The sequence below is a fragment of the Aptenodytes patagonicus genome, chromosome 3 (assembly GCF_965638725.1).
Source record: "Aptenodytes patagonicus chromosome 3, bAptPat1.pri.cur, whole genome shotgun sequence".
NCBI lineage: Eukaryota > Metazoa > Chordata > Aves > Sphenisciformes > Spheniscidae > Aptenodytes > Aptenodytes patagonicus.
The window spans coordinates 21,227,783-21,298,511 of record NC_134951.1 but is presented as its reverse complement, the minus strand read 5'-3'; the positions used below and the strand labels follow the sequence as shown (position 1 = coordinate 21,298,511).

General features: G+C 42.2%; 3 protein-coding genes across 5 annotated transcripts in view; 2 read left to right on the top strand and 1 right to left on the bottom strand.

The window, feature by feature from the left end:
• Positions 1–6,433, bottom strand: part of RNASEH1 (ribonuclease H1) — a 9,862-nt gene extending 3,429 nt beyond the window's left edge. Inside the window, exons 1-7 of one of the 2 annotated variants that reach the window (XM_076332830.1) lie at positions 6,266–6,433; positions 6,059–6,183; positions 5,317–5,511; positions 4,637–4,736; positions 4,106–4,160; positions 2,890–2,974; positions 273–397 (exon numbers count right to left, since the gene is read on the bottom strand). In XM_076332830.1, the coding sequence (XP_076188945.1) occupies positions 273–397; positions 2,890–2,974; positions 4,106–4,160; positions 4,637–4,736; positions 5,317–5,511; positions 6,059–6,183; positions 6,266–6,375 (795 nt within the window). In that variant the 5' untranslated portion in view covers positions 6,376–6,433. The remainder of the gene's footprint in view (positions 1–272; positions 398–2,889; positions 2,975–4,105; positions 4,161–4,636; positions 4,737–5,316; positions 5,512–6,058; positions 6,184–6,265) is intronic. The other variant, XM_076332832.1, reaches the window with a different exon arrangement.
• A 5,708-nt stretch (positions 6,434–12,141) lies between these two features.
• RPS7 (ribosomal protein S7) lies at positions 12,142–19,279 on the top strand. The gene is made up of 7 exons (XM_076332829.1): positions 12,142–12,210; positions 12,826–12,907; positions 13,241–13,312; positions 14,927–15,070; positions 16,610–16,674; positions 18,376–18,526; positions 19,164–19,279. The coding sequence occupies exons 2-7, from the start codon at positions 12,833–12,835 to the stop codon at positions 19,239–19,241; spliced, it is 585 nt and encodes a 194-aa protein (XP_076188944.1). The 5' UTR covers positions 12,142–12,210; positions 12,826–12,832; the 3' UTR covers positions 19,242–19,279.
• Positions 19,280–26,714: 7,435 nt separating this feature from the next.
• On the top strand, positions 26,715–69,974 carry COLEC11 (collectin subfamily member 11). 2 transcript variants are annotated; one of them, XM_076332828.1, is made up of 7 exons: positions 26,715–27,209; positions 44,373–44,528; positions 50,313–50,384; positions 64,638–64,709; positions 65,437–65,490; positions 66,850–66,945; positions 67,120–69,974. In XM_076332828.1, exons 2-7 carry the CDS (start codon positions 44,399–44,401, stop codon positions 67,509–67,511), a joined length of 816 nt encoding a protein of 271 aa, XP_076188943.1. In that variant the 5' UTR covers positions 26,715–27,209; positions 44,373–44,398; the 3' UTR covers positions 67,512–69,974. The 2 variants fall into 2 exon arrangements, with proteins under 2 accessions (XP_076188943.1, XP_076188942.1); XM_076332827.1 differs by having other exon boundaries at positions 67,102–69,974.
• The last annotated feature ends 755 nt before the right edge of the window (positions 69,975–70,729 follow it).

Here is a 70,729-nt window from a genome sequence, read left to right as displayed (position 1 = left end):
ACAAACTAAAAATAATTATTGCAGGCATTTTCTAAGTAGTAACAAGAGATAGAAAACAAATATAAACTTGCATTTTAATAAATGAAATACTGGTTCCAAGAGCCTAGGTTATGTTGCTTATTTGCTTTAAATAAAACAAGCAGCTTTTCTGTATTTATGGTTTTACTTATGGATGTACAATATTATGCTCTATAAAATTCCTAGTTATGGTCATACTTGCAAGTTTTTACAAGAAGCGTGTTTAAGATGTCATTAAGAAATGAGGTGCTTACCCACTGAATCTCTATGCCTTTTGATAGATTATCAAGTCTTTCAAAATCTTCTTTATTTATTACACTTCCTCCTGAACTTGTTCTCCAGCCATTTGTTTTCCAGTTGTCAACCCAGCTGGTAATACCTATGCAAATGGAACATTACCATAAAAATGCTATTAAAGAAGCCAGCAAGGATCAAGACGGAGCAAACAGCCTTTTAACAAGACGTTAACTCTGTACAAAGTCTCAGGCAAAGACACCGGAGATGGAAGATATTCTTGTTTGGTTCTCCACTACTGTCTTTCAGGACTGTTATTTTTCCATTATTACTTCAATTACCCTACCATGTTTTCCCGAACAGATATTTGCATAGAGGAAAAACAGATGGCCACCTGTCTTATGGCTTCTGCATGCTAAACAGAATCCTTCAGAGAATAGCCACATAAGCAGATTTCTACAGAACAAGATTTAACACTCTGGCCATCCCTTGCTGGCCAGAAAATTTACTATATTACTCCTTAAATAAGGATTTTTTTTTTTTTAAATATCTTCACTAGTCTTGACAGTGTAAGACACCCTTACTGCTCTCACGACAAACAGACCTGAACCAAATAGAGAATCACCAATCTTGCACACCAAACCTCCTAAAAAACAAACCACATCCATTTGTACTTAACCACAATCCTCCTTCTCTGGCATTTTAAAAAATAACTCCTAGACACATTTACAAAATAGCTTTGATTAAAAAAGAGTGGAACCTGCACCACAGTGACCCAAAACGCAAGAGCAAACTGCAAGCAAAAACAAAGACACCAAGACATCACACCTAAAGATTCGTCTTTTCCTCCCTCATACTTAAGTCTCACACCAAAGTTTAACAGGAATTTCACCTGACACAGCAACTTTCCTCCTTCGTAACACCAGTTTCACAGACAAGATGGTATAGACTTTTCTCCCACAAAACAAAGAATTGCAAAGATGTTTCATTGCTCCTTAATGCTTTGAACTTGCTTCCTGCAACAAATGATGCACTTGGATTCTATTGATCAGCATGCAACACCCAGTCCCGAAGAGTAGAGACTCTTCCTTTTACTCTTCCCTTTTCCAGAATGCTTCTAGCAGAGACTAAAAAAAACCACCACCACCAAGGGGGGGTGTGTGTGGAAACCACCACACACACGTTCTGCTCCTATAGGAAATGCTATACCTAAATCTTTTGGGGAAAATAAGCTACTCAAATGAGATTTACAAGATGATCCCTAGGGAGAAGCAATGGAAAATTCCTTTAAGTTTTTTCTTAACATTTACAAACTAGAATCAGGACAGAGCACAAGTCCTCGACACTTTTCACTTCTGGACAGAACCTCTTTCATGCACATGCAAGCTAACAGAATTTGAAACAAGCAGCAAGTGACAGCTCCAGCAACTTCTTCCTTGACTAGCAGTCACTTGTTCCAACTCAGTAGCTTTCTGTCCTTTCTAGGGTATTGCTACTCAAGGTGACATCAGAGTTTTTCAAGGTAAGTTTTGCTTTACTTCTAAACATGAGCCACCTGAAAAAGGAAAAAAATTATGCTCTTCTCTCATACTCCTCCACTTTCAGAAATCATGGGGGGCTTCTGGAAAGCAGAATTACTTATTTGGAGGAAAAGATACACAGATTTTTCACATAAAAAACATTTATTTGCTTTATAAATATATATCCACAAGCAATGAAACAGATAATTACTTTCAGTGTTAGCACTCAAGTATAGGAAGTTATGCTAAGAACAAGATACTCGCATTCCTTCTTCCCTCCGAAAAAAACCAAAGTGTGAAAGTGCAACATTTAATTTTCAATCAAAAAGTTGCAGTAAGATTTTGTTTAATGTTATTAAAAAAAAACAACAAAACAAACCAACTCTAAAGTGATCTGGAAACGGCAAACACATGTACTCCCTTTGTAAAAATGTGAAATATAAAGAAAAAATACTTATGCAGTTCCAAATCACCACAGGAGTAAGATCTGAAGATCTCGGGGAAAGAGGAAGAAGTTTTATTCAGAAATTAAGTCTTACTGGCTGCTTCATACGGTATTTATAGGGAATAAAATTAGTTTTTCCAAATCTTTGAATGAAGGTGAAACTTTAAATACATACTCTGAGCACATATCATCCCTGGCTAGTCTTCTAGTGTAGCCCGAAAGCTTGGAAGTGTAGTCTACATGTAAAAAGCAAGGAAACTTTAATGTACTTCACATATGTGTATTAAGACAGCCTCTCCAATCCAACAAACAAAAAAACTACAGGGTTACTACACCAACTTCCTAGTGCTTTCCTGAGTACGTCCTTAACAGACTATACATGAACAACAGTTTTTCTAGACTTTGTGTCATACTGAATACCATAAGACAAAAATCCTGTAGTTACTTCTGTCAGCCTTTACTGTAACAGGCACTTTGTCTCTACTTGTATTTCATGCAGTTAGCAGGTGATCCCTGTAATATTCTGAAGCTTTTCCCCCAGGCAGTCATGAGTATTGAAATAAGTTATGCATATCCCTCTCCCCAGGACTCAGTATGTTCTGTGGGCCTTCTGTAATGAAATAGCATGCAGCATGTCTTGAAGAATCAGGAAAACTACAATTGTTAACTTACCATTAATAGTGAACTTGCTATCAGTGTAGATAATTAGTTTCTTGATGTTTTGACTCTTTGCTTGCTCTATTGCTTTGCAGGCTGCCTTAAGAACATTTCAATAGAATCACAGTTCAGAACAGGATTTGAACACATGCAATTAAAATACCAGCAAAGTACCTGATGCTAACACAGAATTACAAAGAATATTACTGTAATCTCTCCATCAATGAGTATCAACATGCTTTAGAGCAAGAGGTTCCCAACACTGTGCATGCAGACGACCACTTAAGTGGCTCCCTGTTTGCCTGATTCATTAAGTTTCATGGCAAAAAAAAACCCCAAAACATTCTGAAGTTCAACTCTGTACTAGAGGAGTAGCTCTCTGCCCAATTTTCTAACTATCAAAGCCTCCATCAACTGCACGCCAAGTTTTAGGCATTTTCTTCGTAACTTTAAGGAGGAAGGATTCATACCAGTTCCAACAGTCTGGAACCCCTAAAAGGTTGTTTGGGTTTTTCTGGTGCTATGAAATATAGTAAAAGGGAGAAGTGACTGGGTCTGGATGTAGGGCTGAAAAGCTCTTTAGTGACAAATTTGACCCTTGGCACACCACCATTATCTCTGCTTGTCCCTCACTAAAATGAACTTCCTGTAGTTTTTAAGCAGATCAATTTCTCATTTCAGTTCATCTCCAAACACACAGTGCAGGAGAGCAGCAGTACCAGAATTAAGATGAGGTGAGAAGGGGAGACTAAATCTGCTGTTGCCAACAGAAGTTTACTTCAGAAATAACAGAAGTTACTCCTGAGTGCCTAGAATTGTTTGTTATATTTATCTAAGGAATATGACACTCTGATCCCATCACAATAAGAAGCCGATTCTCCTCTTAACCGCTGCTCAGCAGCCCTAACCCCAAGGTCTGAGACACGCACATTAAAAATGCAAAGGATACTATACAGATTTGAGAACCAGGCTTTCCTAATGCAAGGCTGTTTTAAATAGTTGTGCTTGGCCTGATGATAATTGGGAATTCTCAAGGTGAATTACCTTGTTCAAAACCAATAAAGATCAATGAAACTTGAAGAGAATGATCTGTTTCAAGTCATAACTCCTGACATTTTGTGTACTTCCCTCACAGCTCCATAACTGGTTTCTGAAGGCCAGAGTTGAAATAGTCATAAGCATGCTACTGCAGTCTAACATGCAGAAGCATTTTAGGACATTTACTACTTACATGTATTTCTGCTCTTTGATTAGTCTGCCGTCCAGGAAGTCTTTCACTGGTGTTTCTGTGTCCAAGGAATGAGTAGTGGATTAGTTACCCCAAATATTCAGAATGGTGTATAATGACTACCCATTAGAAAAATAAATACGAGAGCTGCTTTTCTTTTTATAAAGGAGGATGAATAGATATTCTAGCTCTAACTTCCACCTGCACAGTGCAACCTGCATATTTGGACCTGCCATCAATATGCAACTATATTTGTTGTCTTCTGTGCACACCTACACCTATTTTAAAACTTTCTGCATCACTTGAATTATAGCTTCAGCCCCTAAAAGTATTATTTCCAGTTGATTTTCCCCACATTCTTACCTCCCAGAGAAACGGATTTCTCTTTTCCCCTCAGTAACTCACTAGTCTCATAGCACTGTTATTATGAGTCTTTACAGCAGGGTTACATATTCAAAAGGAGGCTGGTATTGTAAATCACACACAAAACAAACAGTAATATATTTAAAAAAAAGAATCAATCCAGATACTTACAAAGGGTGGCCTGGTCCCCAGTAGACACCTATTCCAGCACGTGCCCTATTACGTCCATTACCTGAGCAACAACCATCTGTATAAACGACTGCAAAGTCACCTACAAAAGAATTACCAAAAGCAGAAGTTAAAGCACTCCTTCAAGGACGTACTCTTTAAGCAAAAAGAAATGTCTGCCAGCAGATTAATCCCCAAAACTTCCCTCCCCAGAGAGCCCTTCAAAAAGTTAACTACAGAAGCCATGTAAATTTGTAATGCGAAACACCAGAAGTCCCACTGCAGCTTCACACCCTCAACTGGTGTCAGATTAGTCAGCCCCAAGTTCCATATTCTCACTACAGTTCCCATCTTCTTCAGTCAACTTAAAACTTCCCAGCTGTATCTGTATATTTAAATATAGTCTGTAATCCAGACACACATAAAATCACACCTACAACGATCAGATTACGCTAGATGTTGATACCAGTTAAAGCCAATTAAAATTACACTGAAAGACAATGTGAACAAATATATCATTACATGGAAATGCTCACATTTCCATTTTAAAGAGAAACAATGTTACGCTAGGCCTGATGCTGCCACGCACAAACCTCCCCAAAAGCTTTCTAATAATTACACTTGTTACTTATGAAAGAGTGCAAAGAACTGAAAAGAATTACAGGAATAATGAAAGACCTCACCCATATATGAAAATTTATCTTCACTGACTGTTGGCACTGAGTATACTTCATCATGTTTTACACGCTTTACAATACGTTCTTCACTTGTAGACTGTTCATATGGCCTTTTGCATGTATTGCAACACAAGAGGTTTATTTCTGATTCCTCTCTCTGGCTACCATTTTCCTGTCTTACAGCTGGAGGACCGTGTGCCCCTTCCAAAAAAAAAAAAAAGTTCAACTATATATAAGATCAAATTTTATTTGAAACGACTGCTTCTAAAGACGACAGTTATCACTTATTAGCAACGCTAGTCTGTTAACTGACACCATCCCGAGCTATTATGCAAAAAATATTACAGCATGCACCACTCATTCTTGATCCTAGATCAAACTGCAGTGGAGACACACGCGTAACGGCCCTTAAAACGGACGTGGTACAAGCAACGCTCTCCAAGCACCTACAGAAATACGCTCATTGCACAGGCACCTCCACCGCGGTGCCTGGAGGGCAGGGCCACCGCTGCACTTACCACCGCGGCATTCCGCCCGCTACAAGCCGTCCACCGGAAGATAAACAGAAGCTGCTACCCACGTTTAGCCAGAAGCCGCACTGTAGACACAGACGCCACCCAGAAGCCGGGCGGGCTGTGCCAGCAGCGCAGCGCAGCGCAGCCTCCCCCGCCCCGCCCTTGCCCGACGGGCCGCCCTCCCCTCCCGCCCGGGCGGAGGTGAGGCGGGAGGCGAGGGGAGGACGAGCTACCTGCCGGCTCGGGCTGCTGCGGCCCCGGAAGATCGGCGCGCACGAAGGCCCAGGCGTCCTTCTCGGTGGCGAACTTCTTGAAGCTAGCGGAAGGGAACTTGTTCACCTGCTCCTGACACTCCGCCCTGCAACACAGGGGGCGGGGGTGAGGCTGGCCCGGGACCGGCCCGGCGGCGGCTCCCCGCGCTGCCCGGCCGCGGCCCTTACCAGGTGCGGTAGACGCCCGTCCGCCGGCCCTTGCGCACCGCGTAGAACATGCTATCGCCCTTGGAGACAAAACAGGAGTGACTGAGCACCGCCACGAGCCACCGCAACATGGCGCAGCCCCGCCGCCATCCGCGCCCCCGCCCCGCGGCCGCCGCCACCACACCACACCACACCCCGCCGCAGCCGCAGCGCCGCACGCCCGTGGGCCGCGCCCCGCCCCCAGCCCCTTCCTGCGCATGCGTGGCGGCCAGCGAGGTAGCGGCAGGGCGGGCGCCCTGAGGGCTTCCCTACGAGCCGCGAGAGAGGCCAAAATTACTGGAAAAGACCAGCGTTTGGGGTTTTGGGGGTTGTTTTTGTTTCCCCTCCCGTAACAACGGTATTTTAAAAGCCATCTAAATCAGCTTTTGTTGTACGAGATGTATGACATCACAGAGTTTACACAAACTCCTCATTCTGAAAGCCCCAGTTACTAAAAGACAAATGAAATCTCACAGGTGCCCTCAGCTGAAGTTGTCCCCCGCCAGCCCAAATAACGGTCCCGGTCCTGCGATCAGCTCCGGCGGCTTCTTGGTCCCTAACGAGTCATTAAAACGACTGGTGCACCAGCCGGGAGTGAACGTACCCTACAACCTGCTGCACACTCGCCCTTCTCAGCTTGACAAGAACCTGAGGAAGGATTGTCACTGAAAGATGCGCAAGCATCAACATATTTAGCACATCCAAAAGTCTAGAGCTGAAGAAGGTCATTGAACTGGTTCTCACCCTGCTATTTAAATCAAGGGCTCCTGGTAAGCGTCTTCCAGCTGAGCCCTGTACTGTGATGGCCTCCGAAGTAACGAGAACCACCTTGTCCAAGCAGGTTAAAGTTCAAACTGTTGCCTGCTGGAATCTGCTGTCACATACCCTCGTACTGGGACTGTCATGTACTTGGAGACCAAAGCTGGGATGTCTGGGTATGTGCTGAATTCAGTGCCTCAGCTGAGCTTCTGACGAGATCAAAGTACAGAAGATGGGGGCACAGGTATGACTGCCTCCAGAAACAGCCCAATGTATATATGCTGCTGCGTTTTCAGCTGCTGGATTTCCCTCGTAGCTCTAATACGGATGTATTGCGACAAAGCCAACCTCAAGATGCCAGAGCCGTAGAGCGTTGTATTCAGATTTACAAGGGTGGCCTTGTAAAATGCCAAGAATGTGAATCACTGATGTCCATTTTGCCTTCATTGCAAAAACAGCAAATGGGTTCAACATTACTGTGCGTATCAGTTGGATGACACCTCTCTTTAAAAAAAACCCAAAAAACAAAGAGCTTATGCATTTGACAGGCCTTGGTGGAATACAGAAACAATTTGGTCAGCGTTGTATCAGAATATAATTACTGCATTTTTCTTGCTTCTTCCAACATATTCATGAGACTTCATATTACTCTTACTTACAAAATGCTTACGTCTGATTTTCTCAGATCAAGGTTATTTACATTACTTATCTCTGTAAAGGTTTCCACTGAGACTCTCGGGCTTTTCACTACTTCCTGCCTGTGATATTTTTATTTTATTGCTCTTGGTTAGCTTTTAATTATGGTTTTCTATAGCAGATGGATTTCTTATTCTTTACAGGTTTACACACTTGTATTACTCGTAGTCTTCTTTGGGCAACACATACTAAAGGAGCAACGAACAGTAAGCGATGGGGAAAGAGAAGGCCTCCTGTTACACTCATTAATTCTCTGGTTGAACAGATTCATACATCCAATTTACATGCAAGGACTGAACAGTAACTCTGCTGCTGTCATGACCAACATGATTGTTGGTCAGATTCAAACAGAAAGGAAAAAAAAAAGATTTTTGAAGTCCACTGAGTACCATACACATTGCTTTCATTGCTTTTTCTCCCAGTTGGAAAAACTGAGGCTGCATATGATCAGAGAGCCCTACCTTTACCGCTGCATCTCCATTGCTGATTTTTCCTTGCTGTTGTGCCGCAACGGCAGGAGAGGTGGATCCCTTTCCTCATGTGACAGCTGGCATTTTTACTACTGTGGCATTTAGCACCTCTAGGCTAAGCAATACCTGTGCTTGCTTCATAGTACTCGCTCTCTGGTTGCTGTAGCACTAGTGGGATTTGTGGCGTTTTTCAGGCAGCCTGGGACAGAGAGGACGTTTCAGGCTCTGTAACTCAGTTTTGTGAAGTGAGTGCGAAGACTTACCAAGAAGTGAACCATTTAGTCCCCACCTGCAAAGCTGAAGGGTCCAGTCACAAAGGCTCTCCTCATCTGAATACAGAATAATGCAAATATATACGTGGATAGGACTTTAAGTGGGTTTCATAAATGATTTAGCACTTGTAATCAATGCCACAGTTACACACGGTAACCCTGTGTAGCCACCATAGAATAAGCTGATCAGATACACAAATCTGGCCAATTTTTTGCCAAATCAAAGCTTGCATAATTGCTTGTGCTACCACAGCTGAGGTATTAGGAATGAGCAGCTAAGGGAAAAGAGAGGAGAGCAAGTCCCCCTGTTTTGGTGGAAGTGTGGTGGCACCATGTTGAATGAGAGTGGTCATTGAGCCATGGCCTGATCGTGAGCGTTCCTCTCAGCACATTGCACTATAAATTCAGCCGTGTTTTACTGCCCCCCTTATTCAGCTTATAAGCTTATTCAGCTTATAAGTCTTTCCCCCCCACACTAGAACCAAAACTTGTTTATTAATTTATTAACATTTTTTCTTGGCAGCCATTTCTGTATCTATAGCAGATGGTCTGAAAAAAAAAATAGGACTTAATACATGTATACAAAAAATACACTCATCACTTAAGTAAGGGCATGTGTCTGTAAGACATTCGTACTTAAACTCACTGTAAATGTTAGCTGATTACTTTGTCCCACATTAATGCATGTAATGTACACATTAGCTAAGCATTTTAATCTTCTTTGATAAATATTTTAGCTTGAAACATGTTTGACCATAATGTGATTCCTCACATAAGCTTTTAAAGCAAAATTTGATGTGACCTGAATCAAGCGTTTCTTAACTTTTAGGAAGCTTAGTTTAAAACTGAGCTTTTAGGTAGGTAGGTCACTAGGTAGCCACTTTACTTAGCATACCCTGCAAGTGTAAGTTATATTGCCATCTCATTACCTTGATTAAAAGTATAAGACAGGAAAAGGAGGTCTTTTACCTTCATTCTCAGAACTGAGATCTTGCAGAACAAAAAACTTGCCCTTACTTCAGCGTAAAACTATGTGTCAGTGAAGCTGCAAAGTAGTAATCCCCTAGCATCATTGCAAGCCTCAGGCGACGCGTAGAGGAACAGCCTACCCATAAGCTTTGAAACTTTGGTGTGGTTATACAAGCCTCTTTCAGGGAAGTGAGCTAGTAATAGACTCAGTTTTGCTTCCGATTCTAGAGTTAGCTATGACCCTGACAAGTCTTGCCTTCTGTCTCTGCTTCTTCCACTTATTCTATTAAATCATGTTATTCATTGCATCATGAGACCTTGTCCTGTTGCTGTTGGGATACTTTTGTAACACACCTGACTAATTTATTCTTTCCACTTCTTCACCCCGCCCATTCCGAGTCTGCACAGCATAAGAACCTTATTAATTATATTACTTTGTAATGACATAACTTCTTTTAATGATCACATGTCCACAGTGAGTCTTCAAAACCTGTCAGGTGCTTTGGATACCAGGCATTATTGACTGGGTAAAGCCCACATCGATCTGGACACCCTGTATCCTTCCCCTAATCCACAGTCGGTGTCAGAAAGGAAACATCTCTCTACACCTTCTTCTCTCATTGCTCTTATGTAGCATCCTGGTCTCTTCGGTAGCACTAATAGCATGGAGATGGGAAGCTGTAGATAGTGACATTGCATCTTTATTTCTTCATTAGCGCTCTGAACAGTCCAATTCTGATCCATCTGCACACCACCTATTCTTTCTCCCTCTCGTAAAGGATTTCACAGTGTAAACTGAATGCGGACTACTGGACTGCTGAGATGATTACTTGTTGTCTTTCTTTTTTTACTCTTCAGTCAGATCCTCATCACTGTTGTTTAGATAATTTCAAATCTCTATAAATACTACTCCTGGCCATCAGTATGAGATGGGCAGTTTTTCCCATTCATTGAATTCATGCAAGGAAAGAAGAGTGACTTGGAAGAAAAATGGGAACTGAAAAATCTGCTTTTCTGGCTATCATAAATTTAGCAAAAAGCCCAAAACTGTTTGTTAGAAAACATGACGGGCTGCCTTCTGCAGATGCTAAGGTTGTTGGGGGGGGGGGGTAGGCGTGTCCTTGTCAGTTTTTTGTTTACAACAGGAGCTTATTACTCCACTACTGGATTTATTTTAAGTAACAGACTTTACACACACTATTACATAGTAATAGCGAATGTGGTATTACAAGCTAAAGTTGGCTGCTCTTAGGGTTATTGAGGGAATCTGAACACAGAACCAGCGCTCTGAACTGCATTCCTGTGTCTAACCTCTCCGGACAGTGTGTGCCAAGAGCTGCACACCTGCCTCTGAGTGGGACTTTCCCTTGAGCAGGGAACCTGTCTAAATTAGCCAACAGGGAAATGTCAAGGTGGGGATTTTTTGTCAAGGCAAGGTTTTAGCTCCACTTTATAGATGCACAGCCAGGCACTTGCACCTGAATCAACATGCAAGTCACTTCTTTCGAAACTAGAGTACAGTTTGTTTATCAGCGTGCAACTGAAGTGTTAATAGCGCCTTCTTTGTTAGATAATAACACAATATATAATAAAAACTGCTTCCAGTGATGAGAGAATACGTGGAGCCCAGGACTCTCATATCTTGAGTTAGTACCTGAACACAGCTGAAGACTCGTGCATTATTTCTAATCTAATGACAGTTTATTAACTCTGATCACTGAGACATTGTCTCAGCAGAAGCAGCTGAGAGGTCACGTTTATACAGGCACACAAAACAGAGCCCAGGCACGGATCTGAGCTGGCATGCGATTGCCCGTCCTCTCTGATTGTCAGCATGCTCCCCGGTGTGGTTTTGGCCTTGTCTTTCTGGCACAATGCCTTGCTGCAGGTCAGGGGTGACTGTGTGGCAAGGCTGCTCCAGCAGGTCTCCTCTACCTTGAAAGGGCTGAACATCACGGGTGTACTCTCGGCCCACCAAATTAATGTAGAGAGGTGAAATAGAGAGAGGAGGAAAAAGACCATCCACCATCCTACTGTTTTTAAAGCTGGTGGCTGCTGCCATTTTGCACGGCACTGGACGTGGGTGAGGTAGCTCTGCAAGAGAGAGAGGCAGACACATGCTTCGTCTACGGGCCCTGCCATTGCAGGAGCAAACCGAGCCGTGCCGCACAGAAGCAGCGTTTCGACACCAGAGGCCGAGAACTTCAGCCTGTGAGGGGAGCGGCCGAGAGCCCATGAGGCGAGCGGGGCGGCGGGGGCTGCCTCACGCCGCCCGGGCCCACGGAGAAGCAAGTGGCGGCGAAGGCTTGGCTTGTCCTCCCGCTTGGCGAGCGACAGAGCGGAGCGGGCTTTTCTTTCTCCTTCTTCCCTCACCGTCGCCGGGAGAGCACCTTTGGGCGAGGGAGAGAGGCGGGAAGGGAGCCCACGTCCCGCAGGCAGCGGCTGAGGGCAGCTCCCGCCCGCCGCGCTGCCACCGGCAACGCGCATGTGCTACACCGCGGCTTCTGCCCCCTCCCCGCGGGGCGGTGCCCAGCAGCTGGAGATGACTTCATCCGCGGGCGCCGCGCCAGGACTCTGAGCGTCCGCCCGGGCTTCGCTCTGGCGGAAGCCGCCGCCGGCTCGCGGCGGACGCGGGTATCCGTCCTGCCCTTCTTCCTGGTCTGGCTTCACCCCTGCGTGGGCGGGGCGAGCGCCTTCCCGGGCCGCGATCTGAGCCGCGCTCGCGAGAGCTCTCCCTCTTCCTAGGCCGGCGCTGAGAGAGGTGGGTGCCCGGGCCCTGCGCGGGCCTCGGTGGCGGCGCCGCCTTTTCCTCCGCCGCCGCCGCAATACGGAGCCGGGCGCCGAGCGGCGCTCCCTGCGGCAGCCCCGGGGTGGGGATGCCTCCGATTACCGCCTGCCCGAGGCCCGATGGTCGCCGGGGCGCCCGGTGCTGGGGGAGGGCAGCCGGCGGGGATTTCTTCCACCCTCCCCCGGCGGCGCCCCGAGGGAGGCCGCTGCGGCGGGGCGGCGGGCCGCCGGGCGGGAGGAGGGGGCTGGGCGCGGAGCCCCGCGAGCCGGGAAGGACTGCCCGCCCGGCGGCACGTGGGGCTGCGTGAGCGGCCGGGCAGCCTCCCCGGTTCTCCTGGGGCCTCGCAGCTGCCGGCGCCTTAGCGCACAGGCGGGACGCGGGGTGGGCAGGCCCTCGTTCCCCAGGACGGTTTTCCCTTGTTGTGGTCGGCGTCCCCTGGAGCGGCGTGCCGGGGCTCGCGTGGCCCGTGGGGCTCTCTCTGGCTTCGCTTTGAAGCATGTGGCCGAGTACCCGGATCGCAGAGTCTTGCTGTGTTTTTAGCAGAAGACGTGTTCCTGGTGACAACTGAGATGTTCTTTTGCGTTGCAGAAAGGCCATGTTCAGCTCTAGTGCAAAGATTGTGAAGCCTAATGGCGAGAAGCCAGATGAGTTCGAGTCTGGTATATCCCAGGTACGTGTCTTTTAGCTTCTGCTCTCTGGTAACTGACTGCAAGTTATGGAGACAGTGTTGTGACGGCTGTCTAGAGCTTAAACTTCGAGGGTGATGCTATCTAGATACATACTTTTTCCTAGTTTTACTTAGGAACTGGGGCAGTCAGCCTGTGTTCCCGCCAGTTGAATTTGTTGCATCTGTCAGTGTGACTTGCAGGAAGTTAAATCTTTGATATCGACTGTGGTAGTAAGTATATAGCTGCTCTCTGGCACTGTGGACAGACTTTGATCTCGAGGGTTCTTATGAATTGAACTGTATGTAATGGATTATTCTGTAACTTCACTTTCCTAGGCTCTGCTGGAGTTGGAAATGAACTCTGACTTAAAGGCTCAGCTGCGGGAGTTGAATATCACAGCAGCTAAGGTAGGCTAGACCTTCTCCACAGAGAATTGCTTGGTGACTTGCTCTGTGTGTGTTTAATTTTTGCGAATGTTAACGTTCTAGTTGAATGGCGTCTTCAGCTGTTTCTTATGGCCTGTGATTGTTTTCCTAGATGCTGTTGTGGTTTATCTTCTGGTATTTGCTGCTAACACATAGGATTTTGTAATAGTTATTTTTTTAGGAACTGATCTGAAAAGTCATTGTAAAAACTCAAATGGCATTTTGGTGTTTTAAACAAACGTTTAAAAATGGTAGTTTTACTTTCTGTCTCTGCAAACTGGGCTTGAGATCTGAAACTGACTTTGTATGTATGTGAATATTGGCTGGCAATGTAGGCACTGCAGATTCTTTGTCAGGAATGTAAACTGTAATACTCCTTGTAAAATCAGTTTGTTGTAAACCCTCTTTTATGTACCAAGTAATAAATAGGAGGTGGATCGAGGTAATAGACTGACTTGATCACGTAGGTTAGCCTGTGTGTAAATTTTAGCAAATGAAACCTTAAGGAAGAAAAGGAAGAAGAAAATTTGTGGAAAAAGAGGAAGAAAATTAGTTTTAGAGTTGTCAGCCTTGGAGACTGGATGGAACTTCTGGAGCTGGTTGCTGTAACCAAAAACTTAAGTAGGTAGCTTTTTGCTTCTTGCCCAGGCCCACTAATATGCACCCAGGCACAGATGCATGACTGCTTAGAGTTAAGGTAAAGAATCTTGGAATGCAGAAGTCAGCTTGATATATGAGTTCAGGGGCCTTCAGAAGACCTGCTTTGCTGCTGCAGTACAGCAATGCGTACTGTCCTCAATGAGGAATTTTTACAAATGTCTTTGTTGTTTACTTAGCTACTTAGTTTTATTTGTGAGAAGTCTCCTGTGGGCATCTGAGTTAGCTCATGTGGAAATGTAGCTGGTGAAAAACAATTCAGTTTTCTGTTCTGTTGGAGAATGAGAATGTGCCTGCAGTTAGGTTCATGGGAGAAGAGCCTTGAAAGCCTATACACACTTCTTTGGTTTTGATCAACTGTTGGAGAAACAAAGCAGGGCAAAAGTAATTCATGGTGGTGTGATGTAAACCTGCTGGCATTTGGAGGGGAAGGGAATGTTTTGTTTGAGTAGTGATGCAGGCCTTGGCAAGTGGTGGACAGAAGGTGACTTCCATGAAGTAGTAGCTCAAAAATAAGAGATTTATTACTGTAAACTTTGTCTAGAGTCTGCATTAGAAATTCTTGAAACTTTGTATCAGCATGTAAGTACCACTGCAGATGTGATGATAAGCAGGCAGTATAGTTAGGATTTTAGCATCTGAGTCCTATCCTGCAGAAAGAATGAGCTTTGCTATTCAGAGGATGTGACTCTGAAAGGAGTGGTGGGATTGATTGCCTAATCACTCCTTTACAGCAGAACAAGTGCTTTGACAGAGGTTTTTCTGTTTAATGCTTGCTCTTAAATGGATTAAAACAGGTATTGCTCTCTGCTCTTCCCCTCCCCCCCACCTCCAAATTGTAAGCAAGACTAACAAATATCTGTGTTCAGAGGATTCACAATCAAACCAAACATTGCTTCTCAACCCCTAGATAATGCTTACTTTCTACTTCTGTTTCAGGAAATTGAAGTGGGTGGTGGCAGAAAAGCCATAATTATCTTCGTACCAGTTCCTCAGCTGAAATCTTTCCAGAAGATTCAGGTGCGGCTAGTTCGTGAGCTGGAGAAGAAATTCAGTGGAAAGCATGTGGTGTTCATTGCTCAGGTAAAACACTTAAAATCATAAAAATGTTGATTTGAAGGGATCCTTGGAGGTCGTCTAGTCCAGTCTTGCGCATGAAGTGGGACTATTGCCAACATTAGCTCAGGTCAGCCATGGTTTTGTCTAGCTGAGTTTTGAAAACATCCAAGGATGGAGATTCCGCAGCCTCTCTGGATAACCTGTCCAGTGCTACTACCCGTCTTGTCTTGTCCTTTCAAGGTAACAATGATAGAATGTGTATTTTTGTACCAGCAGCAAATGTAATGACTGTCCGTCTGTGGATGTAAGCTAAAATGATTTCACCTAGCAGCCAAGGCTATGTAAACTTGGTGAGATGTGAAGCTTTTTGGAGGATATAACTTTCTTGTTCTGGTGTCTTTCTCCTTCAGAAGTTTGAGAAGCAAAGCTTGAAAGTTAAAGGGTGCAAATATTAATAGGAGCTTTACTACACTGACATAATCTAAGCACTTAAGATTCAAGTCAATAGGAGAGGAGAAAAAACCTGACTGAAGTTCTGAATTTATGGAAGGAGCTAAATCATGAAAAGGTGATAGAGGGCTCTCTGGGCAGTACTAAGGCGTGGACAAACTCTGGAGATCTGTCTGCAGTGGACAGTTAGTTGTTAGACTGAAGCTCTTAGGAAAAAATCTTTGTAACATAATTTTAAGAGCCAGGGCACCTTACCCTGGATCTTTACGTGGCCAAGAAGACTTTTTAATGAAGTGTCTCTGGCTCACTTAAACTAAGGGCTTGAGAATTCCCTGCCAGTTTAGTAATCCACATTTTAGAAGGGAATGTGTGCAGTTCTTCTGCTGTAGGTGAAATGTTGCTTTTGAATATCCAGTTTGGATTACAGTAACCCCATCATGAATACAGTCATGGAGAAGCTGTGATGTGTTGGTAGAAAATACTGCATGTGGCTACAACTGCATCTAAAACTCCATGTTTTAAAACATCTACGCTTGCGGATAGGGAAGTAGAAAATAAGTTTTAGTGATCTAAGCTTGTATAAATGCCTGTTGATGCTGCTTTTGGAACAGATTACATTTAAGCCAGGGTCTGATCTGGACTGTGTAATACATCTCATTATTCAAACTAGTGTTTTGATCTCAGATGTCACCTAGCTGTGAGACTGAGAGCCTCTGGTGTGAAGCAGAGTAGTAAGCTCAATCTAAGAAATTGTAAAATTCTTTAAGATTTCTGTTCCCAAAGAAGTGTGTTCGGATTGCTAATATGACATAGTAAGCTACCCTGGTTGTATGCATGGGGGAGGGGGGTGAAATACAAATCCTTTATTTCCGTGCCCTGAACGCAGCATCAGTAGATAAGAAATAAAGCAATACCAGTACTTCAGCTTCTGCAAGTAATACCAGGTTCTAATGCTGGTGTAGCTTTGGGCACACTTAAGTCTCCCTTTTCAGTGTTTCATGCATTTGTTTCTAGTTAAAAAAAAAAAAGTGCATATGTGTGGTTTTTTAAGTTGATTGTAAACACTAGATACTGAGAAATGCCTTCCCCCCGCCCCCCTGCTTTCCTTAACAGAGAAGGATTCTGCCCAAGCCAACAAGAAAAAGCCGCACAAAAAACAAGCAAAAGCGTCCGAGGAGGTAAGTAAATAATATTGATTCAATATGACAGCCTTCTTTTGTAACTTGGTAGTTTAGTCAAGTAATGTTTAGTTCAGTTTTTGAGAAGTCATTCAAGTGATTAGGTGGTCTTGTCCTTTCTCTTATTGCTTGAAATAGCATCTTCCATTTGACTGCTAAAGGGCGCAGTAAAAAGCTCATCTTTGGGCACTGTGTTGCATTTCTTAGAACTCTATCTGTATTTCCAGCTAGAGCTGTAGCCAATTTTTAGCCAGCAGTACTGGCTTAAGAAATCCCAACTTGCTGTCTCTGTTACCATCGTGTGCTGACAAGAATTTTTTTTTAAGCTGTAGGAAGAGCCACATCACATGTTAGACTGTACAGAAGGCAGGGCTGGCACACTGAAGGGATGCAATGAGGGAGAGAGTGGCTGAGGAGGGGTGTAGGTATGAGTAGTCCTGCTGGGTATGAATTTAACAGCAGTAGTATAGTCATTTGTGTTAAATAGCCTTCCTGCTCTCATCTAGTCTCTTCACTAATATGTCTATGTGGATGTCAGTGCCTCTTCTATACTGTTCTCTATCTTACTATATCATTATGTAGTCCATGTCTTAAAAATTTGTCCTCTTTATGACATGTGGCATGTTCCTGTAACTTCTCCCAGCCCCAGTATTATACCTGTGTCATATCTATTACTATATTTTGAAATCTTCAGGCATGGATTTTAAAAGTGCAGTTTCATAGTACTCATCTAACTGCAGTCCTGCCTTTGGAGGACTCTTGTCTGTGTTATATTAAAACTAGTATTGCACAGTGGCTAAAGAAGTTGGTATCTGTGTATGTGATTAGCATGCTGCCACATTCAGCAGGAGGGAAAAGGAGAGCGTGCAGGACTGTCCCTTCTCAGCCTGAGACTATATCAGGGTAGTAGTGTAAAACTGTGATACGTATATTGCAAAGCAGAGAAGTGCGATTGATGTTTGTCTCCCTTAGCTATCCCAATCTTTGCAAGTTTGAAATGCTGCTGTAGACACAGATCTTAGTTAGTAGTGATACTGCCTTGAAACTGCAGATGGGGAAGCTGGAAACCTTACTAGTCATCTAGACTTACACACAAAATAACCTGGATTAGTTTTTGTCATTTTGGCTCACTTCTGGACAGTTCAGGAACACAAATGTAAACATTAAACGGTCTTCTAAGCATGGACTAAACTTACCAGCTAGACTTTTCCTGTAATACATTGGTGTTTTAAGCTGCTTGGGTTTAGACAGATGAAGAAACCAGTGTTTTCAAAACTGGGTCTCCTATGAACACTCTGTGTAGTTGAAGATACTTGCACACTTAAACTCTTCCAGTGAGTGTCTCTTGCAAAATTGCAGATGGGACAACTTGGTTCTGATTTAAATAAAATCTTCCTTAAATATGTAGAAATAAAAGAACGTTTCAGGGCTGTTGCTGCAAAGCAACATGTAATCTAAAAGGTCAGAAACCTGGCTACTGACTTTTTCCCCTCATGCAGTCATTAAGTTTCTGCACTCAGTGTAGCACTTAGCTTTTATTTTTGCATGATCTGTGAAAAAGTGTGGTGTTGTCACACTGCAGCATCAAAACAAAACGCCACTGAATTTTCAGCTAAAGCGTGCTGCGGAAGGTTTAAGCCTTGGCAAACTGGAAAATTTGGCAAGAGGACGTGTTCTAATGATACAAATGTGGCATTTCAGCCGTACACTTACTGCAGTGCATGATGCCATTCTTGAAGACCTGGTCTTCCCAAGTGAAATCGTGGGCAAGAGAATCCGTGTAAAACTGGACGGCAGCAGGCTCATAAAAGTCCATTTGGACAAAGCACAACAGAACAATGTTGAACACAAGGTAACCGAAAAAACTTTACTCTCTCGTGCAGGAAGGGGTGGCATTCTGATATAGCTAAGAGGCTGCTTATGTGATATAGCAAAAGGCTGCCTTTTGGCTTGTGGCAATGGAGATGCTTCTGTTTGTATCTGGAGTAAGATGCTGAAGATAAGGCAAGGCAGTTTTGAACTAAAGCTCTAGCTCAACTTGCCAAAACCCCTGGATTGTAAAGTAGCTATATTGGTTCCCTCGTGGGAACAGACAGTGTTTTGTTGGGGTTTTTTTGTTTGCTTGGGTTTTTTGGGTGTTTTTTTTTTGTTTGTTTGAAGTGAAGCACTTAGTTTTGACCTTAAACAGATGTGCTTGGTACTGCCTGAAGTCCCCCATCACTTTGCTTAGTTTTTTTTCTGTGGGGACATGTTTAGGACCACTCAGCTCTCTGGGTCTCCTATGGTTGCAAATCAAAGAGGATCGAAATATTCTCCAGAAAACGTCTTCTGTGTAAATGCTCAGCTACCTCAATCTAGAAGAAAATAGTCAGCCTCAGAGTTCACTTCAGAGTGAAGATGCAGTGGGAAATAGTGTAGTACCTAAAGTATGCTAAGACAGATTTTACTTCCTTACACACATGTATAAACAAGATTGTTTGTCTTCACAGGTGGAAACATTTTCTGGTGTCTACAAGAAGCTCACAGGCAAGGATGTGGTGTTTGAATTTCCAGAATTCCAGCTGTAAAGTGCAAAAAATGGCTGAATAAATAACTGTTCATATAACAGAGTAATTTCATTTAAATTTTGAATTCCATAAAGATAGATGGGGTTGAATTGGTTTATGGGACTTCTCTACTGTCTGGATGAGTGACATTTGTGTATCAAAGTATTAAGTCACCAACGTTTTAGAGGTATCCCTCTTAGGTTGTTCTTGGCACTGTCACAACACAACTCTGGACAAAAGAATCCAGAGTCTGCAAAAAGAATTTGCATTGAAAAATAAACTGAAGTACGTTGAGACTCACCGTTTGGGGAGAATGTGGAGAGTTACTGTAGAGCAGTGGAACTCCCGAGTTTTGCACGCAAGAATACCAGCTGGAGACCTACATGTTCCTGACACTGGAAGAAGTCTATATAGCAGGTGGTGTGACCTCTGAAACATAGAGCAATGACGCCTGAAAAGGGGGTTTCAATTTTTGGGAAATAGGTTTGAGGAGGTGTAGTTTGAATTTGAGGTAATTTTCTTGCTCTTTAAGTGGCAAAATGACATACCAGTCCTTACCTAAAAGCAGGTCCTGCAGCTTCTCACCTTCATCAGAATGAAATGGGGAGACATTTTCACTTCTGAGTGCTTGACTAACTTGCTGGACACAAACTACAGTTTTTTTAGGTATTGATCTTGCTTTCAGAAATCATGGATTTTTGTATCTCCATGTATTAGCAGTATGTATGTCTGTATATCAGTGTTGAGGTAACCTTTCTCATGGCTAATAGCTGAAGGCAGGGATAGATAGGCCAGGGTGAAGCAATGACTGCTGGAATGTTTGGGGTTTTTTTTTAGATGGTGTTTTAACATAGTTCAGTACACGCTTGGCTATACAGGGAGAGGTGGGGAAGGACTAGCTGTATCACAGCAGCTGAAGGCTGCATGATAGTGTCCTGAAAACACTACATTTTTGACTTCCCTATCTATGTTTAGAAACACATTCAGCAAGTAACATTTTTTCCAGCTCAGGGGCGAGCATGGAGTTGAGCATATAAATGTTCTGAGCAATTTATATGAATTTAGTACTTCACTGTACTGAACAGGCTATTCTGTTACTTGGGAGTAAGTGCTTAATACAGTAAAAGTCACCTAATTATGGAGACAGCCTATTAGGTGCAGAGCTAAGTAGGTAACAGCCTGTGTACCAGGAGCTCTTAATAACTTGCATCTTCCTACCTGAGAGTAGATGGAGGACAAGTGCCACTTACTGAAGGTCTTTGTACCTTTACTTCCTTTTTCCCATTTACTCTGGTTTTGGTTGCTTCCCATTTGATACCTCTCCTCAGTCATGAATAACTAAAAGGTTTAAAACAAGTTCTGCATTGCTTTTTCATTGAAAAAGTGAAGGTTTTTAAGTCATGCCATAACTTCTGTTTAGTAGGGCAGGACAGATAGCCGTATTCTGTTACTTGTGGTGCAGACAATGCAAAGAGAACAAGGAAGACATGTGCCCTGTTGCAATTAGTAGTTAATTTCCTGCTACTTACTGACAAGGCTTGAATGTTTGCACAAAAAAGAGGGCTGTATCTTTGACAAAGCTGTCTTACCTTAAGGTCTTTTTCTCTCGCCTTTTCAAACTTCTGTCTCTGGAGTATAACTTTATTCCTTACTTATTCCTCAACTATTTATTGTTCATCTTGAATGATTCAGCAGAAGTGAATTCATCAACTTCCCTTAGAATTAGATGAGGGGAGTTGTAGGTATATAATAACCCCAAATCCTGGCTGCTTGCGCGGAGAGTAATTGCAAAAGATCTTACAGCAGAAGGAGTGCCAGAACTTTAGAATTTGTTTTCATTGTTAAAATGGGTATTTCTTAGGTTGGAAACATCCCCTCCCACCCCCCCCACCCCCCCCCCCCCAAATAATTCTAGTCTCAGGTCAGACATGTTACTAAGCTTTCCCGCTACAACAATCGCAGATGGTAGCCTGTGCAAATAGATATTTGCTGGTGTGGGTTTGAAGAAGCAGTCTGGGGGATATTTGGAGACTTACCAGCTGTTAATTGCCTTTAGTTAGAGGCTGGTGAGTCTGCTGGGGCTGTGTAACATCTGCAAGAAGAGGTGATGCTCAGACAGCAGGCTTCAGTAGACAGCATTTCCTGTTTCATGGTGAAATGTAACTCAGGTTTGATCTCTTCATAGTAATAAAAATGTCAGTAGTGTTTCTAGTTTTGAAGCACTGGGAGGGGGTAAGCGGGGGAGGAGAAATCTAGTAAGCTGAATGTAAAGACTGCAGATGTTCTCAGGCATTGCCAGCTGGCTATAGATTTTTCTTGGCTCTTGTTGCAAGCCCTTTGAACTGTATGAAATGCAAAGGCCCATGATGACCCCATAAGCAAATTCTTTTGAGTGAAAGGATAATGCTGTCAAAGCCATTTATGGTTCTTACATCAACTAAGCTGCAAGTAAAGGTGGATTTTTGTGGCATAAAAATACCAGGCTGGTCTTTGCAAAAGACTTTAGTCTTGGTTTACCTTTATTCAGACTCCCTTGTGTGTTAGTGATACAGTCAAACAACTCCCTCTGTCCCTCGACAAGGATATCAAGTGAATGCCTGCAATCTGGAAAGTCAGTTGATGCCATCTGGTCAAGTGCTAATGAGGCTGCAGGAATACTGGTGTCAAATGTTACCTTAACCTAAACAGACTCCATATGAGATGATGCTAGACTTTTCCTATACCTTTGATGTGCTGGTGCACTTGAACTCTGAATGCATGATTCCTCAGGAGTTTATCAGCTGGTCTGTGCAAAAAGCAATGGGGCATTCTGTACCAAGACCCTGTGCAGCAGTAGTACGTGGGTAGTGTCCATGTGAAGAGGCGGCCACATACTGAAGAGCATAAAAAGGCCGATTCTTTCTTGTAGTAGCCCAAAATGAGAAGCAAGGGCTTTACATCTGTTAGGTGCTCTTGAGACTTGCACCTGATGCTGGAGGTTTCATTGTTTATTCCATATGAATCCTTTCACAAATGTTGTCAAATGTTTTTGTCTGTGAGGAAGGCTGCTCCCTGTTGATTTCCCTTTGAAAAGGTGTGTAGATGTGTCACAACTCTAGTGTGGCAGAACTTGCTTGAAGTTTTGAGTGGTAAGTGCTTGACCTATCTTGTATGAATATGATAATTTGATGCATGATAACTTCATCTGATTAGCCCCTCTTGAGTGTAAGTGGGAGCATCTGGCAAGTTTTAATGTAGTGATCCTCACACCAAGCAGTGTTAAAAGGAAATCCTATCACTCCTGCATTGTGGACTGCAATAATCTATTTCCTATGCCTTTGTTTTTCCTAAATTTTCGAAGTGGGAGGCCCGAGTTCGATTCTCTGTCATATCTAAAAGCCAGAGCAATGCCAAAAAGCTAGACGTTTTCCTCTGTGGGATGTGCTTTCTAGGTCTCTAGAGGTGTATCAGAATGACAGAAAAAAAGATACTGATTACAGAAAGTTGTGAAGTCTCATAAAAGAAGTCTTCTTGTTAGGTTGGGGGAGCGTGAATTTTCCTGTCCTCCATATGGGCCTGACGGCAGCATTGATCAGCGTGAACGGTTGACCCCTTCATAACGAAGTGGCTTTGCTGTGCCTCACTGCCTGCCTTAAGAGTGCTCGTGTGAAAAACCTGTGTTCTGCTGAGAGCAAGAGAAAGAAGTGACATGAGCATCTCTTTGTAGTAGTGCTCTGTTCCCTACAGAGAGCTACATGTAAAGGATCTTATTTATGTCTTGTGATCAAGAGGAGGAAGTTTGTTGGATTTGTTACAGTCTGCAAGTTCAGGTATCCCCTCCTCTACCCTCCAGTTACTGTTACTCTTTCTTCTTTTCAGGAAGGTCATTCTTAAGCTTAGCAACAAGCAGTTGCTGTTAGGTGTTGCTAAATGATTAATAGCTAATGTTTTTCATTATTGGATATTGTGCTGACATGCCTGGCTCAGTTTTGATCTGCCCCTGGAGCAGTGAAGATAGAATTAAAGCCAGGCACTGAAGAGACTATTCCAATTTTAGAGATGGGGAGTAACAGAAAAAGCAGTTTCCTTGCTACTGCTGCAGTGAATGCTGCTTAGAAATTTTATGCAAAAAAGCTTAGTGCAACACCGCTAATGAAGCTGAAGGCCAGATTTTACACAGCTGCAAACAAAGTTAAACCTGCGTTGCTGTTTCTGCACTGACCTTTCCCACCATACATCTTGTGTATTGCACAGAAGAGATGGTAAGGATAGCTTCTGGTGTCTCCCTGCCCATAGAGGTACAGCGGTGCTCTCTGTCCTCTGGGGCTGCGCTAAGGAAATGAGGTTCAGATGGGTATCTTCACAGGGGCAGCTATACAGACTGTTTTTTCCCAGGTGTATCTTGATGTTTAGTAAAGTTGTTTCCTATTTTCTTGGCTAAACAATTACTGTTAGGTGAAGCTGAAAGGAAGCGGACATGTCATTACGTTGTCTTGGGAGCAGAGGAGGGGGTGTACACGGTGTGCAGATCTGTACCATGGAGGAGTCGTGGATCTGTTGCATCTCCTTGCCTCTTTGGGGAGTTTGCCTTGGGAGGCTTACTAAGGGCTGGTTAGCGAGGCAGCCCTTACTTCCAAGAACCGGAACAGCATTTGTGACAGCCTGCGATAAGCTGAGCTCCAGCAATTGAGCCCAGATACTGATTTATTAAGGAGTTTGGGTATTGGCAATTTTCATCCCCTGGGAAAATCTGATCAGGAATGTTGCTGATACTATTGGATGTTTTGCCAAACAGAGGGGAGAATTAGGGCCTTGTCATCTTTTCATAACAACAACATTTTAAAATAGCCATTGTGTTTTTAAATAGGTATTATGTTTAATCCTCTTACAGACACAGAGATAATGCCAACTGACTGTGGAAAGAGTAGAAGAATTTGCCTGAAGGCTCCTAAAATGTATTTATACATTTTTCCTGTTTTCTGTTAGAAATCTTGTTCTTGTCTTTTTACAACCAATTTGCTTTTGTCTACATGCTTTTGGTTGGTTTTTGAACTGTGTTTCAATCCACTTCTTCTACCTATAGTTGTGTTAACGTGGTGTTTAACCTGAACTTAAAGTCTGGGTGAATGCTGGGTTGTGCGTCAAGCTGAAGTCGCTGATCTAGCTGGTGTGTCTTGCTGTATACCCTAGCTGCTGAAGGCTGTCCCTCTCCATCCAGCAAGGGTGGCTGAAAAAACTTGTGAATCAGCTCTTGAACTGCTACAGTTTTTTGGGCAGGCATATTAACATAATGAAAAACTGCATCCAGTACCCCGGTTTGCCCATAGCAGCCCAGTTTAAATGGTGCACCAATGTGGCTACACAGCTTCCAGTCGGCTTTCTAGGTGGGCGAAGGATGCTTATGTCGTTCTGTAAGGGGACTGTGCCCTTTTCTCTCAGGTGAAAGAGAACCATGTACTTGCTTATTTTCCCCTTTCGTAGAGAAAACACTTAGCGTTTGCCCTTTCCTTTTGAACTCTGGTCATTTATGTTTATTTTTCACTTCTGCTTCCCCAGTACTTAATCCTACCTTTTCTACTAACTTTCCCTGAAATAGCTCTGTATCTCCCTTGCATTCTGTTTCTGGCCTCAGAGTTATTTGCCTGTGTTTACAGGGAGAGTAGATATGTATGTAAATGGACGTTGCCTTTGCCATCGTAATATGATCTTCAAAGGCTTGGACTGCAGTCACTTTGCTGCATTCTTTACTTCAAACATTTCTCTTGGCAAGTTGCTGCCAACAGAGTGCTGCAAGGGCCCAATCCTGCAAATTGTCTTCTGCTCCCACTGAACTAACGGGGCTTGTACACATAAAACTGAACTTTCAAATTTGAGTTGTGTGGTCCTTACACAGTTATGTCCATGTTCTACTACTTTGTCCTTTCTTTACTGATGTAATCTGGAAGTGATCATCAGTTCTTTTCATGACCATTTGGTGTGTGTTAAAATACCAAAGTTGATAGCGGTGGAGGAGGGTATAGAATCATAGAATCATTAAGGTTGGAAGACACCTCTAAGATCGAGTCCAACCGTCAACCCAACACCACCATGCCCACTAAACCATGTCCCAAGCGCCCCATCTACACGTCTTCTAAATACTTCCAGGGATGGTGACTCAACCACTTCCCTGGGCAGCCTCTTCCAATGTTTAACCACTCTTTCAGTAAAGACATTTTTCCTCATGTCCAATCCAAACCTCCCCTGGCACAACTTGAGGCCATTTCCTAGGTAGCTAGGTTTCAGCCCAACGTGGAAACAAGGTGGTTTAGGAGAGGTCTGCCTTTTATGAAGGTAGCCCACAGTGAGTGCTGAGTATGAGGCACCAGTACTTCCGCAGTGCTGTGGTATCTGCAGTACATGTTTTTGTCATCTTCTCCAGCAAAGCTGCTCAGTGAGTGAGGTGCTGTGGGCTGGCGAAGCAGGAGCTGTGGTGGGGAAGGAGGTTGCACACCCCAGGGCACGGGAGAGGTTTGCTGGGAGAGAGGATACAACATGTGAGCAGAGCAGGAAAAGAGTGCATCAGTACTGTGTGTCATCAGCTTGTATTGCACCCCCCACTGCAGCATGAAATCCTCGATGGAATGGACCTACACCTCCCACAAGAGCGGATCAGAAGGTTGGTAGAGAAGTAAACACAGACACGTGATCCTATTACATCTTTCTCTAGTCCCTCAGTCTAAAACCTTTTTGGCATTCTGATACTTTTCTGGTCTTGGGACTGTGGAAGATGGAAAGGGAACCTCCTGCTACTGCCCTAGCTACCACCTGTAAGAGGTCACATACTGGGAATTACCCAGGCTCCCGTCCTGCAGGGTGCTTGCTTACAGCACAACCCTTCAAACCCCACCTGGAGAAACTGGGAGGGGGGGAACAGTGGCACGAGCACAGGGAGGGGGCAGATGGTTTGCGAGCCTTTTTTGTTGAAGAAGCTTATCAGAGCTACAGCCTTACAAATATACCAGCTATTCATTAGAAGGTATTGATTGGTATAGTCATAAGCGGTACTCTATTTGCCCTGGAAGTTGAGAGTGAAGCCAGTAACACCCGTTGAAGTATAAACCACTGTAACAAAGAGAGGGAGGTGTTCTCAAAATCCCACTTCCCACAATCAGCTGGCCCCATTTTTTTTCCTGCCCAAATGTATGTGGAGTACTGCGGTTTACCCAGGGCTCAAACTAGTCTAGCTGTTTAAGATGAAAACCGGAATTGTACAACTTTTTGGAAGCTATAGTGAAGGATTTCTCTCTCCTTTTTTTCCTTCCCATTGACAACAGACAGTGGTATCAAAAGGTGTTAAAAAAAAAAAACAAAACAAAAAAACAAACCCCAAAATTTCATGAAGAAGCCTTCCATGTGGATAACTTAGCATTTACTTTATTGTGGAGTGTTGAGACTCAGCTCTGAAATAGTTCTATGTTTTACTCAACAAGTCAAGAATGTTATAGCCAATTGCAAGAATGGAGAGAATTTCTGTAAGGGGAGAGTGTGTTAATTATCCACATAAGATGCTTGTATTCGGTGCTGCATTTCGTGTGTTTTTATATCCGCTGAAGGAAAGCAAGAAAAGTGGTGTGCTGAGGCACTGTGCATGCGTGGCTTAGAGCTGAATAGATGTAAATGGTTAAAAAGGGGTTCTCTGCTAGAGAGGAGGAGGGGAGAGTAAGAGTGCATTCCCAAAAAAGTACATTCCCAAAATAAAAAGCTTACATCATGGACCTCTTCAGCTTTCCCACACTTCTTTCCTAATTATTGTCCTGCAGGACAGCTGATCTATTTCAAACAGGAAGCTGTTTACAGATAACACTTGCAACTGTTTTGTCTGATTTGTTGAACTGTCGAAAAGCAAAAGACAACCTCTTTTCAAATTAAAAACTGTCAGACTTCTGTAAACAGCAGCAATGAGGTTCATCTGTGCAGTGTCCCTGCAGGCACAGAGCGTTAAGCAGTTTCCATTTTCTCAGCAACCGTAAGGTAAGAGACTTTTAAACTTTCACTCTTTAGAAGCACGTAGAGGAAAAAGCCTGGGTGTTTGTTAGGGGGCTGCCTTGTAAGTGGCAGAATATGATTGACAATCCCCACATAGTAGGGGAAGGTAAGGGAAATAAGAGCTTGCTCGATTCTATCAGATAACGTTGGGCCTTTCTGTTGAGAAGCACCCCTGTGGGTCAGATCACTGAATTCCTGTTTAGTGTGGGGGGGTTGTGTTTAGAATGTACAAATGCCATTGGAAGAGCTCGCCTTCCTTTGAGCAGGGAAGGACAAAACAGTATATGAATTTTAACTTTTCCTACAATGGAAACTTACTGCAGTTCATTAATGGGTTGTAATTCCCATTGTAATACCAGTTCAATTTTGGAAATGCTAAGTGCTTTTCTCCATCCCTTCTACTTTTATTCCTAAGTGGCTGGCTGTTTTCTACTTTAAAAAGTGAGCTTTTAATATAGCTGCAAAGCAGGGAATGAAGACTTGACATTGCAGAAGTGAAGCAGATGACAGAAGATCCAGTAAGGGCTGGAATTACACCACTGAATAATTAAGAGCAAACTCAGTGAAAACCAAAGCAAGTTGGAAGTAGTAGTATACAGGAATCCTTCATGAAATTTAAGGATGTGTAAAGTTATAAAATCTTGGTCTAAATGAGCTGGAATATGAAAGTAAGCTGCACTTCAGTAACCAGAAGGCCACATGCCTGCTTTTTAGTCATGAGGTATGAAGAACAGGATTCATAAAGGGACTTGCAACTTTCCATTCTGACCTCTGTGCATACATACATATGTGCTCAATATAGGCAGTGAAATTTAGGAGGGGGATTGTTTTCTAGCAAAATCAAATCACTGTGGAGAACTGAAATATCCAACTTCACTTGCCATACAATGAAACGGAAAGAGCCTCTGGACTGGAAATACAACTTTGATCCTTGGGTATTGAAAGATTTTAAAAATGTAGCAAATGTAAAAACTATTGTCCTACATTTCCCTCTCTGTAGCTGAGATCTCTTGTATTTCATAGCTATATGACCGTTTACATGATCATGAATGTTTAAGGCGTTATAGCGATCAGAGTAAATAAAACAAACACTGATTTAAAGGTCTCGTATAACAATGATATTAGGATCTTTTAATCTGTGACAACTCCTTAGACATATCCCTAAAATTTTATTATGTTACTGATGCAGCATAAATAAGGTATGCAGATGTTGTAGACAAGAAATAAGACTTCAAGTTGAGTATTCCTTTTAAAAATGTTTGGACTGTCTTTCAGAAGATTCCTAGATGTATCTGTTAAAATGAAATTACTGTTTAAATTAATACATGAAAGAGAATATGTAACTTAAATTCGTAGTCAAAATTGCATTTTAAACATGGCGTAGTCCTAGAGTCAGCAGAGAATTGTACTGTGGAAGCAGCAGCAATCTACTGTGTAATTTATAAATCGTACCTTATGTTGAAGGCTATTTTTTCTGATTATTTCTGAGTGATTTTACACTGTTTCTAAAGCTGTTATTTAGTCATCTTTTTGGCTGTCCAAAAACTCTTGAGCCAGAATCCTTTTGAAGCAAGAAGGCTTTTGGCAAAGTAGCTTTTTCAAGAAAAGTGTCAGTTTTCTGGGGTAGTTTAGTTCTTTTGTCAAAATATTTTGGCTGAAAACCAGGAGATTTTAGCCAAAAATATTCTCATGGTGTCTCCTGGGGAGTGTAGTTTGTGCTTTGCATTGCATTTCACTGCTGGCTGGACTTCACAGCTGAACCACATTTCCCATAAGGCTGTGTGGTCAGGGTCTCGCTATTTTCATTTCCCTTGATGAGAGGAGCATTAGGATGTATTTTGGGAAAGGTAGTCTACTGAAAGAGGCACAGACTGGGCTCGTAAGGCATCATTTGTAGGCAAAGCCCTTTGGATTACTGGTCGATAACTAGCTGACAGCTTCTTAAAATTTGAGTGCTTCCTTCTGGTTTGCACATGAGCCACAGACCATCCTGCTTGTGGGCCATGGGATTAGGACCCTTCAAGAAGGTTTGATATGTCAGTAGAAGGCTTAAAGCCTTTTGATGTTTTTAGCCATGCAAACATCTGTACAAGGGAGAGAACATTTAAAAATGTTTCGAAGGCTTTGTTAGTGCTTCTGCCAACTTCTGTGCTGAAAGTGCTCCATTTTGTATATTTGGAACTGAAAACTGCAAGGGAGTATGGCTGGATTTTAAGAGCTAGGTAAACTCTTAAGAGAAAAACAACCTACTAGGAGCCTGAAGCTTTAGAGAGAGGTAGTTTTGAAAATCCAACAAGGTCTCATCTCATCCATGTAAGTGCCTCTTCAGAAAAATCTAGTCCTGGGTGATTTTCCTATAGTTGTATAAGATGTCTGTAGGCAAGAAGAGAATGGAAGTTGGTCTGCTCGAGTTCTTTATCACTGGACCAGTCTCTTACTTGTTTATTAGGGTCCAAGGATCCTTAGCTGCTGTGACTGTTTGGATGCTGCTTCCTCAAAACTGTATCAGAAGATTGCTTAGGAAGTCCATAGGGTGTCCTGGAGGCCAGAACAGAGCAGTAAGACAGATGGTGAGGAGTTTTAGGGTTTACATTGGTTTCCTTCTACACTGAATCATAGAATGGTTTGGGTTGGAAGGTACTTTTAAAGATTATCTAGTCCAACAATAAAGCATGTGAGTGAAACATGGACATGAATAAACAGTTTCACGGTGCTGCAGGTTAAATACCTGGCTCCAGACCAAGAATCCGCAATGTTTACATGCTATATGGAACAAATGGAGGAGAGCTAAGCACTGAAGAAAGTGACTCACCACAGCCAGCAAAGAGTGTGATGGCCACAGCAGCCATCTGGAAAATGCTTGTGAGGGAGATGCTGCGGGATTCCCTCCGCTGGATGTGGGAGTGGATAAATTCACCACCTTTAGTGCCAAGTGCCAGCAGGAACTTGAGTTTCAGAAGCTGGAACCTCACTTTGAATGTGTGTGCCCAGTTGTCCTTCTGGCATGGAGACTTTGAAAACTGGGCCTGAAAAAACAGTTTACAGTTCTCTTTGAAAAATGGATTGCTGCTACCCAGCTGTCAGGTAACAATCTACTGGCCGGGAGCACTTACCTGGGAAGCGGGAGACCTGCATGCAGCTCATTGCGCTGCTTCAAACCCCCACCTCCCATCTGCTGGAAAGGTGCCCTTGTCATGAACTGACACAATCATTTGGAAGTGGGACCACTGAACATCCAAGATTGTGTTCACAGCTCCCAAGACAGTTCCTGATGTTGATACTGCTTTGATTTTAGAAAAGAAAAAAGAGAAAGCTAAACAGTCCAGGGAAGTCTATTCCTTTGGCATGAGCAGTCCCAAAGAAGCTAGTCTGTAAGAAAGAAGCATCTCCCCACCATGATTTGGAAGGGAATGGCAGTGTTTTCTATTAACCTTCCTGCTTACAGTGTGCTTAGAGGAGACTGAAGGAGTTTGGATACGTTTCCTTGATGGGCATCAATGGGCTAGGTGGGAGAACAGTGTCTTGTTACTCTCTTCAGGCAAGATGTTGGCCATCTCTGGTCTGTGCAGTAAGAAAAGCTTAGGCACCCAAGTAAGTTTTCCGGCAAAACCACAGGCACCTCCTGCCTCTTAAGGTGGCTGAATTGTTAGGAGATGGTTTTGGATGCTTTGTTCGGACTTGGGAAGAGGCCACAGATACAGATTCAGTGGTAGTGTTGCCAGTGTTGACTTAAGCAGCTCTCATCTGGAGGTTTAGGGGTGAAGAATGGGGGCAAAGGATGGAGAGTGGAAAGAGAAACTGCTTCAACTCTGGCTGATTTTTCAGTGGGGACCTTGAATAATGAAGCTGTGTCCATAGCTGTGCTCAGGTTCCTGGTGCCTGTCTTTGTCTGGTCTTAAGCATGGCTCACTGTGATTTTTTTTTTTTTTTTTTTTGGTCCTGTTATGTGATTTGCGAACTGTGGAATAAGCATAAATAATAACAAGAAATCCTACAGATAGCACTTGAAGTTTTTCAGTTTAATTTGAGTGATTTTCAGGCTTAGTTGTGGATCCCTCCAAATTCTCCTGTGATGGTGCTGATGATTTTAGCAGATATTGAACCTTGCTGATAATAGGCATGCATTTATTCATCTTTAGTGGACTCCTTAGAAATAGTCTATGGGCCTCCAAGAGACCATGGATCAGGGGTTGATTTGATCTCCATCTGGTCTGAATGCTGGGGGCAGTCTGCCTGTTTCTGTGCTGCGAGGTCTGGACAGCGAAGCTTACATGAAGTAGTGCTTGGCTGGCTAAAGAACGGACTGCGCAGAGACTGAAGGGTTCATAAATCGTTCACCTGCACTAAAGAAGGCACCAAAATAACTCACATCCATTTGAAAAGGCTTCACAAGTACTTCTTTCTCTAAATGAATCTTGTACACCAAAGGCTGTTGATTATATCGGGGTTAAGGGGAGACAAGAAAGCATGGAAGTTTTTGTAAGGACATTATTTAATATAAGTAGAACTTTATGATTATCATCAGAGAAGGATTTATAAGAGATCATCTAATTTTTGGGAATTAAAACAAAGAGCTTTAAAAAAAAAAATAATATGTGAAGGAACTGGCAATGTTAGATGGCACGGTAATTATGGCCAATCAAAATAAAAACATCTGACAAGAATGTAGTGAAGGCCTAGCACAGGAAACAGCAAAAAATGCCTTATTACATAGGAAAAGAAAAATGTCTATCAATGAGCTCTCTTGTCGGAATGGTGTTGATGAGAAAACAGGTCTTTGATGGCTGACTGGTTAGTGGAGTTGCGTACAAGAAATGTTAAGGAAACAGTTATTGAGAACATGTGGCAGAGCAAGAGAAGTGCTGCTTGTGCGTGTTGCGGAGACTCCAGGGTGGTGGATCTGTCAGCAGCATCCACAGATGTGTTTGCAATGTTTCTCTCTAGTTGTGCAATGAACTTGCAGTTTAAAGCCAATGCAGAGATGAGGTGAGATGATGTAATGAGAGCCATGTTATGAGCTGCAGCTGAAAAACCTCTTTATTGGAGGTTTTCTTCCTTTGCTGTTTAATACCTTCATGTCAGAATTGCCTTTCATGTAACTGTGGAGTGCCAAAAACTCTATAGTCGCTCACTTTCTTTTTTTATGAATGTTATCTAAAACCTTCATGAATGCATGAACATATAACAGTAATTTATAATTAAATAGTTCAAAATTAAAATCCTTAGACAACATACATAGCTATTTCCTTATGTCTGCTCCATTTAAATAATTCTGAACATAATCCTAAATCTTAAATCTTCAAGGGAGAATTACAGATTTTTTGTTACCATCTTTCTTTTGAATTTTCAAGGGCAGTCCTTGAAAGGACAAGGCATATTTCTTCACAGAGTATTCACAGATAATCTTCGCTTGTTCTGTTGAGGAACTAGCGAAGAGGAACCTAATTTGTCTAAAGAAGTCCTTGCGACATTCTTCTTAGGTAGAATGTGAGAATTTCTACCAGTTTCCACATATCTTCATGTCTTGAGTATCATGTCTCCAGAATTATTCAGGTTGGACTATTTGAGTTTAAACTGTCTGTGTCATATGTGGAGGCAACTGTATTACCTTCACAAGTTTTGTGGAGATAGGTAAATAGGTTATGTACTGGAAGGGCTTAAAATGACCATTGATTTTTACGTAGACTGTGCCTATTGCTCCATCTACTTCCACAGTGCTATGGGTATAATGGGAATTTAGTACACTGTTGAAAAAGAGTGTTCTCTTATAGATGCTGGGGCAGTTTTACTGTCAACTTGAAACCCTCCCATCTGAAAAGAGACCAGTTGCGCATCCCATGTCTTGCAAATCCTGAGTTTAGTTTCTGGATGGCATGTGTCAAGCTTGTGTAAGCAACGCCAGCTTGGTATGCCCAGGGAAGCTGTTATATCAGCTACAACGTGTGTGCGTCCTTTCGTATAAAACAAATCTGTTGGCACTTGATGCCAATGTCTGTCCGGTGCTTTTGTTAATGGTTCTGGTCATAACAGTTTTTACTCTGTCTTCTAAGCAACTCTCTATTTAAACATGCATTTGCCCATTTAGACTTAGTTTGCATGTGATTGCATTCACATTGTTCCTTAATTTTAAGGAAGATGATATTAAATGTTACAACTACAGTGTTGGATACATGGAGTTTCTGATATATTTACAGTTGCTTCTTCTGTACTTTTTGGCAGCACCGAGTAACTGTGTCAAGTCTCGTTTTTGTTGTTGTTCATTCTTCCTTTGCTTAAGTCAACTGGCAGATGCTGGGATTGCAGCCAGGGCAAGGTCGGTGTAGTCTCTAACACCTCTGAAGCCTGTTCTTTTACTGGTAGCTGCATAATCGGAGCAGTAGCATTAGTTTTTGTTCCTGTAAGTGCCCTATAAATGCTGAACAGATACACGCCAACTTGCAAGTGATCACTGCTTAGCTGATGTGCAGCTTCTTAATTTGTGCGCAGCTGGCCTCTGGTCATGTTCTAGCTGTGTGAAAGATGCATCTGCTGCTATTGTTAGAGAATTTGCTGAGTACCAAAGCAGGTAGAGATGCCAGTAGTTATCACTTACTTAACATAGCTTGCTGTATTCTTCCCTAGAAATGTACATTGTTAAAATAAATCTCTCGGGGAAGTTGGTTAGATGGAAGGATTTTAATGAAAAATTCCCAAAGGGAGTTGTCATCCTGAAGAATCTTTTGGTAGCAGAAGCATTATGCTATATGGATAAGGGAAGTAACACATTCAGTTTATATGAAGTCAAATAAACACCCTTGTTTGCAAATTGTGTTCTACACATTCTATCTGAATTCTTTCTGAATTCACATTTCTCTTTCAAAATGAGATGAGATTGTCAAAAGCATCTCAAACCTGCATGCAATCACTTGTACTCTTTCTCAGTTTTTTTCAATATTCGTAGACCAGTGCATTGTACATGACAAAGGATTTCGAATGCACGTGTTGTGGTGTATATATAAAAGCTGCTCTGGGAAATGTTTTGCCACTGAAAGATATTCTTTTAGCTGGCTTCCATTTGGCATAACTTATAAGTAGGATCATGACTATTGCCAATGATATAGACTGATTAGTGAAAGTCTGCTGTAGCATACTAGTGTAAGAATACTTTGACTTCTGAGAACTTCGTTAATGTCTAGTCATCTGCAGGAATTGCGTATGTGTGTGTGTGCTTTTACTAAGTCACATCAGACCCATAGAAACCTGTTTGGTTTTTTTTCCCCACTGCATTTTGCTTCTACAACCATTTCTATGTACCAACCATATATTTTCTCTTAATTTGGGGAGCCGCTTTGGTAGGTTCCCCTTCCTTTTGTCTTCTTTCCCTTATCTGCACTTGGAAAGGTGTTTCAGGGCTTTAAGAGTAAAAGGACGTTGAATAGTACTATTACTAACAGGTTCACCCTTCACTTGTCCAGTGAAGATATGTGGCTGTATTTCCTGTGAGGCTTGCTTTTTGCTCTCATGCCCTTAATTTTTCTCTTACGTTGAGGCTTGGCTGTTTTACTGAAGGTATTGTTGGTCTTTGTGTCACCAATATAACTTATTTCCCTCCTTTTCCCAGGCTCCTGGGAGCTGATATGAAAGGTTCAGCATAGGATCACGTGTAGAGTGTTATTTGGTCTCTGCAGATCCCCAGCCTGAGAATAAAAATAACCTTTTGTTGAAATTGCATTGACACTGCCCCAGTTCAAATGCAAGATTTTGATCATGCATGCTTACGTACCATGGTGTTTTGTTATATTGAGGATATCATTCCGAGAAGTATGTCCTTGTCATTTGAGGATAACACTCTTGGATCACTTCCATGACTCTTGGTGGCTTGCATGCTATTGCAAAATGCCTCATGTTGTTGTATCTCCTATGCTCTCTATCTTTTGCTGGATATTATTTTCCATTGCAGCCTGGTATTTTGCCATATCTTTCCTCCTTTTAAAATGTTCCCACTATAACTATGTGCTGGTGTTTTTCCGGTGAATTTAGTCCCTTTAATTCTTTCACTTGCGCATCTTTCTGTTTTCTGTATGCTGCTGGCATGCAAGGGCACAGTTTTGTAACACACTGAAGGCCATCTCAGCTCCTGCCAAGGGCATTTCTTTCCCTGGCTGGCAACGTTTTTCACAGGAATGATGGCCACTTTACCCTCACCAGGAACCAAGGAACTAAATCAACTGAAAAATAACATCACAAAAAGAAGAATAGCTTTCTGCTGGCGTAGCAGCCTGTGCTAGCTCATGATGGGATCAGCTGGCAGTTGGTGACAGTACAGAGAAGGGGAGGGTAATGTGTGACTGCAGCAGGGGAGCCAGGCTGCTGTTAGCCCTCCCGTAGATTGGCTTAGCTAATTAGCGATGGCAGGACTCCCCTTGCCTAACTTTACATACCTACAAGTCTGAGCTAGTCATACTGGGCAATGAATAGGTACCTCCAGAGTCAATTATCTATCCTGTTTTAGGATGAAATGAATCCCCAGGCCAAGGTGCCTTTCTCTGACTTGATTATACAGGGAGCTCAGGGTGATTTTTCTCAGACTAAGCACCTAAGCCAGAATGGTTGAATCCCACCCAAGGGTCTGCTTATAACTTCTGCTAGCTCGAGATCTGGATCTGAGCAAAGTTGCCCTGATAAATAGGTATCTCCTAATGCCAGCTGTGCTCTGTCTTGTGGTTCACTTTTTGAGGTGTCATACTTGCATCCTTGGGAAGGACTGGGCAGCAATCAAGTGGCTTCCCTTTATTCTTGGAACCTCCTTTAAATGTAGCTGTCGCATATCTAATGCATGAGAAAGTGGGGGCAAAACCTGTTTCTGCTCTGTTGTGTTTGTTTTTCTCCTCAGTGAGGAGTAGAATGCTGGGGCAACCGAAAGCAAATCTTTTTTCCCATCCACTTGCACTCTGGGATGGTGCCATCTCTCCCTCCTGTCCTTTCTCTGTCACTCTCCCCTGGTCAGGTCTCTCTGGTTTTTCACTTTTGCTTTGTGTTTCTCCCGTTAGTAGTCTACATCCTTTCTCTCTTGTCTTTACTCTTCCTTTAGCCTTGTAAAGTGCTTTGCTTAGATTTTTGTCTTCTGTCTGGGCATTCCTGACCTGTCCATGTGTTTATACATGAGTCAATTGTGGGACATAAAAACAGAAAGCAGGGAAGGGACAACACTCATTTTGCCCCTTTTTAGTCTGGTGTCCTACCACTAGGCTTGAGCTGGCTTCTTCCCTGCTTGCCTTCCATCCTTTAATGTGGCATGTCTGAGTGTAGTCTAATGCCACCTACTGCGTCCATCCAATGGGAGCAATTACTCTCCTGGGGAACTGGAGCTGTGGGTTCAAATCCTTTTAAGTTAAGGATGTTCCATAGCTGGTACTTCTACCCTTTTGGATCAATACTTGAGTGGCATTTCTGTTGTGCAGAAGGCATGTGCCACTGCTGATGTGTGGGGTGGTTAGGTGGGGCCTTGATAGACCTTTATGCCTCATCTCTGCACCTCTGAGAACGTAACTGGGGGACTGGGACCACCCTCCCCAGATTAAGTTTGCCTTTTGAGCCTGTCCAATGCTCTCAAAACCAACTGTCAGGCCCACTTGGAAAACTTCTAAGTTCCTGGAGAGTGAGAACGTGTTGGAAAGCATAAGCTGGTTGAATGGGCACTTAAGTATTGCACAAACATCCCAAATTCTGCAGCCAGTCCTAAGCCTCTGTAGATGCAGAGGGCTGAAAAGTGGTGCCCTAAAGCTTCAGAAATAAGATGACAAATGCATGTGTAAATAATATGTATTTATTCGTATAAAGAAAGGTACCTGCAGCATTCTCCAAATCATTCACTGATTCTTGGTGAATCCTTGGTGTTTTAGTTCCTACAGATAGGTGTGTGGGGATAGCATCAAGTTTTTACATGTATGCTTTATAGGAGCGGGGCTGAACTGAGACAATTTAGACACAGTTTGTAAAAGAACTGACACCTATATTTGAACCCTGTGTGGTTTTTTTTTATTTTATTTTGGGGTGGTTAAGAATGCTGAAAATTTGATCTGACATACATCAAGGATGGCACCCCAAATGACAAACTATTTCTGTAAATTACAGCTGCAAATGAGTCTGTAGCAGAGATCTTGTCATCTAATAGAGACTTTGATTAAAACATTGTGGGAGAAGTTTTGTTTAGCATTTCGAGTTATCTCTGACAGATACACAGACAAAGGTAAAATTCTACTTGGGTGTTACTCTCTACCGTCTAAAAAACCATACAGAGCTATGGCGAGAGATTTAGCACTCGGGGCAAGAAATCACGTGGGTCACATCTCCCTCTAGTTACAGGTTTTGAAAACATACTTGCCCCCTTCTGGCACTATTTTCATCTCACCCTTGCTGAAGCCTTCATTTTATATTTTCAGCACAGATGACAGTAATTTAATTCTGACATAAACTCATTGACTTCAGCAGAACTACATCAGGAAGAAATTTGCCTCAATTTTTAAAAACATTCTTCTCAATGAAAAGTGAGGCTACTATTCCTACGTATGACAAGGGCACCTACGTTCTACAGTCAGAACTAATAGTCTCTTACACCTCGCAAACATCGGCTGAGGAAATAGCTCTACTGAGCCAGAATTAAGTGCACTTTGGGGAGTAACCAATGACTTCCTATCAGTTAGGCTTTTAGGTAATGTTAGCTTCCCATCAGCTTAGACTCACTCTTTTGTCCTCTGCAGCAAACCTCGCTGTTCTTCAGCGTCATCAGGACCTGAAATGTATTATGTCTCTGCTTTATGCTACTCCATGCTCCACAGATTTCACAGATACTTCGTAGCTGTGGCAGTTACAGTCCTCATTTTTGCTATTCTATGGTATTAAGATTTAGGGATTTTTTTTTAATCTTTCAAGCCCATTGCTTTAACCTTTAAATCAACACGTAGCATTGCAAAGCTCGAGTTAAATGCTACAAAAATGAACACCCATTGTTTAAGCAGCTTTATCATTGATTCCGATTTTTATATTCTGGCTAAATGGTGAAGTCTTGATTACCCAAGGTAATGCATGGCAGAGCTGGGAGGACAAACAAGAGAGTGCTTAGATAAAGTAAAAACATAGCTACACAAAACATCTGTACGTTAGGATGATCAGCAATGGAGATCAGTAATGGAGAAAGAAGAGGTCAGTGACACAGGTTTCATCTTCAGTGTGAAAGACATCTTCACCAGGGAGTGATCTGTAGCCCTCGGGCCAAGGGATGAAAAGCAGCTTGTGTGCACAGTGCTGGAGGCTTGTCCCTTCTGCCTTTCCCTGCTTCCCCCAAAAATGTATCCCTGGATCTGCACTGGTGTTACCCTTGTAGTCCTGGGACATAATTACTTTTTTTTTTCTTTTGGCTTTTATCTGCTCAAAATGTTTGAAATGGTGTGAGGTCTGTGTCACAGCCTGACAGCCTGGCATTTCACTGGCATGATTTTGTGGGCATGTGTTGCATCCATTAGGATGTGGCTTAGGGCCTGCCAGGGCGTTCGAGGACACACAGGCTGCCAGATAGTTCTGGGAGGTGTCGGGATGTGGATGACAAGGACTTGAAAAGTCAGGGGAGTGAAAACTGTTGAAAGCTGTCAATGTGTTTGCAGTGCTGACTCAAACCTGCTTGGGAAATTCACCCACCAAATGTGACTGTGGCTCTGCAGATTTGTGTGCCTGTCTGTATCAGGAACGTAATTCAGAATATACACAACTCGGCTCAGATCCCTGAGAATGAAGTATAGTTTTAAAAATAATAATAAAATCATAATAAGAGTGAAAACAACTCAGTAATAGTGAAATAAAAACAGCTTAAAGAGGAGTCCCATAGGATTATACAGAGGATTACAGCCACTCTGTAGGTGTTGGCTGGCTGAGCACTACTGCCAGTGAGCATCACTTTCCTTCTGCATTTCTCAGCCATTTGGATTCAGCTAGGCAGATCATCTGTGGTGTTGCTTCTAGATCCAAAACAATGGCGTGCAATAAGCCACCGGCTCTTGTGGAGCAGCCGCTGGCAGATACAGGGTCTTCATGCACGAGGCATTTGCTGGCTGAAGTGATCTCCAAGCTTTTAATCCACAGCTGGGGGCGGGGGGGGAGAAGTGGGGGAGTTCAAGGAGTTCTGGGTGCCAGCTGGCCTGGCTGGTCCCGCAGGGGTTTTGAGGAAGCCTGTGGTGCCTCAGGAATTCTCTGATGACCTCTCAAGGACTTGTCACTTGAAGCCTGGTTTAATAAACCTCTTCTCTCTCAGCAACTGAGGCAGATTCCCTAAAGCTGACAGGCCTCAAAAGTTGTTTTGAAATTATTGTGCTGGTTGCATTGGTACATTTCCATTCCTATTGGGAATAAAGACGTTTTGCTAATTTCTTATTTATTTTTTTTTTTTTTAAGAAAAGGCCATGTAAATGCTGTGTTTTCCTCTTCCTCTCATTTTTTTTTCAAAGCGTTCAGCTTATGCTAATTTAATGGCCACCATTATAAGTGCTGCAAATTTGACTCCTGACCCCTGTGTAGACAGTGAGAAAATATGCATACTTTTACAAGTGCTGAACATCTCTAGGTTTCTCTCTGGCATTGGTTTTACCAGCACTGTAGATACTCCAAATACCAGGGCTAAGACAGTGTTTGAAAAAACCTTTTTCTGAGGACCAGTTTCAGTGGGTTTTAGTTTTCTAAATGCCTTTATGAATCTGGGTCTGAAAGGACTTGAAGGTAGGTCAGAAAGGCAAGGAATTTTCCAGGATTTTAAAATGAAAGGTACTGCTGTAGCACTTACCTGGAGATCAAACTCATTTCAATCATAAGGTAATTTTAGCTGCAGAAGAGAAGGTTTCTTTTTAAAGCAGGAAAAGGTGGAGAAAGTGATATCCAAAGTGCTTTTGGTTTCATTTCTACTACTAATGTGTCCCTTTACTGCAGCTGCAGACTCTATAAAGTATCTAATCTGAAACCTCTTCAGAGATTTCCTCTGTTAGTGGCTCTTCTCAGACCAAGGTAATTTCTGGAGTATTCACGTGGTGTTGTGACCTAACTGACAGTAAGAAGCTCCGTTTTCTAGAATGAGTCCATTTTCTCTGCGAGTCAAACTATCATGAGGTAGGGTGAGGTGTATCCCCTGTGTGTCTCTGAGGCTTGTAAGCCCTGCAGCAGGAGCAGGCAGTGGGGAATGTGATGAAGTTTCGTTGGAGGTTTTGTTTTCCCCAGAAAATCCTTCATATCTGGCTGCTGAGCAGAGCCACCAAGCAGCCCTGACACTTCTCTGCTGCTCGATGCCTGTCTCATCTCTGAGCTGTGTAGGAGTTTGCAAAGGCAGATGAATATTTAACATACCTGGAGGCTTTGATCTTTCAGTTGTAGTCTGGATACATCTAACACCTCATAAAATGCAACCAGAGGAGGTTATGCTGCCTTTTTATCCATTAATGCAGAGACTGGAGCACCTTCCTAACTTCAATTCTTTCTTCTGTCTCAGGCCATTTTATTCCCCTCTCCGACTCATCTGTTGAGAAGCCTTATCACCAGGCTGCTGGGTGCTCATGCTGAAACTGCCTAATTTCCAGGCTTTCAGCTGAGTGCCTGAATCACTTGGTTTGAAAGCCTTTTTGATCTTCTTCTGGATCCCAAAGTGCCCCACCTACAAAGAAAAGGTGGGACACCCTGCCTAAGATGTTCTGCAGGCTGGTGGCCAGGTGCTCTCCTGGGCTATGGGGCAGGAGCTGCAGGCTAAGGCAGGCAGGACCTATGTCCTCTGCTCAGCCTGCAGAGCATCAGTGTGGGTATCATCCAGGATGGTCCCACTCCCTGTCCCTCAAAAGTGGCTGCTGCTGAGGGTTAAACACCTACATTCAGGTGTCTGGAAGAGACTTCCAAGCATGAGTCTCTGCCACATCCTCCTTGCTGTCTGAGGCAATGGCAACTCACTGCTTTCCCACACAGGGAGTGTTGGTCCCTAACTTGGCATTGTGAAGCCTGACTATTCAAATGCCAAGTCTGGCCCTACAAGCCTTTGAAGGAAAGCTCTGGAGAAACACCCTTCTTCTCAGCCTTTCCTCTTGGCTAGTTTTTGTTGCTCCCTCTTTTGCTTGCCGACTGTTGAGGATCACAGACTTGACAAAAAGAGCCAGGACCATCCACTGTGGATGCTGTGAGCTCCTCTAGGCCACAAAGTACACCAAGGTGCAGTGCCTTGTACCCTGGGGTTAGGAACCTCCTTTTGGGGAGGTGTGGCCAGATTCAAGCTTAATATATGTGAAGTAATTTGTTTGGTATGCACATGAGGGTGAAGAGGGCTATCACAGAGATCTGATACTTCAAAACTATATCAAGACTGTGATCAAATAGCTTGCATAACCTTAGAAAATAGCTATAAGGTGGCCAGCAGCCCGACTGGTTTCTGGCAGTCGGGGCTGGCTCTGTGCATAGGCAAAGGAGGCAGCAGCCCGAGAAAGCAGAGGACAGTAACATAGCACATGTTTTCCTGTCAGTCTTGTCTGTCAGTGCCCTGGGGTGCCGGGCTGGTTGCTGCTTCTCCATGGCAGTAGAAGCTTTACATCCAAATTTCCGTTACTCTTCCCTTTCCCCCCACAACTATTGCTGTTCTCTAGATCCACCTTTGTGATGTGCCTTCTCCTCCAGCTCTGGTTCCTCATACTTGGGGTGGCAAAATTCAATTTTGCCTGCGCTCTTGTAAGTCTTGAGTGATGTTGCTGCAATTGTGACAAAACTTAACGTGGCCTAAATATTTGAGCAGCCTGTGCTGAGGTTTGTACTTCTGTGGCTTTGTGTGCTCCTAGCAATACCTGAGCTAGATATTTTAAAGCTGACATGTATATATGAGCTGCAGTCATCTTAGTTGTGGAAGCATAAGCAAAATTTTGGGAGCTGAGCACTCTTGAAGGGAAAAAAACCTACCGTAAACATCTGTGTATGAGTGAGTGTTGTCCCTCCAGAACCTGCACCCTAAGCTATGAGAGGAGACTTTTGTAAATGACATTAGTGCTTAACAGTCTGACAAGAATGTTGTGAGGGTACAAAATGCTTCTCTAGTAAGACTGTCTATATTGTGATCTGCTAGACTAAAAGGTAATAGGAAATTGAGACAGAGGCCCTGAAAATAAAATTGTTATGTTACAGCTTAGTGGAAACTTCCTTTTTTTCGTCCATACTGTCCTGGGTCGTCTTTCTGGTTGGCAAAGCTTGTGTATGAAGTTGTTCAGGTCTGTCCCGTCCCAGGAGCATGGCACGTTGCGGCTGTGAAAATGCCCAGATAGTCCCTGTTCCTCCCTTGCTCCATGGGAGGATTACCCAGCACCAATGATTTTCCCTAGGGTTTTCTGCCTCACTGTAGCCCATTAGACTGTGACTGTATCAAGTGATTCCCTTGACCCACGAGCTCTTCCCGGGTCCAAGCACACACCCCACCTTTTTCAGGCATGGTCCTCCTGCTGCACCTCACTATCCTTTGGACAGAAAGCTGGGGAAGAGATTTGAGTCAAAAGGGGCTCACAGCATACTGTCGTCTGTGCCCCAAATCTGGATGATCAGTGAGAACTGGGGAAGCATGTTGTGGAGCACCTCTGCCCTGCAGTATAGATGGTGTAGCAAGGGTGTTGTGAGGCAGAGCAATCTCCCCCATAACTTGTGCCATGCCCTCCCCACATGAGGAGGGAGACAGAATCTGCTCCCATCTGACACCCCTACTGCAGTCTACTAATTTTATCTCCTAGAGGATAATGGAAGCACATACTGGACAGCAATTCAGAGGGATAATTTATTCCCCTAACTCCAAAGTCATCTACTTAGTCTTACTGCTAAGACATTTATTAAACATATCAGAGTTGATGGTGGAGTTTAAAATTAGAGCAGGGCTTTTTAATAGTACAGGCAAAACTGAATTTTGTTGCATGCAGAGCGCAGTCTGCCCATCTTGCTCCATCCCTTATGTTTTGGTATCTGCTTCCCCAGCTCATTCTCACCCTGAAGCTCCTTATTCTCCTGTCCCTGCTGAAGCACACTTATTCCTTCAGGCCATTGCCAAAGTAATAGATCCACCCTCCTAGACCACCAGTGTGGTGAGAGACACAGACCCATGTACTGGCCCACACCTGTGCCTAATCCCACTTGGCTTATTTTTGAAGGAAATCAGGGAGTGGAGAGTAATATAGCCCAATCTTCTTGCTCTAGATGTAAAATGCACACATCTGTATCATGGCTATAAAGGAAGATATACAGGTACTTTCTCTGGAAACCCTGATGTGACTTTCAGGTTGTTTGTGTAGTACAGAGCCTTGGTGAAAGGAGGACTGGAAAAACATATCAGAAGTACATAAATAACACTTTTGTCAAAGAGTATTTCTATGGACCCCCTAAATACCGGCTTTTGATAGTCCTTTCAAACAAACTCCATTTCTGTACTGTTGTTTTCTGAGAGATCTCTTCAGAGCCTAATATCAGGCAAGCCATTTCACTTGTAGGCTTAGAACAAGGGTAGTTTCAGAGGTGAATCTTTTCAGGATTTATTGAAGGCTCTGATGTAACTTCATTGCCTGATATAGTGAAATATTATCTCTCTTCCACCCTCAATGAGTTAATGAGGGCTATTGTATCAGACAATTTGCTGGGCACAATTTCAGTGCTCAGGTAGATGGGAAGTGAAATTTCAGGCCTTTAGGTTGGTCTCATCGTCTACTGAATTGCCTGTTTAGAGCAGTGTGCACTCTTTCTAAGTGGCAGCTTAGTACTAACATCTTTCAATGCAAGCCAATGTCCTAGATTTTCTCCTTTGACCTTTCCAGATCCCTGCCTCCAACAAGAAATTGTGAACACAGAATTGCCTATTATTAGCATCGCTTAATCTCGTTTTTCTTAACTAAATTTTTTCTGAGCTTTATCTTACCCAGTCTAACACCAAAACAAACTGCTGAATGTGCTGCTGCATGTTTCATGTATGCCTGTGGAACATACAACCTGCTCGGAAGACCTGTACACATCCTTCACATGCTCTGTGGGTTATGGCATGCAAAAATATATTGTATTCATAGTAGGATGCTGCATATGTTCAGAAACTGTTGAAAGTATTTGGAATTCTTATAACTGTTTATTCATTCTTTTGTTTAGGAGTCAGTGACCTGTAAGTGCTCATTATGAAGAGAGATCTGGTTTTCTTGGTGACTCTAATTAGCCTTGCCTTCCTGTCACTGCTAAGGTCTGGATATCCTCAACATATTGCGGAGGAGTCCTGCTCTGTTCAAATTCTTGTTCCAGGCCTCAAAGGTAATGTGGAAGTCTACTCCATCATTCAAGTACTAATCCTTTCTTTCTAACAGGCTCATTTGCACCACTGACTGTTTCTAACAGAGACAAAGAAGGTGCCTTTCAGTTGTCCTCTTATTTGTCCAGTTTGTTTTGCCTCCTTAAAAATGGAGTTTTAAGGTTTGTAAGATGAACTTAAGTCTGTTAAAATGAATACGGTTCAGAGAATGCATGCCAAAGTTTCCCAGACTTGCTCCTGATCAGTAGTGCTTGTTAATCTGATGTGCTGCCTGGTTGCTTTGTCTGTGTTTATACTCATGAATGGTGCGTATACCCAAAGACCGTAAAATCAGACCCTACTTTATATCTGGAGAGGTTTTCATTGCCATTTTGTGATGTACTAATGGGAAGTACTTTGTATTTTCTAGTCTTCTGCTTGTCTTCCCTTGATTTTTAAATGCTCAAGTGCCTTTTAGAAGAAATAAAAAATTAGTTAGATTTTTGGCATTTCTACAGTTTCTGTTGACAAAAGCAACATTTTTACAAAATATGCCCCCAAACTATTGCTGAAAAAAGATGGCATAATAAATTACTGATCTTTTTGTAGCAAAAAAATCTATTAAAGTACCTTAGATAAGAAATTAACAGCTAGGAAGAATTAGCATTTTAAAGCAACAGCATCCATTATGGTGTGAAATCCTAGCCCTGTTTAGTCAATAATAGTAATTCTCATTATGGAGGCTATGGTATTTCTACTGGAGTGTAAGACCTGTGAGCATGGGGAAATACCTGTTAACTAAGGACAAAAAAACCCCATGAAAACCACCAGTTTATCATTAATAATAAAAAAAAGGCATTGTTTAAGAACTGCACGACTAACCTTCCAATTTTTCTGGTAGTTATGCACTGTATATAAAAAACAATATAATAAACAAAACAAGAGAGCTTTTTTGGTCCTGCAGCCAATTGGCCAAGCAAACCCCACATCCCTACAGCCCAATTCTCTTGCTTCAAGCACAGGGCAGCCACATCCAAACCAGCCAATGTCTGGAGAGGGCAGTTTACAACACTAACAAACTTATAGCCAGGCTGCGATCGCGATTTAACTGTATGAACAATTGCAGGACAGAACTGAGCCTTGCCCTCACCAATCAATTAACCAGCACAGACAGAGCCTGCAGTCCATACTATGGTCCTCAGGCAACTGGGTAAAGCCCAGGTTTGCACTAGATGATGTTAGTGGCATCAATATTATTAGGTGAGTTTTGTTTATTGTTATTATAGATGCAGCTTTGGATTGCTGAACTGAACCAAAGTTATATTTTTTTATTTTATTTCAATAAGTGACCTTTGAAGTCTTAATAATATTTACACGTTCTGCAGATTTCTAGTTGGAAAGAACGCTACTATATCCAGGTCTTCTGAGGTTTGACTAAGCCTTGAGTAAAGTTGTTTCATTTGTTGATATATTTGCTGTGAAGTAAGCATAAGATAGTGCTGTTGATGTGACTCACAGAGAAGAACACAATCAAGTTAAATATATGTTGTCTAAAGTTACACAGAAGATTGGTCAAAGGGTCAGACCCCACAGCACTGGGGACCAAAGCTTTGAAATTATTTTTCATTTCAAAGAAGTTGACAGGCTTTGACAAGTTTTGTAACTTCTTTGCCTTAGTTTCCTTATTTGTGTAATCAGTCAAAATTAACATCTGTGATTACCATTTTTATGAAAGGATTATTATTATTATATGCAACAGAGTTTTTTTAAAATGTATAAACAGTGCAGGACCCTGGCCCTTTGTCAGAAGGCAATCCTGAGCCAGGAAACAACAGAGGCCTGAAAACCATCATGTGTTAATGATTTCACTCCGCTTCATGAGATGTAAGCCTTGCAAAAGTGAGAGAGATTGATGTACAAATTCAGTGAAGCACAAAATGGCCTGATACAGCCCTAGTTAATGTGAAATCCCTAAAAAGCTATCAATGCTCCAGCTACGCTGTCAGGGGGACTGGCTCAGAGGATTGGTAATGAGATACTGCTGTCTCCCACTGGCACAACTCCAACCCATTTCAGTGGCCCAGGCTTCCTTTAAACTGAGCGTATATGTGGCCGCGTGCCCAAATTTCAGCTCCCACACAGTGGGATTTGCTCACTGCGGCTTTTAGCTCTGCCCCATCTTCTCCTCTGCTGGGCTGCCGGCAGCATTTCCAATGCTGGAGGAACAGAGCCCTGCACCATAGCTGGGAACGAGCCTGTCAGGATTTGGGAAAAATAGGTACAGGGAAGAAGTGGAAGAAATGAGGGAGACTATGCAATGTGTGAAAGGGAAAATATAGGAGGAGAGGGTTAAGCCTAAGAGGTGGTGCAGAAAGTAGAGCCCAAATGGGGTGGTGAAGGAGAAAGACACCAGGGAAAAGTACCCAAAAGTGGGGGAGCATAATGGACAAACTTTAGAAGAACAGGAAGAAACAAAGGGAAAAGAGAAAAGAAGAGCACAAAGAATGAAACTGAGTGGAGAGACTGGGAAAAAAAAAACCACCACAAAAAACACAAAGCCAATTAGGACCCCTCAGAATAAAAAGGGGAATTGGAAGGGGGATGAGATGAGAATGGAGGTGGAAATGGAGGATGAAGAAAGCCAGTAAAGACACCAAGAATAGAAAAAGGCACAAATGAGTTTAAGGTCAGCAGCTTAGGTCTTAGGGACTGATTTTTTTTTTTTTTTTTTTTAATAATCTCAACAGTATAAAAGAGTAAGATGAAATGTGGAAGGGAAGAATACCGTGGCTCTGAGAACCCAGACAGCAGACTGATCTGTGTTTTAGAAAGCTGACGATATTAATAATGGAAAAAGTGTGTTGTGTGTGAAAAAGGGATGGATGATGAAGCCTCACTACATTTCCCACTCATCTTCTTCCTAAAGTCCAGCTCCTTTTGATAGGCACACGAGATTGAAGTTACTGCTATAGTAGAGAAAAAAATATGGAACAATCCTTCAAAGCTTAAATTCTTGGTTTGCCACCTTGTTTTGTCTCCCTTCTAGAATCTAAAACAGGAATTGTCTTAATAGTCTCAATGGCATACAATACATAAAAAAAGTTGTTGCTACATAAATAAAATCAATTTTTTTACGCCCACACTTGATGCGTCTACTCACACAGGGACTATGAGTAATGGAAGAAAGTCATCACCAGCCAAGGAATGCTTAATAGCTCACGTAGTTAATATTTGGTGTGTTATTTTCATTACAGTATATGGTACAGCTCAAGGTAGGCAGGATGTAAACATAATCAGAGACAAATCTTGTCCCAAAGAATTCATAAAAGGAGGTAAATTGACAGTAATGGTAAGATATATTGTTTGAATTATGAAAGATCTCTCTCAGAGATGACAGGACAAGAAGCTTGTAGTAGTGTCAGGGTTGTGCCTGATACCTGTGTTCCTGCTGCAGCTCAGTTCGGTACCAGGGCTAAATTTCTTTTGGGGCTGTGGGCCATCACAACACTGTGGAGCACTGCTGTGCACATCTCGCCCCATCTCAGATCTCAGCTGCGTGGGCAAGAGCTGCATTGCGCTGAGGAAGAAGGTACTCTTTCATGCAGTAGGGCTGGAGCAAAGAGCCACCTGGGAAGGGGTGGAGAGGAGACTGAACAGGAGGTGAGACTGTGGCTAGTGGAGGAGGCCATGCCGGAGCAACTGGCCAGGGACCACAGTGCAGTGACCCCAACCTTCTGCTCCGAAGGGACTGGGTGTAACGTGCGGCACAGGGGCTAGAGACCACAAGGGGGGGAACAGAGGTGTCTTTCTCTAAGTTCATTTGTTTGTTTTTTCTTCCTAATTCAGGAATCAAAAGCTAAAAGTTAGTGTTAATTGGTGATAAATTAAATTAATTGAAATTCCTTGACAGAAAACTGTTTTGTTGCCCACGACACCTGCACAGGCTTTGCTTCTTCAGCTTGCACAGTGCTCAGGGTACACACAGCAAAACCAGACTTAAACACGGCAAAGCTGAACTGGACCACTGATCAGTCCCTCTTGGCCAAGGTCTTGCCACTTAAAACAGCTGATAACAAAAAATGCAGAGTGGTCTGTAGCTGGGCCTGTAATGGGGTAATCTCCTCTCAGGGAAAGTTTCTTAAACACCCACGCTAAGGAATGCAGTGTCATCTTATTATAGGAATAAATGCAGGCAAGTGTAATGGCCTGAAGCAAGAGTGATCTATTTTATTGATCCCTAATGCACAGCTTTCACTCTGAAGAACGTGTAAAGCAATAGGCTGTAATAGCCTGCTCTCAGCCTCCAGAGAGCAGGAAAAAGTCATTGTCAGGATTTATCTTTGGGAAGCAAAGAACTCATAACCAGCCCTGAGGGGGGAAAGGCAATCATACAAAGCCTATTGGTTACCTGATAATAAAAAAGTGACGTTCCCAAATGTGCCAAATAATAGCCTGTTTCATACTAACAATATTATTCACTGGGGATTATGTGAAGTTTGTCCTCATTAAGGTCAGAAAATGGCCTATTTTTGCATGTCTGAAAGCAGGGAAGATGGTCTGGAGCCTGCTGGCAGCCCGAAGAAGGAAAATATAACAGATGGAAGGCTGAGTTCAGCTCACAGCCACCTATGTCTGCAATAAGGAGGGAGAGAACTGGAGGCTGCATATTTGAAACGTACCCTGTTTTGGCTTGTTTTTGCATGTCATCTCTATGGTCCCTCTCTGAACCACAGCTGCTGGCTATGCCAGAGAGCAGAGCTTAATGGTTATCACGTACCCCTCGACTTTCCTGCTATGGTGCTCCCTTCAGCTTCCTGGAGAGCAGCTAATGCTCACTCTCCTCTGTAGAAATACAGTGTTGGGGCATCAGGTGTGTTGTGCTAGCTCTGGCTTTTAGATCCTGGCATTTTCTTTTCTGTGGAAGCTGTAGAGCTTTCTTCTCCTTCATATAAATCTTTTTTGTAAAGGTGGCTATGTAAATCATTCTTTAAACTTCTGTTTGTTTAAGACATTTTAATTTTATGTCAATGGCAAACTACAATAGTAGTACAATAGTAGGGGGCAAAACAAGGTAAGCATCCCCAACTTTCCAATTAAAGGCACCAGGGAGGCAAGCATTTACAGAAACTGGTGTTTAAATATGCTGAATATAATAATGCGCCATGAGCCATGTGCATGTAAGTACAATGCACAGTGGTTCGTACCACAGACATTAAAAGGCGCAGTATATAACTGAGAATATAGATTAGGAGATACTCTTTCACGCTTAAAAATGATCCTTTAAATGAGGGATGTAGCAATGCCTTCCTAGAGGCCTGATCTATCCTTACTCTGTAAATGGCATAAACTTTTTTCTTTTTTTTTTTTTTTTAATTTGAGGTTATAGTTAAGCTGTTTTCACTTGAGACTTAAGCACGTCCTTAGCAGATACTCAGGCAGTGTTTGGTGAACACAGACCCAGAAGTTCATGTGGTAAGTTGGGGCCTAATTCTGAAACTTCTACTTAAGTGAATTGTGCTGTTGGGATTTTTGGAGGTTGAGTAGCATCCACAAAACTAGGCCCATTGTATGAGACTTCATTAATGTTTTGACTTCGGTTTTGTCACTGTCTATGCCATTCGCAGGAAACTGCTCTCCACGCATTAAGTAAAGCTGTTAAGTGAGACCCTATCTGCTTTTATTCTTTTCCTCTTGTTATAGTAGGTTTTTATTTTCAGTGGGGCGAACGGCACTCTTGTCATTGCCACCAACAGAAAATAGTCCTGGTTTAATATGATTCTTCCTTTTGTTTCCTTTTGTATCAACAGGGGAGGCTGGAGAAAAGGGCGAGAAAGGTGCTCCAGGTCGTCCAGGCAGAGTTGGGCCTCCAGGAGAAAAAGGTAACTTGGTTAAAGAAGATGTTTTGAAAGCCTTTCCTGACCAAATGCTGCCTTTTCTTGTGAGGCGATGGTGGTGGGGATCCTCTCTCCCTTTGCTGGGTGATTAAATCATCCTTGGGTTTTTTTGTGTACCGTTGTGTTTTAACCCCGGTAGGCAGCTCAGCCCCACCCAGCCGCTCGCTCACCCTGCCCCAGTGGGATGGGAGAGAGCATCGGAAAGGTAAAAGTAAGAAAACTCGTGGGTTGAGATAAAGACAGTTTAATAGGTAAAGCAAAAGCTGTCCGCGCAAGCAAAGCAAAACAAAGAATTCATTCACTACTCCCATGGGCAGGCAGGTGTTCAGCCATCTCCAGGAAAGCAGGGCTCCATCACGCGTAACGGTTACTTGGGAAGACAAACGCCATCACTCCGAATGTCCCCTCCTTCCTTCCTCTTCCCCCAGCTTTATACGCTGAGCATGACGTCACATAGTATGGGATATCCCTGTGGTCAGCTGGGGTAAGCTGTCCCAGCTGTGTCCCCTCCCAACTCCTTGTGCCCCCCCAGCCTACTCGCTGGTGGGGTGGGGTGAGAAGCAGAAAAGGCCTTGACTCTGTGTAAGCCCTGCTCAGCAGTAACGAAAACATCCCTGTATTATCAACACTCTTTTGGTCACAAATCCAAAGCATAGCCCCATACTAGCTACTGTGAAGAAAATTAACTCTATCCTAGCCAAAAGGAGTACAACTGTATGCACTCATTTGTAGATTAACTATTGCTTTCTGGTAAAAAAGATTCCTTTTGGAAAAAAAAAATTATTGATTTTTTTAGAAAGGTCTCTGTGAAGAAAGACATCATAATGTCGTCTTCACAATTTGCCTTCTGCACACGCAAACCTCATATTAGATTGGAGGGGAAAAATTCATGAGCCTCAATTTCCTTGTTTCCTTTTGTTTGTAAGTGTGAACACTCACAATACCTTAATTAAAACCATTGAGGGAGGGCAGTAAACCATAATAGGCAGAGATGGCCATAAGTGATTCCACATTTCTTGGATCACAGTTCAGTAATATTTATGGAAATATGGTGGTAACAGTGTTTGCATTGTAGTTAAAAATATTTGGAGCTCTTGAGAGGAATGGTGCTCAATAGTATTCAGTTATAAAGCTGAGAGAAATGTGGCATTTCTGTCTTGCAGGAAATTTTGCCTGTTCACATTTGTTTTTCTCCTGAAGCAAGGAGGAAATTTGGCCTTCATAAGTTTTCCAGGAGATGCACATTCTGAAAAATTCACATTAGGAGTAGTCAAAACCTTTTATTTCAATATTGAAATTAAACATTTGTCATTCCTGTCATCAGAATGATGGAGTTAGTTTTTACTAAACTGAATTTACAAGCTTCCTTTCAAAGCAATCACAGTGGTAATTTACAGTTCCTTATGATGATGCATGATCCGTTATGTAGTTCTTTTGGGCGATTATGGGAGTCTGATACCTGCAGTTTTCCCTGGGACCAAAATCTATAGCTAGAGCTCTTCCCCTTACAATGCATTGAAAAATGTATAACTCCCATGAGGGGTGTGTGTGTTCAGTCAGTGTATTCCCCTTATGGAGATGTACCCTTCAAGGACGACTCTTATAAAAAATACTGGAAACTAAAATTTCAACTCTTGCAAGGTAATGCAGCACGAAAAGAAGTTAAAGTACCACAGAATAATTTAGGTTAAAAGGTCATAAAGAACTCATCTAGTCCAATCTCCTGCTTAAAACAGGGCAGACTTCAAATTTAGATCAGGTTGCTCAAGGTTTGGTCCAGTAGACTTTTGAAAATCCCCAAGGATGGAGATTCCACATTCTTTTTGATAGGTCTGTTCACCAGTGTCATTGTGAAAGACCTTTTCCTTAGGGCCAACTGAAATTTTTCGTGTTCTAACTTGTGATCTTTGCCTCTTGTCCTTTTGCTGTGTGTCTCTGAGAAGAGAAGGCTGCATCTTCTCTGCAAACCACTTGTGAAAGACTGCAGTTAGGTCCTCGCTTACCTTTCTCTACTCCAGGCTAAATAAAACCATCTTCCTTAGCTGGACTCCAGTTTGCTTCTCTTGTATGAAGGCCCAAAAATCTCTGGGTCCTTTTATGCAAAGGAGTTTTTTAGCCAGCCATTGGCCAGCCTTCATCAGTGCATCGCAGGTGAGGAACTTAGCACCTGGCTGAACTCGTGATACTCCTGTCAACACATTCCTGCAGCTTGTCGAGCTCCTCCTGACTGGCAGTGCTGCCCTCCAGCGCACCAACCACTCCTGCCAGCATGGGATTTCTTGCAGACTCACAGAGGGTCCTTCCAATTCTTCCTCCCTGTCACTGATGAAGGACTGGTTCCTGAGGAATGGCACTCATTATCAGCTGCTGATTAGACTTTAGCAGTCTTGCAACAGCATCAACTAGCCCTCTCAGCACTCTTGAATGCCTTCTGGCCATTGCCATGGACCTGTGTACATCCAGGTGAAGTAGTCCCTAACTAAATCGTCCTCTACCATGAGTAGCATGTCCTCTCCAAGTCTTTGCTACCAGACGTGAAGAACTGGGAAGCCAGAGAGCAGACCTTGCCAGTAGAGACCAAGGCAAAGAAAGCATTAAGTAGCTTAGCCTTTCCTGTGTCCTTTGTCACTAGGTTGCCTTCCTCCTGAGCAGAGTACCCATGTTATCCTTGGTCTCTTTTTTTACTGCTGCCTTACCTGTACGTGTTGTCCTTCATACACCTAGCTGAGTTCAACTCCAGCTGAACTTTGGCCTTCCTCACTTCATCCCTGCATGCCCAGGGAATACTTCTATATTACCGTTTGGTAGCCTGTCCTGGTATCCACCTCCTGCATGCTTCCTTTCTGTATTTGGTCTCAGTCAACAGTTCCCTGTTCAGCCAAGCTGGCCTTCTGCCATATCTGCTCATTTTCCTGCACATTGCAATGGTTAATTCTTACACTTTAAGGAAATTGTTCCTTAAGTCTGAGAAGCTCTTTCTGGACCCCTTTGAGCTTCATAGCAGCCTCCAGTAGGATCCTGCCTACCAGTTCCCAGAACAAGCCAAAGTCCAGAAGTCCAGGGCTTTTATCCTGATGCTTGCCTTCCTCCCTTCCCTCAGGATCTTGAATTCACCTCATGAAGGCAGTCATGGTCACTGCAGCCAAGGCTGCTGTTGACTATCATATCCACAACCAGAGGGTATGTGAATAACAGGTCTAGGAGACTACCGGCTCTAGCTGGAAAGCCAGTACCTGCATTAGATAATTGTCCCTGAGGTACTTTCTGGATTGATTGCTCCTCATGGTGCTGCTCTCCCAGGAGATGCTGAAGTAGCTAGTCTCCAATTATGGAGCCGCTTACAGTTGTTAAAAGAACTCTTTGCATCCAGTCCCACTTCTTGACAAGACAGTCTGTAATGAATGCTCACCATGACGTTCCCCTTGCTGGCCTCCCCTCTAAATCTGACTTACATGCTTTCAACAGACGAGTCACCTGTTATGAAGCAAAGCTTCATGCATTCAAGGTGCCCACTGTGCAGAGCATAACCCTTGCCTTGTCTTCCCTGCCTGTCCTTCCTAAAGAGCCAATATTCATCTGCTGCAGCACTCCTGCTGTTCTGGCTCTCCCATCATACCTGGGTGATTGATGTCATTAAATGGACTCCCAGTTCCTCCTGTTTGTTTCTCAGGCTTTGATCATTTTTTTACAAGTGTTTGAGATGGGCACCTAGTCATACTGCTTTCTCATGGGGAGCTTGAGAGCCTCTTCCATTGTGCATGTTTCTCTAGCTTGGCATTTTGTCAAATCAATTCAAAATGTTTTGGACAATCTGAGAAATGGATGTACTCTTTTTCAGTCAGGCCAATCCATGATGTAACATTTCATTAATATATTTTATACTGTAAAATTGCATTTATTTGGAAAATCATTCTCATAAGGAATGCTTGGTTAATAATAATGATAATTTTCCAGTTTTCCATACCTCCAAAAGTCCAAAATTCTGATGAGACTGAAAGAAGAAACACTGAAGTGAAAATTCACTGCAAGAAAACATACTTCAAACAGAAAAGAGATGAAAGAAAGTTGAATATTAATGCCTACTATATTGGTATTTTTCCAGGCAGTGCTTTCAGGTTAAGCACAGGCAAAATTTCTTACTGCTTCAGTAGCAACATATTTTTTCTGCTTTCCTTTGTGCATCCAGATTTGACTTGACATGTGTATGTTCTTGGAATATTTGGTAAACAGCTTTATTTTAGCATAGTAAGAAATTTCTATGAACAAGCTCCTGTTTAAAATTAATTCTAATTACCTCATCTTTTCATTAATGCTGTACATTTTGTAGATATTTGTCTTCATCAACTTCTTTCCACGAATGCTTCTTCAAAGAAAAATAAATTGTTACCTTAAAAATAATTTGGACTATATGGTGCCAGATTTCACCATGATACTATAGCCAATGTATTTTCTGAGTGTCACAGTGTTGACTGGGTAAGCAAACGGACTTCACAGATATAATTTCTACCATATGGAAAGGACACAGAAGGACATCCAGCGTTGACCTAGAAAAATCTTTCAGTCTCTTGACCTTTCAGTCTCTGGTTAACCTCCACAGACAGTGGAGTCAGACAGTAGTGCCCAAACCTGAAGTTAAGCTCACGCATAAATACTTTTCTAGACTTTCAGGCTGAATGAGTGACTCAACTGTATATTCTCTTAGAGCAGTCCAAGGGTTTTCCCGTTTGTTATCCAGAAGCTGGAACTTTGAGGCAAAAATAAAATATAACAATATTCTTGGGAAAAATCATGTGAACCGCTAACACTGAAATATCCAACACACTGATGTCTTTTTCCTATTTGGTTGTTCATCTTATTTATGGAGGGTTAAGAACTGAGCATCGTTTGGAGGTTGATAATTTGTTCACTATGTTGTTCTCAGAAATAACCAGTTCATCACCTTTTTCCTGGGCAGATTATCTAATATCCATTCATGACTTGCTATTGGCTTTGCTTTTTTGCTCTGGTTTTGATCTCTTGATGGGCATACACCACTGATGTCCTTTTAAAGTTCTCAGTTGGTGTAAAGCTTAGACCTGTGATCTGGGTACATAACACATAGCTTAGTGGATAATGAAAGATGGATAAAATTATTGCGTCACTTTGCATTTGCCCCTTTCTAAGAGCACACATGGATGATCACAGCAGCTCTGTTTCTGTGCAGCAGCCTGTTAAACTGCAGTCACTGTGTTAACGTGTTTGACCCCCTGTATTTCTATTGAAGCCTGATAATTGTCTTGTTGGGCTAATATTTGGCTCCTTCTGTTGATGGAAACTGCTAAATTTCAGTGTATTTTTCTGCTATTTGAGTAAGTGATGGTTTACATGAGGGAGAACTTAATTCTTCTGCAACATTTGTAGAGTTTTCTACTTTTGGTGTTAGTTTACATTATCAGAACCACAGTAATCTTTTTTTTTATTTTTTTATTTCCCCTTTCTTTGTTTCATTTCTCAGGTGAGTTCATCCTAAGAAAATGTGCTTAGTTTCTTTGAACTCCTTAGTTATATAATAATCAGTGAATAAATAACATACAAAAGAAATGGTTTTCTTATGGTATATTGGACCTGAAATGAACATCTCAAGATTTGAAAATGCTACAAATGTTGTTATCATATCCTTTCCTCATGATATTTTCAGACTTTGGTAGTTCAGAAACTGATAAATATTAAAACTTATGCTTACGGGAAATAAATCTGGTTCTGAGTGTCCTGATGTTTCAGGGTGACATCAGACATTCTGATGTCTTTGGGCACTGATTAAGGTTAAATTCCACTTACTTTCCTCATTGCTTTTAATTAATTGTATAGGTCAATTATGATGCATAGCATGTCAGCAGAATATAAAACTGTGTTGGCCTTATGTAAAGCATAGAGTGCTGGATCAAGTAAAATGGCTGATTCAGACAAAAGTAGAGTGTACTGCAATGCAAGTTTTGCGGTGTTAATAGATGTAACTTTCCCCACTTGCCCGGATTGCTGTACTGCGCACTCCCACGTTGGGAGTGAACTCAATTATTTGACTGGGTCATGATCCTATCTGTGAAGCTGAAGCTTCCATGTGTACAAATTCCACAGAGGTATTTCAGTAACAACAGAATACTGTGAATATTCCCAGAGTAGCATGTATTCTGCTTATGGCAATCAAAATAAGGGGGAGAGGGTGAATTTACTGTTGGAATGCATAATCAAAGGCACAGCACATTAAAAATGTGTTCTTCAAGACATTTTATGTTGCAAAAAGGGCTCTGAGCAACCTGATCTAGTTGAAGATGTCCCTGCTCATTGCAGGGGGGTGGGACTAGATGACCTAGTTTACTAGATGATGAGTTTACCACTTGTGGAAGAAGGGGCAGGCAACTCAAGAAGAGTACAGGGATCTCGTTAGGTCGTGCAGAGAGGAAATGAGAAAGGCAAAAGCCCAGCTAGAACGCAATCTGGCCGCTGTCGTTAAAGACAACAAAAAATGTTTTTACAAATATATTAATGACAAGAAGAGAGCGAAGGAGAATCTCCATCCTTTATTGGATGCGGGGGGGAACATTGTCACCGAGGATGAGGAAAAGGCTGAGGTACTGAATGCCTTCTTTGCCTCAGTCTTTAACAGGCAGACCAGTTATCCTCAGGGTACTCAGCCCCCCGAGCTGGAAGACAGGGATGGCGAGCAGGATGAACCCCCCATAATCCATGAGGAAGCAGTCAACGACCTGCTACGCCACCTGGATGCTCACAAGTCTATGGGGCCGGATGGGATCCACCTGAGAGTGCTGAGGGAGCTGGCAGAAGAGCTCGCCAAGCCACTCTCCATCATTTATCAGCAGTCCTGGTTAACGGGGGAGGTCCCGGACGACTGGAGGCTTGCCAATGTGACGCCCATCTACAAGAAGGGCCGGAAGGAGGATCCGGGGAACTACAGGCCTGTCAGCCTGACCTCGGTGCCGGGGAAGATTATGGAGCGGTTCATCTTGAGGGCGCTCACAAGGCATGAGCGGGACAACCAGGGGATCCGGCCTAGCCAGCACGGGTTCATGAGAGGCAGGTCCTGCTTGACCAACCTGATCTCCTTCTATGACCAGGTGACCCGCCTAGTGGATGAGGGAAAGGCTGTGGCTGTGGTCTACCTGGACTTCAGTAAGGCCTTTGACACCGTCTCCCACAGCATTCTCCTAGAGAAGCTGGTGGCTCACAGCTTGGACAGGTGTACTCTGCACTGGGTCAAAAACTGGCTGGACGGCCGGGCCCAGAGAGTTGTGGTGAATGGAGTTAAATCCAGTTGGTGGCCAGTCACGAGTGGTGTTCCCCAGGGCTCAGTTTTGGGGCTGGTCTTGTTCAACATCCTTATCAATGATCTGGATGAGGGGATGGAGTGCACCCTCAGTAAGTTTGCAGACGACACCAAGTTGGGCGGGAGTGTTGATCTGCTCGAGGGTAGGAAGGCTCTGCAGAGGGACCTGGACAGGCTGGATCGATGGGCTGAGGCCAAGTGTATGAGGTTCAAGAAGGCCAAGTGCCGGGTCCTGCACTTCAGCCACAACAACCCCATGCAGCGCTACAGGCTTGGGGAAGAGTGGCTGGAAAGCTGCCTGTCGGAAAAGGACCTGGGGGTGCTGGTTGACAGCCGGCTGAACATGAGCCGGCAGTGTGCCCAGGCGGCCAAGAAGGCCAATGGCATCCTGGCCTGTATCAGAAATAGTGTGGCCAGCAGGAGGAGGGAAGTGATCGTGCCCCTGTACTCGGCACTGGTGAAGCTGCACCGTGAATACTGTGTTCAGTTTTGGGCCCCTCACTACAAGAAGGATGTTGAGGTGCTGGACTGTGTCCAGAGAAGGGCAACGAGGCTGGTGAAGGGTCTGGAGAACAAGTCCTATGAGGAGCGGCTGAGGGAACTGGGGTTGTTTAGCCTGGAGAAGAGGAGGCTGAGGGGAGACCTCATGGCTCTCTACAACTACCCGAAAGGAGGTTGTAGCGAGGTGGGTGTTGGTCTTTTCTCTGAAGTAACAAGCGATAGGACGAGAGGAAATGGCCTCAAGTTGCGGCAGGGGAGGTTTAGATTGGATGTAAGGAAAAATGTCTTTACTGAAAGAGTGGTTAAACATTGGAAGAGGCTGCCCAGGGAAGTGGTTGAGTCCCCATCCCTGGAAATATTTAAAAGACATTTAGATGAGATGCTGAGGGACATGGTTTAGTGGGCATGGTGGTGTTGGGTTGACGGTTGGACTCGATGATCTTAGAGGTCTTTTCCAACCTTAATGATTCCATGACCTTTAAAGATCCCTTCCAACCCAAACTATTGATTCTATTATTCTATTATTTTTCTTAGAGCCATAACCATTTGAAAATATATTATTTTAGTATTTTAATTTCAGCCTTTATGCATCTTACTTCATTTATACTGGTATGTGAAGCAGAGTCACATACTGTTCTTGGGCATGGAACTCAGCTGTCTCTCTCTATCTTTGCAGTGTTAGCACAGTCCCTGGCGCGGTTTCAGCTTGTGCCAGTGAACGCTTTCCCAGACAATTCTTGGGCACATTTTGGGAGCTAACACAATGAACAGCTTGCAAGTTGTTATTCTGGTTTGAAGAGTAAGACAATTTAATATTGCGGTGCGTACCATTCTTGGCCACCTGGTTCCCATTGCCAGGGAATAGTCCCGGGCATTTAGTTTACTAGTACAGGCATAGCCTCTTAAGTATGAGAGAAGACTCATTAATTTAACTGGATTGGAGCCAGAATGCTCAGTCATTTGTATAATTAAATTCTAAAGAGAGGTAATAATATCTTAATTTATATTTTAGTATTACTGATTGCTCATTAATATGTAATCAATCAATCCTTTAAATTTCTGAGTCAACTTTTACATGAATTTATTGCTCACTAAGGAGTGCTGCAGGCAGGATTCTATATAAAAGTCCTGACGTTGACAGTTGTGGATTCACAAAGTGGGTATCTGGTTCAAAACTGACTTTCAGTTCCACCTGAACTCAATAGGATTTTGAGAAAATCTGTGGTAAACTGAGTGGACAAAAATATAGCAGATGGACTTCAGTGTAAATAAATGTATTGCCTAGGGACATTAGGGATACATAATTTAATTCACACTTACAAAAACCGGAACTGTCACTTAAGACTCGAGAACTGCTCTGAAATCATTAGCAGCAGCCAGCAAAATGCTGCCCATCATCAGAAAAGATACCAAGGACAAAACAGGAAGCTCATTTTTGTGGCTGATTTTGCTCTGTATAAAAGCCTGACATGCACCTGACATGAGTGTGGTTCTGGCCTCTGTCTCTCCAGAAGGACATGGGAGATTAGAGAGGGGCACCAGAAATGTGAAGAAGATGGAGGAGCTGCCTCATAAGGGCAGTGGCTGGGGTTGTGTGACCTCTCTATTTTGTACCTCTTGCTGCCACTGTGGGAATCAGAGTGTTGGGCTAGATGGACCACTGGTCTGAACAAGCTTGGTGTTATGCTGTTAATGTAATTCTGGCAAGATATGTGTTTCATAAGGGCAGTTATTTGTGTTTGTGTGCATCTGAATATAAACTCCCCCATTCAGGAATGGACCATACTATTTCCATTTCTTCTGTTTTGAATGTACTTTAAAGTCCTTTAAACTTTTCTGCTGCCTTCCTAGATTGGATTTTTTTCTTACTATCTTTAGTTTCCTTTGCAAATTTTCTAGCCTTTCTGATTTCTAGTCAGGATGGATTGATAATAGTTTCCTCTTTTTTTTTTTTTTTTTCCTGTTTGTTATGCAAAGCTTTTAAATTTTCACTTTGTCATTAAGATACCTGTCTAACATGAGTGAGATGGATCACTGCTGAGAGGTGTTTATTTCTCCATTGCCTACCAAGGGAGCTTAGATAAATAGCCTAGTCTAAAAACCTAACTTTCAGGTGGCTAATGCTGGGTGAGATTAATTTGCCCCAGCAGGACAAATAATGGATTTGTCCCAGTGGGATTATCCACTGTTTGTTCATATAAGATGTAACTGTTGTAACCACTGTTCCCTAGCCAATCACCAACCTTCAGTGGTGTGGATAGTTCAGATTATTTAGCGTAAAGCAGTACCGTAGTCTATTGGTGTATTCAGAATTTTCTGATTTCCAGTTGCCAATAGTTTTAAAAAGTTAAGTGTCCTGAATGTAGATTAATCCCATACCATAACATCATTATATCCTTTAAAAATACTGTTCTCATTCAAGTCAGGCTAAATTTTTGCATTGGGAATACTGACTGCTGCAAGACTAAGGAAATACACTGGGGGAAAGACATTTTAAGCTTGGTCTGTATCTTACATTCTTTTTCTAAGTATCCTCTGCAGATTGCTGTCAAAGATGGCACTAGAGTCAAGCAGCCTTTGGTCTGGTTTGGTACGCTTCTACTTTTGTTTTTAGGTAGGTGTCTGTGATATCCGCTATGTCAAATCATGAAGAATTTCTATCTGGTTTGTCTTCAAATCCTTAAGTTTGGGAAGTAAACTACTGCTCTCTTCCCTCTGACATGATTCAATTCAATTTGTCTGTGACATAGTAAATTTGTGGTTTTGCTGGATTTGTCTTTTTGACACCTTTTTCTTTTTTTAAGTAGTTTTATACCTTCTTGTCTGTTCCAATTAATCCTGTCTGAAGAGATTTGCCATACTGTATGAAGACCCCCATTTATAGTGTTGCACAGAGCCAAAGCCCTCATTTTTTCACTGGTTGTGCTGCCCACCATTCATCTCTGGTATTTTATTTCTTCTCTTGTTTGTGGGCCTGAAAAGGCCACCAAGAAGATAATTTAGAGTTTCCTTCTCTTCAGTTCTTTCCAAAATCCTTTAAGTCTTCTATAATTGGTTCCAGTGTATACCACCTCCATCTGAGAGATGACAGATGACTTGCTTCATATTCTCCATTCAAACTTTCTGATAGATTTCCTACTTTTGGTTATGGAGACTTAATTTCTTTCATTTGTCCTAATTTCTTTCCAGCTCTCACTTCCTGATTTCATTAAGACTCTTTAGGCTGCATTTTTGGCAATCATAGAGCCACTAAAAAGGATTTTACAAAAGGTATTAAAACTTTTGAAACCCTCAAGGCAGATGGTTCTGTCTTGAAACCTTGTGATTTATTCTGCAGAAGAAGCAGAATAAGCAAACCCCTGGAGTAGAAGCAGGGGTTAGTCACTGTAAGAGAAAACCAAATCCAAACAGTTCTTTTAATGAGCACAGGAGACTTAATGTATGTCTTCATTGTTTGAGCTAACACACTTTTACTTCTGAGCCGATCATGTAGATTTTACTGGCTATTACTGAGAAGTAGTTCATTTTCTGGGCAGTATTTATGAGAAAGAAAGTGAAGTAATTATATATATTATGTTTTATTTATGCATTAGATCTATGTGTTTATTTAATTTCAGGTGTAGCAGCCTGAAAAGAGAAAGCATTCAAACATCTGACAATCTGTTATGGTAATCCCAATACCTAAATATCCAAAGCAAGAAAGGTCACTTTCAGAGCAATTTGATAAACTCGTTACAAGCTGATACTTTAGGGATTTTCAAGGAAATACCCTTTCAATATACTATCTATATTGGATAAATATCCAATGGTAGCATCAGTACCTTTATAACCTGCACAGCCCAACGTATTGCATCTTTAAGGCAAGCCATGAATATGTTCTGAAAGTGAAGCTATATTCCAGAAAGTAGATCTTCAGCTGGCTGAATGGATTACTTCCATTCTTCCAGTAGGAATATATAGCATAAGAGAAAAATATTTTTGGTTTTTGTTAAAATTTCCTAATCAAGTCCATGTCTAGTGACTGAATTTGATCCTTGTTGGAAACAAAGGAAAATCATTGATTGTAGGATTGCCAGTAATTAATTAGACCAACAAGCCATACACATTCAGCTTCTCTCAGTTCAGAGGAAATTATTTCTTCCTGACTCACATGCCATCAAGTGACAGTTGCTTGAGACTTCATGGAGTAATACAGAGGACATCTCTTAGCCCAGTGGTGATCAGTTTATAATCTGAAGCTTGTTCCTGATTACACTTTTAAGTTAAAGGTAATGATGAAATGGGTCATATCCAGCTTTTAAAAATATATAGAGGAAATATGTGGCTGTCTGTTCAGTTCCAGTAACAACAGAGGGCAACAGTTGTCATGGATCCACAACTGAGGCTGAGCTATGACAATTTACACAAGTTCAATTGCTGGATCCCTATGGTAGATTTTCCTCCTAACTTGGCTCATTGATTCCTTGCTCCTGTGTAGCCAAACAGTGTATAACAGAAGTTGCTTTGAGCAAAGAAACAATCTTTTCAACAAACATTGAAAAAACTGCATCAGTATTTCCTAAAGCAGTCTTGGTCTTGGGTTTCTGCAGGATGGGAGTCTCAGAAGGCATTTGGCTTCTCGTCCCTGTAGTCCCTCCATACCCGCTCTCCTTTAATACTGTGTGGTACAGTGGGAAACCTATCTCATATGACATAGCTGCACAGCTGTGCTACATCCAGACCATGTTTCTCCTTGAAATCATGATACAAAGAGGCCTAAATCTGATGGCAGAGCATTAATTTGCTCAGGTGTTGCACCCAGGAAAGGGTATCACCAATGTACACTGAGATGCGGTGTTATTTCCTGAGGCTCCTCGGGCCGTAGGAACTGCAGCATCAGGCAAACTCTGCCACATTCACTACATAGTGAGTGTAACAATATGACAGGTCTCATTTCATAGGTCTCAGAAAGTCTACCTAAAACAAATCAGGGAATCCTCTCTAAACCAATGCCAGAACCAAAGTATCATTTAGAAATAATAATCCGACAAGCTTAGACCACATAGAGTTTATTGACTATAAATGGCTTGGTTTAAGCCAAAACCTTCAGTCACGTGTAAGCCTGCCGTATTTACTCTATTAGGTGACTAGTGCTTATTAATTTCAACTGCTGATCCCCTAAACTTGTAGATGAGCTCTGTAGACGTGGGGTTGAATAAGGCTTTGCTATTACAGGCTTAAGTTCTTCTCTCAGATTCACACCACTAAGATAATTATTTTTCATAATGTTTGAGAAATGCCATCCAGAAAAACCGTGTGATGTAACAGGTGTGTTTTATCTGTTTTATTATTTGAGCTCTGGAGGAGCTCAGATCAATGACATCAATACTTGGACTGTGGCACATGTTTTATTAGTAACAGTGCTTCAGCTTGGTTTGTGAAGACAGTGATGGCAAAGAAACTGCCTGTTCCAGTGCAAATTCTGTTTCCCCTGAAGCCATTGTAATACTCACTTTACATCACACAGGAAAGTACAACTAATAGAAAAGAGGTCAAGGTCAGACAAAGTAAGTGAATCAAGCTGTCTTACGTTAGATTTCTGGGTATGCCTCATGGACGCAGATAGGTAACAGTGGCTGGTTCATGCAGATTTGTTGACAATTTCAATTGATCTTAAGAGGTGGATAGTTGCCTTTTATTTGTAAAAACATAGCTAAGGAAAATGATTTTTTAGCAGCTCCTTTGCTACAACTGCACTTTGAAGTATTCTGTAGAACTGTCTTTAAAACTAGTAACGTTCAATGTTGCTGGTTTGAGTCAGACTTTGTATGAACATGTGCATGTGTCTGTGTATATATGTATATAAGTCGATGTAAGATGTCCATTAATTTTCATTTTTCATTAATGTAATCTTCAAATGCAAGAGCAAAGAATGAGGATGTGACTGCTTCTACAGTGTTTATATTGTATAAATAAGCCATTAAGTCCAGATTCAGCCCTCAGTTACAGTGGAGCTACTGTATTAGACGAAACTGTCAGTTGTGCTTGGATCCTTTAGGTCTTCTCAGCTCCATGATAGTTTTAATCCACTGATCCGTGTTTGAATGCAATCCCTACTCATTTTCAACTTAATTCTGGCATGGTCATCTGAGAGAAGTTTGTAAAAAACCTTTTCCAGTGGCTCTCAGCCAAGATCCATTTTCATTTACACCTGCATACCTATTTAATGTCAATTGCTTTGCAAAGATTAAATCACTGTCTAGGTTGTTATATGTAAGTTCTTCACAAGGAGTGAACTGGACCTCTGGAGTTCAATGAACATTGGGGATATAGCGTGGTTTTGCTCATTGTAAAAACTGGTATTGCAAGCATGCTAGAATCTGAATGAATCAGACTACATTGCCACCTTGTGTCTTTTGTCTTTCTTTTATGTATAGGAGAAATGGGGGACAAAGGACAGAAAGGCAGCATGGGACGGCATGGAAAAATTGGTCCTATTGGTTCAAAAGGTATGCTTAGTTCAATTGTTTCTCCATTTGTGTTTCAGATGAAAAATCTGTGATCATTTATGTTTGAGAAAACTTTAGGGGCTTGAAAAATAGTTAACAAGTCTCAGAGTTTACCATAATAGGGAGTTTCTCACACTGTAGTCAGCCAGATGACTGAGATCTCTCAGTCAGTTACCTTTTGCTCTGACAGCAGTATATTTGGCCTTAAAGCAGGGAGAGAATCCTGGTTTAAGGCTAAATAAAGAACTTTGTGCACCATCACACAAGTGTGGACAGTTAAGAGAAGCAGATAGGAAGATGCACTGTATTTTGGCACACTCTTAAGAGCCAGAAGACTTGAATTCTAATCTTGCCTACCCCATAGGCTTCCTATGTGACGTTGGTTAAGTCATTTGGACCATTGTTTACCTAAGCATCTAGATTATGAATCTAGATTTAGGCATCACGGTAGCATATCCAGTCCTTTTCCCTCTACAGCATCTGAACTTATCGGTTCTGTGAAGTTCATAAATGTCAAAAAATGGATATTGGTACATATTCTTTGTGTTCAAGTTTCATAGCTTTGGCTGGCCTTTGTTGTGGAACAACTAGGACAGAAAAATATTTTTGCTTGGGCATATTTCTACTTTCTACATTTGAATGTTACTAGAGAAAAAATAAACAAGTGCTAAATGAACTGTTGACCAACAAAGCTGCCTTAAATTTATATTCTTTTTCATGTCTTTAGGTGAAAAAGGAGATAATGGTGACATAGGACCACCAGGTCCTAATGGTGACCCAGGTAAGCCATGACACACCTTGTGTATGTGAAGGATTTTACAAGATGCATGCATCATCACCAAAAATACATGTCTGTTTACATACTGGGGGAAATAATGAAAAATTAAATATTTGTATAGGCACTGTAATATTTCACTGTAATATTTTCAAATTACTTAAAATTATTGAAACTATAGTAGTTGCTGGACTTGTAGTGTATTTGTTGAAACAATGTCTCAGAGCTCCTCAGAGGTGTGATCACTCCAGAAGACTAGCGGGAACAGAAGTGCAACTGTCCCTATAATTCATCACCAGTGCAAAGGGACATCTCTGCATATCCCACTCTGGCTTCCAGCCAACACAAAGGAGCAGGTTGGAAGCTCCTGCCCCTCCATGGATTATTGTTATAGGAGCCGGAGATGACCAGGAATACAGATCTTCCAGAGAAAAAGGTGAAAGCCTGGCATAAGCGTAAGCCTTACAAAAGTGGCAGATTCAGATTTTACCCAATTCGTCCCTTCCTAGCACAGTGTACTAGAGGTGCACCAATTAGTTTTCTTATGAGAACATAATTTGTCACTCTAATTCTTGAGCCAGAGTACCATATACCTAGTCATCAAGCGCAGTTTTGCAGTGTAAGTACCCTGTACTTAGACTGACTTAGACACCTAAGCTGAGTAATTGGGTAGTCAAATGCAGATTTGAATAATTACACACAGAACTGGAAACTGTAATTGATCCTCACTTTAAGATTTGAGCCCATAGATGTAACAATTATCTTTTTAGTATTCTCATTCAGATTATTTTTGTCAAACCATTATCAATTTGGGTTAATAGATGGTTTTCTATTGTCTTATTTTATTGGAAGAAGTACCGTAAATTCTGTACTTTCAAAAGTACAGAACTACATTTGCAGGTAATTATGTGCATTACATGGCCTTATGGATCTGCTGTGTTATGTTCCTCATGAGGAACAGGTGAACAATGCACTGTGCAGATTTTTGCTGTGGCAAAAGTGCTCTTTGGAGAAGACTGAAGAGAATAATTTTACTCAAAATGGGAAATTTTGACAAATGTTCTTAGTTAAAAAAAAAAATCTGTATTTTTTTTTTTGCAGGGAATATCTGTCTGTGTTTAAGTTAGCGCTAATCATGCAGGGCTGAAGCTGCATGGGAAGTGAACTGAGCTGTTCTGGATAGGCTCAGACACCCATGAGAACCATACGATGGTGCAGGGTAGCGAAGGCTCTAGGTTTCTGTCTGTTATTTGCAAGACAGCCCTCTCCAGGGCTGCCAGGCTGGGCCTTTTCATAAAATTGTTTAGATAGTTATTGAAATTAGATGGCTTTTTGATTTTTTTGTGTATCTGTATCATTTCACAGGCATCCCCTGTGAGTGCAGCCAGCTAAGGAAGGCTATTGGCGAAATGGATATCCAAGTGGCCCAGCTGACAACGGAACTAAAATTCATAAAAAATGGTAGGTTAATTTTATATAAATATTTTCCTTTCTTGTTGCCTCTTTTTACTGGTGTAATTGCTCGTAGAGGGCGTCACCGTCCCGCATCTGATTTGTGAAGGTATTTTGGGGTGTACAGTAAGTTGGTTTATAGAAATGCGAGTGCTCACTTTTCAGCACTGCCCTCCCCCGCAGCTGTTGCTGGTGTGCGTGAGACAGATAATAAGATATATCTGCTGGTGAAGGAAGAGAAAAGATACAAGGAAGCCCAGCTCTACTGCCACGGAAGAGGAGGGACGCTGAGCATGCCCAAGGATGAGACCGCCAACAATCTGATCGCCTCATACATCAACCAAGCCGGGCTCACCAGAGTTTTCATTGGGATTAACGACCTAGAGAAAGAGGGAAATTTTGTCTATTCTGACCGATCGCCCATGCAGACCTTCAACAAATGGCGCAGTGGGGAGCCCAACAATGCTTATGACGAGGAGGACTGTGTGGAGATGGTGGCATCTGGAGGGTGGAATGATGTTGCGTGTCATATTACCATGTATTTTGTGTGTGAATTTGACAAAGAAAATGTCTAAGCTTGTCTGCTCTTTATTTTAAGAAAAGTTTTTAAGCCGATTGTACAAGTTACCCCATGTTTATAGAGTACAAGTGATACTTTGCAAGTATGTGGCATCAGTGTTGTACAGCTGTAAATACAATTTAGGTATTTCAAATATCAGTATTTACCCTTCAGAAGGGAAGAGCAGTGATAAGACATAGCTTGTTTTTTCTGTAGGAAAATATATGTATTTAGATAAAAATGTGGTTTGGGGCTAAAGTCTGCCCTCACAATAGTTAACAAATGCGATTGCATGACTGTAAGGGAAGGCAGAATTTGGCCTCTAGTTGTTAGAACGATTATTTCTGAAGAAGTAGATTTCTGATATTCTTTTATCTTAGCAAAACTTGTAGTTATAAATGTTAATTGCTTGTAGTGCTACAGGGATATTTCAGCAACAAGGCAAATATTTTGTATACTCCAGTTAACAAGTACAAATATTACTGTAAGTTTTTTGGATGTGAAGGTGTTACAACATTTTTTTGAAAAACAGCCAAAGCAAACCAACAAATCAGAGGTCCTACCAATTTTGTAATGTTTCTTTATTAAACTGTTCACAGATGTATGACAAGGAGGCACTTAAGTAAACTGAGTTTTAGTGCTGAGGGAGGACAAAGTTCTTATAATTTAGTACTGAAAGAGAGGGATCCCAGCCAGATGGGTGTTTTGGGGTTGGCTAAAGGTAAAAGTAAGATTTTGGTTTTCTGCATTCTTTAGTTGAGAATGATTCAGTGCATGAACTATTTGAGGCCCCAAATAATTTCTTAAAGTAAACGCGTTTCACATTTGCATAAGATGATCTCGGTGCACCTTGTTACAAAACAAATGAAATACCAGCCCTCCACAATTTAAGGCAGACTTCACAGATAGACAATGAATCTCATAAAAATGGTTTAGCTAGTTCCTTTTGGTAAGAAAACAGCTTACATGTTTACTCACATTGTAAAGATGCCCCCCTGAAAAGCAGCAAAAGTTTCCAAAATTTTCCTGATTATGTATATAGCAGTAATAAGTAATTTTGCACAAATAATTTATGTACCCAATTTACAATTGCATGTGATGGAAAATGTGATGTATATTTAAAAAACCAACAACATAATTTCACAAAGGAAACAGTGAATTACTTTGGATCTTCCTAGGAGCCAGTTGCATGACATCTTATCTTGCTGTTACGCATAGAAAGATGACTGCAAAATCTCTGACTGTGTTTTTTCAGGAATACCTTGCACAGTGTTTTCAGATGATTTTTAAGGAGAAATGATCCTTTGTATAACATAGTAATCAAAATACATATCTGATCATTATGGGAGATTGGTCTACAGGATATCCACAGTGGATGTGGCATGTGGTCCCAGAGATTTCCCTACAGCAAGGCAAGACCAACTCATATCAACTCTACGGTGCCATGGTATATAAACAATCAATGACCATACAATTCTGTTCATATCCACAGTCTGACAATATTTGATGCGATACTATTAATATATACCTAAGAAAACAAACCATTTTGCTTGCTATATTTACCCTGTGAATTTGAATCCATTATATATATATATGTTTGCTATTAATTTTGAAGATCGGTAGCAAATTCCTATAGTATTTGAATATCAGTCCAGCTCCAGAGCAATCACTCTAAGAAATGAACAGTCCTTTGATTGCTTTACTTTCTTTCTAATAAAGGTAGGTATGATTTCTATATGTTAGGTGTTCTTCCAACTGTATATTGAAATCTATTAAATAATGTGAACATGGTTCTACACTAATATTCAAAGACTCTTTACAGAATTTGCAGGGAGCTAACAATTCCAGTGGAGCAATTTATTTGTTTAGAATAGTGCCTTTTGAACATCATGATTGTTTCCTGCCTGCTATAGAAGTCCTGAGAAACCATTTAAATTTCCAACATACTTTTGTCAAATCATTGTAGCTATATTAAAACAGTCCAAACCTGAGTTACAGATATCTGGAGCTCCCTCATTATGTATGTGCTGAAGTTGCTAACTGTTTATTTTTCACCCAGGTTTTGAAAGTCTCTGTTGTAATGTTCGATTTCCTCAGAAACATGAAAAGAGGCCTTTTGAGGAGGTGGGAAGCTTTTTTCAGATGCCAAATGCTCCTATTTTAGCTGGAAGTCACACCATGTTTATAAAGATTGCCTTGATATGTACAGCATTTAAGCAGTCTCAGTTTCTATTAAAATTTAAGATGAAAAATAAAGGCAATGGAAAAAACATTTATTTCCCCCAGTTTTCATGTTCTTCAGGATATAGTTTTGCAGCTCTTGATATGCGAGATAGAAAGGAAATTAGCTGTATTGTCAGAGCCCTGTACATTGGCTGCAACAGTCCTTATTTCACCATTTGGGTAAGGGGAACAAGGCTAGTGTGCAAGGTGTCTAGCTGTCCTGCAAGGAGCAAAGACTGCACATGTGATATTTACCCCTGCAAGGAACTGGGCAAGAAATGATGGAGGGACTGGAAATGAATGAGCCCTTCATCATTTCCTTCACCCTCCAGTTGCTGGCCCCCATAGGTGGACCCTTGCCAGAGGCAGAAATCAATGTTGCATGTAGTGCTCAGCCTGCATGAAGCCTGCTGACGTGCGTGGTGAGATTTCCATTACTCTCAGTGGAATTTGGAGCTATTGTTTTAGGAAAAAGACAAATGATAAGCTAGTTTTATTTGGGGTATTTTCCATGTGCATTAAAACCTGCATTGTAATATCATTGCTCATCTTGCGTGGCTCTGTGGAAGCCTTTGGTACATGTCTGTTTGGGAAACATGCACTGAGATTTCCCAGACGGTACTTATATGCTTTACTTCTGATGGACGATTTTTCCTCATGAATATTTCCCCATAGCACTTATTTATTTTATTCTTAATTAAAGGGCATGTTGGTGCATTTTAAGAAGGCAACAATAACAGGTTGGGTTTTTTTTTATATATATATATAGTCATCCATTCATGCTCTTGAATGACTTCTTCACATAAAATGCATATTTCATTCAACTATATTCTGCACCGTTAGCTGCTAAGGCTGTGTTGTTGTATTACTGATGTCAGGGCCAGACGTCCATCCCCCTTCTACGAGATGACTTGGCAAAGGTAAAGCATTTAGCTGGCTGAGTCCAAGGGGAGCTCCGTTGCCGGTGAGAGCCCTGCATTGCTGTGGACGTCCTGGGAAAGCACTGGTTGA

What these genes read in the sequence shown, in the direction of transcription:
- COLEC11 (XM_076332827.1), top strand. Translation starts at nt 44,399, where the DNA reads ATGAAGAGAGATCTGGTTTTCTTGGTGACTCTAATTAGCCTTGCCTTC. An exon ending in TGGTCCTATTGGTTCAAAAG is followed by an intron (nt 64,710 to 65,436) that starts GTATGCTTAGTT and finishes TCATGTCTTTAG; the next exon opens with GTGAAAAAGGAGATAATGGT. An exon ending in AGGTCCTAATGGTGACCCAG is followed by an intron (nt 65,491 to 66,849) that starts GTAAGCCATGAC and finishes ATCATTTCACAG; the next exon opens with GCATCCCCTGTGAGTGCAGC.
- RPS7 (XM_076332829.1), top strand. Translation starts at nt 12,833, where the DNA reads ATGTTCAGCTCTAGTGCAAAGATTGTGAAGCCTAATGGCGAGAAGCCA. An exon ending in TCGAGTCTGGTATATCCCAG is followed by an intron (nt 12,908 to 13,240) that starts GTACGTGTCTTT and finishes TCACTTTCCTAG; the next exon opens with GCTCTGCTGGAGTTGGAAAT. An exon ending in ATGTGGTGTTCATTGCTCAG is followed by an intron (nt 15,071 to 16,609) that starts GTAAAACACTTA and finishes TTTCCTTAACAG; the next exon opens with AGAAGGATTCTGCCCAAGCC.